The 72089-nt window shown below is 46.5% G+C and overlaps 4 protein-coding genes across 4 annotated transcripts; 1 reads left to right on the top strand and 3 right to left on the bottom strand.

Moving 5' to 3' along the window:
- Positions 1–56877: 56877 nt before the first annotated feature.
- Positions 56878–57608, bottom strand: CLAFUR5_05861 (uncharacterized protein; the record flags this gene model as incomplete). Its single annotated transcript, XM_047905009.1, has 4 exons — positions 56878–56921; positions 56981–57389; positions 57442–57501; positions 57555–57608. 4 exons carry the CDS (start codon positions 57606–57608, stop codon positions 56878–56880), a joined length of 567 nt encoding a protein of 188 aa, XP_047762053.1.
- Positions 57609–59650: 2042 nt separating this feature from the next.
- CLAFUR5_05860 (uncharacterized protein) lies at positions 59651–60652 on the top strand (the record flags this gene model as incomplete). The annotated part of the gene is made up of 1 exon (XM_047905008.1): positions 59651–60652. One exon carries the CDS (start codon positions 59651–59653, stop codon positions 60650–60652), a length of 1002 nt encoding a protein of 333 aa, XP_047762054.1.
- Positions 60653–60797: 145 nt separating this feature from the next.
- CLAFUR5_05859 (Retinal-specific phospholipid-transporting ATPase ABCA4) lies at positions 60798–63822 on the bottom strand (the record flags this gene model as incomplete). Its single annotated transcript, XM_047905007.1, has 3 exons — positions 60798–61894; positions 61977–62780; positions 62886–63822. The coding sequence occupies 3 exons, from the start codon at positions 63820–63822 to the stop codon at positions 60798–60800; spliced, it is 2838 nt and encodes a 945-aa protein (XP_047762626.1).
- A 676-nt stretch (positions 63823–64498) lies between these two features.
- CLAFUR5_05858 (uncharacterized protein) lies at positions 64499–67102 on the bottom strand (the record flags this gene model as incomplete). The annotated part of the gene is made up of 1 exon (XM_047905006.1): positions 64499–67102. One exon carries the CDS (start codon positions 67100–67102, stop codon positions 64499–64501), a length of 2604 nt encoding a protein of 867 aa, XP_047762625.1.
- Positions 67103–72089: the final 4987 nt, after the last annotated feature.

The raw sequence follows: 72089 nt of genomic DNA, 5'->3' as shown, positions 1-72089 counted from the left end.
GTAGTAGTGAACTATAATAGGACCCCCCCCTTTAGATCGCTATTCGTTCTTAGACGGCTCTATCTCTATAGTAGTATATCTACGAAAACTATATCATCCTCTAGTCTACCTTGTTTAGCTTAAGTATCCTCTAAACCCTTAATATCCTCCTTACTATCGATTACTATATCCGTCGGGCGGCTAAGCTAGTACGGCTATATAGAGGCTTAGGGTATATAGCGACATCCTTATTCTAACGCTTATTATAGAGACTTCTATCCGTTATTATCCTTATAGAAGTAGGTATACGCGGTTCTATAGCAGCTCTAGCGTATTAAGTATCCGAGCCTATATCTATAGCGTTCGTTTCTATAGAGCTTTATAGGTTAACTATAGGCGTATCGACGGCGGCAATAGGATAAAACTCTATCGTACTCGTATTAAGTCTTATCGAGCGGCGTAACGTCCTTACTTATAGCTTAGACGCCGTTACGGGCGTATTAGTTTACGGTATAACTACCGGTATAGACGTACTCGCGTTCTCCGTAGGTACCTACCTAGACTTAGTATAAGATCGTAGTATACTAGTAACTCGGTCCTTATTAGGTACCTAGTCGTACGGCGGCTTAAAGTCGGCGGGTATAGACTTCGTCGGAAAGTTATAGTAGAAGTTTATAATAGAGGCGGCTACTCCTACTAATACTTCTAGTAGCTCCTAGCTCGGCTCGCGGTATCCTTTCTACTTTACTAGAAACTTATACTCGTCTTGCTTCGGTAGTAAGTATTTTAGTAGTCTTCCCTTTAGCTTGAAATATTTCCTATCGAGTATGTCCTCTACGAAGTACTCTTCGGATGTTTCGCCGTCGTCGTCGCGGGTAATCTCGATTAGAGGCGGCGGTACTAGGATCTGTCTAGGTTTAGGGCTATTAGTAGCTAGTTATAGGAGCGAGGCGTAGAAAGTATTATAGAGATTACCTAACTAATCGGGTATTATATAGCGGTAAGTATTTTAATACGGGAGTACTACGGTAATCTCGTACGGCTCTATATTCGTAATATCGAGCTTCTTAGACGGGCGTATTATTGACTAGTTAGTAGTATTAACCTAAGCTTCGTCGCCGATATTATAATTTAGAGGTAGCTAGTAATATACGTTTATAAAATCTACTTATAACGCCTAGGCCAATACAATTTCTTGCCTTAGATATACGTATATCTAGTTTATACGCTTAGTAAACGCATTCGTAGATTCTATATCGAGTCGTTGCTTATAGGGCATAAGCTTTATAGGGGTGGTTAGACTAGTATCCGTAAATTCTAGGTTACGACCGGTATTAGCGTAGAAGGGTAATACTCTAGTAGTAGCTAATATATAATTATTAGTAGTAAACTCGGTAAGTAGTAACTAATCAACCTAATTATCTTGGGCGTAGTTAATATAGGCCCTAAGGTAACGCTCTATAACCTTATTCGTATTTTTAGACTATCTATCGGATTCTAGGTAAAAGGCCGTCGATAGTCGTTATTAAATACCGAGTAGGGAGTAAACTCGTCTCTAGAACGTAGACGTCTACTAGGAGCCCCGATCTAAGACGATGCTCTAAGGAATGCTATAACGTACAAAGATATAGCGAATAAAGATATATACGATATATAGGGCGTCTATCTATAGCACTAGAATCAGGTGTCTCTCCTTAGTAAGCCTATCCGTAACTATAAGGACGTTCTTATACGTTTGTCTATTAGTTAAGCTCTTACTTACGGGCAAATCTATAACGAAGTTAATAGCGATATCCTCCTATACTCCGAAGGGTACCGGTAATAGTATAAGGAGGCCCTAATACTACTGATTTAACGGAACCGTTGTTCTATATATAACATAATTACGGACGAATCTCTTAATCGTTTATACTATACGTAGCTAGCGGTAGTATCTACTAATCAACTCGAATGTCTTTTTACGGCCGGGATGCCTAGCCGCGGATATGTCGTAGAAACGTTTCGTAATTAGAGTACGAAGTTCTACTATACTAGTAACTTCTAGGACAAACAAGCTATATCCTCCGTAGGCGTTCTTTATATAGATTATACTATCTTCTACTTTAGACGTACGATCGTCGATCTTATATTTACGTAATAGATAGATAGATAGATTTGTTATTCTCCTATTCTAGAACCCTATCCGGCCTATATAGGTATATATCTATTGTTATGTATAAAGGGAAACCCGAATAGGTGAAAACCCTTCCCGCCCCCGACTACTCCTTATCTAGTTTAGCTTTCCCTCTGAACGTACGTAGTCTATATCACTACCCCGTTAGCCCCCGCTCCTAGCCGGTCTCGTCGCGCTACGTCGTGTCCTCTCTTCCTATACTGCTCCTACTAGGCGGTACTATTCTAGCTAGTCCTTCTCTAGTATCTAGTTCGTAATACGCCGTAGGTCCTTAGCGTTGTTAAGAAGTGCCCTAATCGTCCGGTTCCTCGCCTTTACTATCCACTCCCCCCTTCCTAGCGACCACCTCGGATAGACGAGGAGTACGTACCGTACGTTCTAGGAGCGATAGCCGTAGAGGCAGCTAGTATTTGTATATCCTAGAACCTTCCTCTATAATAGGTACCCCTAGAGGCCGATGTATTCGCTTCGTAGTTAGGTTGCTATACTACTCTATGCCCTCGTAAGGCGGTAGTAGATAAGCTTCGGGGGGTACTTGACCGCGGATTTTGTAGCTAACTATTCCTTAGGTTGTCCCGCTAGCTAAGGGCGTCTACTATGCCCTACAACCTAGTTGTTCTACCTCTCTTTCTATAGTTACTCTACAAACGATTTCTTACCTTCCTATTATGTTGCTAGCTATTCGTCCCTTACCCGGTAGTTCGGCTCGTTTCCGGGTCGAATACCCTTATATACTAGTACTAACTCGCGGGCCCTTACGACTATACTAGCGATGACCTTCTATACTAGGTACTATACCGACTTGCCTAAGTAGGAGGTCCGTAGTCCCTAGATATATAGGTCGATCGGCGGTATAGCGGTCTCGTACTTAAGTATCCTCGTTAGTATCGACTTATATACCCCGGTGACCTTCCTTAGGCATTAGTTTTAGATCTTCGCTAGCGGCGCGACGAGTCCCTTCGATAGGTAGGCCCTCTCGCCTAAGGACTACACTTAGCTACTATAGGTAAGGACTAGCCGTATAATAGCCGTATATAGAAGTCGTAACTACCGGAAGTCCGCCCCCTATATAGACGTAGTGAGCCTCTAGTATAATGCTATATTCTGTTTAGCTTTCCGTAATATTACCTATACGTGCTTCCTCTACCGTAGCGCCTAGTCTACCTATAGTCCGAGGATCCTAAGCTGATTTGCCGGGTTAGTCGTGTGCCCCTATATCTAGATAGAAGCTTATATATTGTGGAACCGTAGCCGGCGCGTAAAGTATATCAGATTATACTTTTCTACGGCAAACCGAGCCCCGTGCCTCCTAGCCTAGTCCTCGTAGATCTTGTGCTTCTCTTCTAGTAGCCTATAGTTCTCCTTAGTCGAGGAAGACTATACTAGGATGTTTATATCGTCTACGAAGCCGCTCGTAGCGGTGTTCTGGGATTCTAGGGCTAGGAGTAGCGTCGCTATAAAGAAGAGGAACAGAATAGGTACTAGCGTTAAGCCTTACGGGATTCTAGTATAGACTACTTGAAATAAGCTTTTATACTAACCGACTAGGATCGACGTACTACGGTTTTAGAGGTAGGACCGTACGAAGTTAATAAGCTACTTAGGGAGTCCTTTCGACCTTAGGATATAGAGTAGCCGCGGGTGTGACACGTAGTCGAAGGCTCCCGATATGTCTAGGCTAAGTAAGGAAGCTACCTTGTCCCTATTCTTATACTAGATAGCCTTTACCTAAGAGGTGATAAGTTCTATCGCGGATAGCGTCGATCGCTATAGGCGCGCACCTATCTAGGTATCCGGGAGTAGGGAGTGTTCCTCTACCGCCTCGGAGAGTCTCGTTATAACTAGCTTCTTAAGCGCCTTCCTAAGAGTGTTAAGGAGCGCAATTAGGCGGTACGACTTCACCTACGTATAGTCTTCCTTCTACGGCTTACGTAGGACTACTGTCGTCGATTTTTTAAATGCTATCGGGTAGTATCCGGTCTATAGGCAGGCGTTAAAGATCGCTACGACTACTAGGGCTAGTTAATCTCTACACTTCTTTAGTAGCTCGTTTAGGATCCTATCCGGCCCCGGGGCTTTCTTCGCCGGCAACTTCCTAAGTATAGCGGCAACTTCTCCCTCGGACACCTCCTATTAGACCGCGATACTAGGGGCTAGGGGAGTAGAGCTGTTTATATCGCTTAGATTAGCCTCGACTAGGGGCGGGAAGAACTTACTAGCTAGTAGACGCGCCTTGGCCTCGGGGTCGCTAACCGGGCTACTAGGCGATTATAGCGCTAGGATAGAGAAGGAGGGGCCCTATATAGGGTCCTGTCGGGCCCATTTCGCTAGCTTCTACATCCTCTCTAGCTTGCCGGCGATTTCTTCTACTATAGCCCTCTAGCCGACTGCTTTCTCCCTTCGTATTATAGCTTTCTTCTATTAGTATACCTCCCTATATACGTTCTAGGCCTCCTCGCTATAGCTACTCGTCTACACCCGGCGGGCTCTCCTTACTTCTCTTACTACCGTAGTGCACTCCGGCGTCTAGTATAGTTTAGACTATGTCTTTAGTTAGGCAAGCGGAACGTGAAGTAAGGTCGCTTTTCTTATTTCGTCTATTAACCCCTAGACTGCTTCGTCTATCTCGTCTTTACTATTATATTACTACTACGCGATCTAGACTAGCCTCTTAGAGTTATCGAGGTACGCCTAGATGTTAGCCTAGTAGGCCTTTCCCTAGTTTAGCTTAGGGGTTCTCGCTAATATACGTTATATCTATATTGTAATAGAGGTCCTGACTAGTATATAGTCTAACGACGCCTCGAGTTTATGTTCGATCCTATAGTAGGTTACCGTATAGTAGTAGCTATCTAAGATCTAGGAGAGGTCGATCGTGCCTTAGAGTCCCCCTCTCTTCTAGGTGCCTAGGTCCTTCGGGGTATTAAGGGCAATTACGTTGCTCGCTATCAAGTCGAGTACTTCGTCGGCTATAGGGTACGGCTATATAAGGCTCTCCTAGGAAGGGTAGTATATATTAAAGTCTCCTACTACGATATAGTACCCTTGTCTCTTAAGCGTACTGTCTAGGTGTCTATAGACCCTAAGGTCGCGGCTAGACCTCGAGGCTAGCGGTTGTATATATAGGTTGTGTATCTAGGTGCTACCTACGTAGAGGGAGGTAATATCGCCCCCGCCTTCTTCGTCTACGTAGTACACTACCTCCTAGTCGGATTCTAGTATGTCCTTACTAACATAGAAGTACGTACGGGGTCTACCGTCGTTTCGTAGGTATATTGTATAGCCTAGTAACTTGTAGGTCGTTAGTCTCTTATAGTACGGGTTAATCTATAGCTCCTAGATTATAAGGACGTAGTAGACGCGCGGGTCCGCCTCGTATAGGAAATGGTTCTAGACTATATCCTTACTATAGTTAACGTTATACTAGATAATGCTAAGCGTGTCGAGGCTAGTTATCGGTATCAACAATCATTTCCTCTATATCGTCCTATGTCCTACTACCCTATACGTCCTAGTCTACGCCTATCGGCTATATACTAAAGGGGAGCCGGGCCTAGTTAGATTCCCTCGCCGTAGCTAGTAGAGCACGTGGCCTCCCGTACGCCCTAGGTTACGCATCCTTTATATCGTTCTCGGCCCTAGGGCGCTTATACCCGACCGCCGGTAGTTAGTTCCGGTATAGGCTAGCCTCACGGTCGCCGTAGAATCTTAGGGCGACGGTTCTGTTTATGATTGCCTTGTTTTTCGCTAGTTTCCGCTATAGGCATTCCGTACTATACGATAGGTAGTGCCCCGGACAGTTCGCGTACCGTCTCGTAGTCGATATATAGTCCCTAGATATATAGTCTCCTATATAGTTCGAGTAGGCCTACTTGTTTATACACGTATAGGTTTGGTGTCTATACTGTTAGCATTTGAAGCATTAGAGGACACGAAAGGATAAGGAGTGCTTTTCTACTATCTTGAGGCTATATTACTAGACTAGGTCTTGTTCTATCGCTAGATCCGCCGCTTTTGCGTCTTATAGCTATATTATTAGCGCCGAGGCCTTCTTACCTTCTAGCCATTTCCTATAGAGCCAAGTCGCCTTCTAGATTAGAGAGTTAAGAGTGACCGGGTTGTCCTCTTAGAGAGCGCGTAGGTGACCCTAGTTAGTTAGGTCAAACTCCTTAGGCATATCGTAGACTAGGATCGTAAATTGTTTTGTTAAGACCTTCGCTAATACCGTAACCTTAGATGCCTACTATAGCTATACCTCTAGGTGCCTCCTAGTAGTAGTAGAGCTAGTATAGATCTATAGAGTGCCGTTAGACTATTAGTTCACTACGACCACCCCTAGTTAGTTAATTCGTTAGGCGAGCTCCTTGTTCGATAGCTTCGTAACTTCGGCCTAGTCTTCCTTTACTACAATACGGATCGTAACTATATCGTACGTTAGGCGGGGGCCTAGTATCGATACCGCGACCGATACCTAGCTATAGGGGTGTTAATTCCGGGTGGCCTTACTAATCGCCTAGGACGTCGTCCTTATTTCTTATTGCCCTCGGTAATACGACAGTATAAGCGCCGTACGTAGCTAAGTGATCATTACCTATAGAGACCGGTAAGGGAGCTAATCGTTAGTTTCTATACTTTTTACGTCCTCTATAAGTTGCTACTAGTTGTCCTAGGAAGGCTTCGCCTATAGGGCCGTAGGCGCCGTTAGTACCGTAGCCTAGGCTACTATTACCTAGGAGTTGCCTAATGTAGCCAGGCACCTCCGCGGCGTTTGGAGCTGAAGAAATAGGGTGAAGAGAGCTTTAAGCTGTCTAGATTAAATAAGGTAGAACTCACTTAGTCCTAGGGGCAGTGGCCTGCTTTATATATCGTTAGAATAGCCTTAATAAGAGCTTTCGAATGTGTCGTGTTTTAGCGTAGAGATCGATGATTCCCTTTCTCGTAGTATATCTATATTTACGTAATAGGGGTACTTACTAGTTCTAGGATAGCTATTATATAGTAGCCTAAACGGTCTCTTCGTTATATAGAGCCTTGACTTATATAAGTAAATTCTACTATACTACCTACTACGCTACCTTCCCCTCCCGTAGCTCGCTTAAATTGAGCTTAATATCGAGGCGAGCGGGCGGTAGGATAACCTAGCTCTAATACTATAGACGTGGATCGCTTAGATCCGACGGTAGATCTTACGATTGTCTAGTAAGACTATTAGGCTTTATGCCCTATATACCTAAATAATAGGTAATTTTAAATACAAACTGTACTAGGAACTATGCCTAGCGTACCTACCGTCTATTAAGTTGTTTCGTACTTATAAAGTATTCTAGGTTCTTATGATCGGAGTAGATAATAACGGGATTGTTGTCTATATCCTTCGTATTCTCGAAATTGGTATCTATATTATCGTCTAAGTTGACGGTAAGCTTAGGTCTCTATTCTTCGAAGGCGAGGACAATAGCTAATAGTTCCTTATTGTAAATCCCGTAGTTATACTCCTATAGTAACATCTTCTTCGATATATATACTACCGGTCTCTAGACGTCTCCGTGTTTCTATAAAATTACTACCGTAGTAACGAAATCTAAGGCATCCGTTTCGACTATAGTTTCTAACCCTAGTACAAAGTATACGAGTACCGTATCCGTCAAGAATACATCTTTTAATCCTTAGAAGGCTACTTTGTATTCTATTGTCTAAACGAATAGTATTGGCTTACTATTCTTACTAGTCTTTATTAAATTCGTAAGGGGTATATAGATTTTAGAGAAGTTCTATATAAACCTTCGATAGAAGTTTCCGAACCTAAGGAATGCTTATATATCCTTTAGGCATATTAGAGTAAGCTAGTTCTTAACTACGTCGACCTTTTCTAGGTCTATACGGATACCGTCGACTCCTATAATAACACTAAGGTACTTCGTCTCTATTTAGTAGAACTCGCATTTGTCGATGTCTAATTATAGGCCGGGTTTACGTATACGCTATAGCACTTTACGTACGTATTATATATGTTCCTCAAATGTGTCGCTAAAGATCAGGATATTATCTAGGTATACTAAATAGAAGTTATCGAGATACTCCCTAAGCGTATCGTTAATATATAATTGGAATGTTCCTAGAGCATTATATAGGCCGAAAGGCATTACTACATACTCGAATTAACTATAGCGAGTACTAAACGTAGTTTTCTATTCGTAGCCCTCCGTAATACGAATACGGTTAAAGGTAGAGATGATATCGAGTTTAGTAAAGTACTTCTTCCTATTTAGGCGGGTTAGCGTTTCTTAGAATAGCGGTATTAGGTATCTACTTCTGACCGTAAGGGCGTTAAGAGCTCTATAGTCGATATAGACCCGTAGACCGCCGCCCAGTTTACGTATAATTAGTACTAGTATAGAAGCCGGGCTCGTGCTTCGTTATATCGCTCTAGATTCTAGCTAATGATCGACCTACTTCTTAATTACCTTATTCTCGCGAGACGATATTACGTATAGCCGCTTAAAAGGAGGTGACTTGGTTTCGTCTTTAAGGTATATTTTATAGTCTTTACTAGGGCGGTAAGGTAGGATCTTTAATATATCCTAACGGTTAAAATAGTCCTCGAAATCGTATAGTTCCTAGGGTAAGTAGACCTTAGTATCTTAGTCCTTGTCTTTACCTTTTATAAATCTGTCGAAGTCGTTGTTCACTATTATTATATATACTGTTAAGGGGTTTACTAACTATACCTTCCGAAGGTTTATAGCGTAGAGCCTAGTAGGATCGAAGTCTTACCTAGTCGGTACTATTACGTAAGCTCGTAATAGATTAGCGTAGTACTTCTAACTAGGTAGTATATTCTATATTATATAGACTTCCGCTCCTTTCTTACGAGCTAGTTTTACTACGTAGGCCGCGGAGATGTTTACGATATCGATCTCTAGTTCTAGTTCGATAACTCGTTACTTTTATTTCGTATATTAGTACGGTCGCTTTAACGTCTTAACGCCGTCTACCGGTAACGGTTATCGAGTATATATACGGAAGTTATCCTCTTCGTCCTCGAACGTCGTATAGAACTATAGTTAGGGTATATACTTAGGTAACGATAGCGTAGGAGTAGTGACTTCGTCGGGGTTATCTTCTACTATCGGCGGTCGATAATTACCTAATAGTAGTAGCGTAGCTAGATAGTTAATAGACTATACTATTAGGTACTTATTAGACCTCTAGTTTGCCTTATAGGTACGGCATTTCAAATGATTTATTATTATAATGCCCTTCTCCTATTACATTATTAGTTCGTAGTCTATAAACTAACTAGAGCCGAGCACGATATTATACTCTAGTAATTCTACTAAATAGTAGCTAAGGATCTCGATGTAGTCGCCGATATTAAAAGGAAAGTACGTAGACTCGGTAATAAGCTCGTTAGCGGAGCCGCTATTAGCTAGTCCTAATTAAAGAGGTTCTTCCTAGAGTCGAGGAAGATTATATATACGAGCGTATATAGAATTTATATACTAAGAGGTAGCACTATAATTAAGGAAGGTAAGAGCTTAATTACTATCTATACTACTAGGTATTATAAGGTAAGGGGACACTCTCGGCCTCAGTACCCCTCGTATAATAGGCGGTATTAGAGAGCTTACTAATATACGTAAAGCGTACTCTAGTCCTTATATTACCGTATCTCGCTATATCTCCTTCTTAGTATTATGTTCGTAAGTAGGACTAACGGTTGTCGTACTTAAGCGTTAGTCTAGCTATTTCCCTATTACTAAGGGTTGGCCGGTACCTATATTATAGAGCTAGTATTTGCGCGCGGCGGAGGGCGCTTATACTACTTAATAGGGCAGTCTAGCGAGTAAAAGTTATAGTCTATACGGCGGTAGCGGACATAACTACCTACTACGATAATGCTAGCCTTCTCCTTAGGCTCGAGCTTCTTAAGTTCCTTGAATTCGCGCGGTATCTAAGCGTATAGCTTAAGGCCTAAACCTTAGGCTACGCCGGGCGCGATAGGTATAGTACCGTTACTACCGCTAGTACTACGAGGTAGTCGTAGTATAGCTAGGGTCTTTGACTTTAGGCGCTCGAACTTAGCTTCGAGCTTATAGTATAGGTCGACCAAGTCTTTACGGTCCTTAGTCTCTATAGGCAGTGCCTCTTTATATTTATAGTTAAGCTTACCCTCGAGTAGGTGGTGATTAGTCTTAGCTAATAGGTCGTATAAGTTGCGCTATTCGTCGTACTTAGCGATAAAAATGGAAAATAACTCGTTCTTACCCTACTATAAGACCTAGAGCTTCTAGAAGGCCTTACCTACGACGTCCTTCTTACTATACCGATCGATAAGGAATTGGATTATCCTATCTATAGACTTGAAGGGATTAACGTAATTACGCTTAGTACGCTTAGAGGGTACTCGCGGATTGTATAGCTAGTACGGGTACCCGTCGAGGTAGTTAAGGATGTAGCGTAGTCTGTCCTCGATAGTCTAGAACTATATTACGGACAGCTTAATCTCTAGCTAATCGAGCTAACGGTTAAAGTTCATATTCTTATTATCGAACTTACTTTCTAGGTCCTTAACTAACTTGTTAGTATATAAAATATTGACGGAGGGTTCGATAGTAGTGAGCTAGCTAACGGCGGTATTACTAGTCACTATAGAAGTACTACTAGGTATGCCCTAGCGTTCTCGTCGTAAGGAGTTACGGCGTAGGTAACGGCGTAGTCGACTATTATCTCTACCCTTATCGTTATTAGAGTTGTTTCCGTCGTTATCGCTACTACCTCTACTACCTCCTCGTTAGGTACCTCTACCTATACGGTCCTACTAAGTAGGAGGCGTAGATGATCGTAAAACACCGTTACGACGAGGGGAGTAGACGCGGACCTTATGACTACGGTCATTATTATTATTACCGTTAGTACCGCTAGTATCGCTAGTACCGTTCGTGTCCTTAGCTACTAGCTAAGCCTTCAGTTCTACTACCTTCTTATTTAGAGCCTAATTGCGCTTAGATAGGGCTTTAATGTCCTTAGGTAATATACCTACCTACGACTCCTCGACCTGTCCGAAGTACGTATTATTGTCCTATCGGAGGCGCTAATTAGCTTCGTAAAGGTCTTATATCTGACTCTTATACTTCTAGTATTTATTAAAGTAGAAATATAAAGAGGCCCTTAACATCCTTATCCTTTTCGAGTTAACTAAGACTCTCGGATACGATATTACGTTCCTTCTTTATATCGGCGTACTTATACTATATAACCTTATTAGCCTTCTTTAGGGACTCGACCTAGTTGAAAAGTGTGATAAAGTCTGACTATATCTAGCGAACGAGGTAAAACATAATCTCCGGGTGTACTATAGTACGAGTCGCGAACTTAGCTAGGCTCTTAATAGTAGTATACTCTAAGGCGATTGCCTACTCCTTAGGTTAGCGTATGTTATTAGTTTTACTATCTTATATAGATATATTATCTCTTGACTCTATAATCTTGTACACCTTAATTCCTCCTTCTTCTAAGATCTATTCTTCGTTAAGGAATTGTACGAAGTTAATAGGGTCGGAGGTCAAGGCAAACTACTATTCTTTAGGTAGTAGATCCTTCTCGATCTCTTATTATTCGGCGGCGAAGTTCGAGTCGTCGTCGGAAGGATAGGTACCTAGGGCGGTATCGGTGCCTAGGTTATCGAGTGTCTACGTTTTAGTAGATACGGTTAGGAAAAGCTTAGCGCGTATAAGCAACTAACGCTTATACTTACTAGAATCTAGATAAAGAGGTTGCTTAGGTAAGAGCACCCCGTTAGTAGTACTACCGGGTATAGCTATATTATGCTATTACGTAGTAGATAAGACTACCCTCTTAGTAGGTATATAAGGGCCCTATAAGAGTAGGGAGGCGCGCGTTTTACGTAAAGGAGAGAGGTGATCTATTAACTTAACTAATACGCTTATTTACGCGACTGTAGTTATTATTAGTACGATTTAATTATAACTACTAGCCTAACTAGATAGTGTTAACGAGCTAAGGGCCCCTTTAGACCCTAAAATTTACGCGTCGAATCTCGTTAACCTTTAACGGTTAATTACGTAGTAGGGGTATATAGGGGTACTGCTAAGATATATATAGCTAGGAGGCGACCTTAGTAGGAAGCTAGGATTTACGAAGAATCTCTCTATAAGGCAAAAATACGGGAATCTAAGAATTTCAGATTTATTATCTTTTAGGATCTTAGTATAGATTTCACGGCCCGCGGACCGCTAAATATATACACCTACGCGTAAGCTATCCTAAGGTGACTAGGCGCGCCCTTACTTACTAGGGTAGTTAGTCGTCTATATTTTAGTAGTTAATAAAGGGGGGGTTTCAAGTATATACCCGGTGGTATTATTAGTACATCTTAGCAAAATCAAGGTCAAGGTCGACTCGAAGTCGAAATCTTAAGGTATTAAGGCACCTAAGGTCAAGGCTCTTAGTAATAAGCAAAGCAAGTATAACGTCACGAGCAAGGTTACGGTTACAAACAAGGTCATAAGTTTTAGTTATATCTTTATCGAGGTTCGAGTCGTTTACTAGTATTAGAGCTAGCCAAGAGTTACTAGAAAGTCTAACGAAGGCCTATAGGCCTTATAGGGAGGCTATAATCCTAGAAGGGATAGAAGACTCGGATAGCGACAAAGACAATACCCCGGAGGCTTTAGGCTCTAATAAGGGTAAGGAAAGAGCACGACGAAATGACTAAGAAGAGGATGACTTAAATAAGGGCACTATGACGTTAGGAATGCCCTATAGTCCGGATGCGATAGCAGCATTGTTTAGCCGTCTTGCTATTACTATAGAAATTGTAGGACCTCGCTTCCCTACTCTAGGGAGTCCGGAAAACCCCCTCTTTAATAGTAGGAACGCTACTGAATTCTAGGAGAGGTTCAATAATCTTATAGACTAGTATCTACTAAGGCTATTAATCAAGAAAGATAACTTCTAGGGTCGTTTCGAGCGTAACTACGAGACTACTATCCGACGTTTAGTAATAAGGTTAGAGGCGTAGTAAGTGAGGCGGAGCACCTTTAGGAGGTCCTTCTTAGCTAAAATTTTGAGATTCGATACCCATTCGATATTAGGAAGTCGAGAATATCTAGAAGAGATAGTCCGGGCCGAGTAAGGGAAAAGCCCTAAGGAATAGGATATAAAGGAGTTTATCCGTCTCTTCGTAGCCTCTAGTAACCTAATTAATCCCGAAGACCTCGATAACAGCTCCCGGAGCCGTCTTCTACTTTATAGGCTCCTAGAGTCAGTTGCTAAGGCAGTTTATAAGAAATGTAGGCTCTATCCGAAGTAGCCTAAGAAGTTTCGGCGCTTTTAAAAGATACTAGACAAGGCGACAAGTATCGCTAATAGTAAAGAAGGATAGAAGGCCGTATATACGGACTTTCTACTTACTTTACCGTAGCTCTATCGGTCAGTTATAAAGCAGATGCCGCGTTTAATCCCTAAGATTAATATACTTAACAAACTAGCTGTTTCCGCTACTATTAACGATAACCTTATTTAGAAAATAGTAGAAATAAGTATTCGGGCTTACTAACGAGGTCGCGCGGCGGAGGTTAGATCCTTTAACCCTAGTGAAAATTAAAGGTCTATATAACTAGAAAACCCCGATTGCGTGCCTAAACTATAGGTTTACTTAATATAGCGCCCGTAGTTATAGAACCGCGAGTAGTCTAAAGCGCTTAATAGGTGCTATTATAACTATAGCAGTACGGAACATTAGGCTAATAGGTGCCCCGCGATGCTATTCCTTATCTTATAAGGGTATGTCTTTTTAACGACGAACAACTAGTAGTACCTAGGAAAGAAGACCGATCTAAATCCCCCTAAGTTCAACTTCCGACGGGACTATAGCAAACCTAAGCTCCTTTATATACTTCCGTAGCTTAAGGAACACTATAGCCCAATTCTATTTAATAAGGACATGAAAATCCCTACGCTTCGGAAACAATAGATAGGTCGAGATCATACTAGTGTCTTAAGCGTAAAGCTTCCTAACTACTCTAAACCTCTACCTAATAACCGACACCTTATAGAATACGGCCCTTAAGATGTTAGATCTAGGTAGTAACTGACGGCCGCTAGTAGTTACTAGATCTAGTTTAAGGAAGAAGAAGAACCGGCTCTATAAGGGTATAGGATTATAAACTACGACGAGTTTGAGGTTAAGGCCTACCTAATCTAGAGTAACAAATCTCGAGGCAAAGCTCTAGTAGGAATTATAAAGAACCCGAATCCTCGAACTAGGTCTAGTATATAGGCATTAAGGGTACGAGCCGAGGCTACTAAAGCTATACGACTAGAACTCGAAGATAAGATCCGGTAGGAAGAACTCGGTTAGTAGGAGGTAGAGATGATTAGGGACGCCGGTTCTAGGGCTAGTAGAAGCTAGTTAACGGTAGCGTTAGGGGAGACTCTTAGAAGGACACCTAAGCCTCGAGCTAAGTTAAGGCCCACGCCCTCGGAACAGCCGCTAGGGCCTATTAATGCCCTATTCGTATAGCGTAAACGGTTATAGAATATAAAGACGATAAGGATTAATAACTACGTCCGACAGTACGGTATAGGAGATAGGCCCGTTACTAAGGAGGAGGGAGTAACCTATTAGATTAATCAAATCCTTTAGACTACGTTTCTAAACGTTAATACCCGGGACTAGTTTCGGTATAGTCGCTAGTTTAAAACTGCCTTGTTTAGGAGAGTAGTAAATACCCCTGATCTATAGTCTAAGCTTACTACCGTCCGTAAGTTAGCTAGCTAAGAAGGGACTGAAGTCCGTACGAGTTATGTCGCTACCTATAAAGACGAGGAAGAAGGCGCTAATAAAGAAGTCTTTCGGGATAATTATTAAGCTCGCTTTATAGGTATATTCTTAACGATGTTATATAGTAAGGATACTGTCCCTACCGCCGAGTTATACGAAAACATTGAAAAAATCGGTCTCTCTAGTGTACTAGACGATTTTGTAATAGTACCTAGCCCTTAGGTAGTTACCGGGCTTAGGACTAGTAAAGGTCAGACTCGAGCCCTACTTAACAAGGGATCTAAAGTCAACATTATTAGCCCGAGGATAGTATACAAGTTTAGCTTACCTATCGTACCTAGCGCCTACTTGTCCTTTCGAGGAGTAGGTAGAAGAGCGAAGTTTAAGGGGGTAATTTCAAAGCTTAACACTTAGGTGTTTAGTATATACTACTAGATCGACATGTTTGTCTCTACTAATCTAGATTCGCCTACAATCCTTAGCCGCCCTTAGTATAGGAAGGTACGACTAATAGGCCGTAACTACGACGATAGATTATAGGAGGGAATAATCGCTAGTAGGAAAGGTGAAAGTATAATGTTCATAGCTATTATAGGTACTAATAAGTACAAAACTCTTTAAGAACTTCTATAGTCCTCGAAAAATGCGAACGCGGGTTGATTCACGATAGTTAACCCGCTATAAGTATTAGAAGTCCGGTTTTGAAACAAGTCCGCTTTTCGAGTCTAGTCTAGGAGACCTTAGAAAATATATTAGGGGCGGAGTGTTCTAATAATACGGCGCGTCGACATTGACAAGAAGGTATAACAAAGCTAAGACCTAAGACTATAGACACGACTGTCTTCGACTACTTTAAGAATCACCGCGGCCCCGTATTATAATAAAGAGAAAATGTCCTCGACCTTAGTCCGTATTCGAGGAAATTACTAGGACTACTAGAGAACCGCTAATACTTAAGCGCTAAGGTGACTACTAACGCTCTAGGAGAGTAGGTCATTATAAATATGTACTCCGTATAGGGCGACTAGTGTACGGAGATCCTAAAATAGGGCTAGATTAATAGGTAGGCTTAGAAACGAGATGTAGGGTTATATAGACCCGGTATTAGGATACGGTATATATTTACTATATATAAGCGTAAAGCTAACAAGAAAAGACCTATTAACGCGAGCGTTTACGAGAGGCCTTAGTCGAAAGTAGATAGTAATATAGATTAGAAGCGGAAGGCCCTTTACTAGGAATCTCTAATACTAGTAGGGCAAGGCCCGTTTGATAGGAGGTATCTTATTAAAAAGTTCTCTAGTATCGAGCGCGGCTCGAGGATCACACCTAAAAGGCTCGCTAGTATTAAGGTTAGTATCGCTCTCTCGGCTAAGGAGAGACAAATGTTTGAAGAAATGCTCTTTAACTAAGAAGGTGTCCTAGCGTAGGATTTTAGCTATATACGGTAGATTAGACATAATGTTATGCCTCCTTAGAAGATCATAACGATTGCGTATAAACCGTAGTAGGCGCGGAACATTCGGTTATACCTAAGCTTACGAGCGATTATAGAACAGATAATCCGCGCTCGAATTAAGAATAGAATTCTTAAGTATAGTTAAGGTACTTATACAAATTCTTAGTTCTTAGTAGCGAAGAAGGTCGAGCTAAATAGTAAAGCTATACTATATAGGTTGATCAACTCCGCTATACTCTTAAACAAGGTGACGATAAGGGATACGAACATTCCCCTAGACACGGACGGGTTCTCGGAAGACTTTGCTAGGTATAGAGTAGCCTCTTTAGTAGACTTGTTTTCGGGGTACGACTAGATTACGCTTAACGAAAGCAGCCGAGACTTGACGGCCTTCATAACGCCTCTTAGGCTTATACGGTATATAACGTTACTATAGGGTACGACGAACTCAGTTACTTAGTTCGTACGGGCAGTAACTAAGGTGTTAATAGACTATATTTCTTACCGAGCAAAACTATTTCTTGACGATATTAGCGTAAAAGGTCCTACTAAGGACTATAGTAATGCTAAGGTAGAGCCTAGCCTTCGACGATAGGTCGTAGAATATATTATATCCTTTGATCTTGTTCTTACGGACCTAGAGAGGGCCGGAGCGGTGGTCGTAGGGGAGAAGTCGTAGTAGCTTTATAAGACCCTAGAGATCGTAGGCTATATCACTAGCCCGAGCGGCCGCTACCTAGATCCTAAGGTAGTAGCTAAGATCTTGAACTAGCTAACCCTAAAGTACGTAAAGGACGTTCGAGTTTATATTAGGATCTGTATTTACTTCCGGATTTAGGTCCCCTAGTTCGTAATCGTCGCTTGGCTAATATATAAGCTTTTAAGGGAGGACGTCGAGTTTATCTAGACTAAGAATAAGGAGTTCTCGAAAGAGAACCTAGTAAGATTCTTAGTAATAGTACTAGCGTTAGTGACTATCTCCTACGCCCTAGGAGCTAGTAGGATCTTCGTTTCTATTAATACGAGTAGTATTAGGTAGGGTTGTATAATATCGTAGGAATCACTAGATAATACTTAACGAAGACACCCGGTAAGGTATAAGAGCGGTACCTAGAACGTAAACGAGGCTAAGTACGATATAGGAAAGCGGGAGTGCCTTAGAGTTAAAGGGCCTTAAGAAGGTGTAGCGCTACCTCGTAGGAGTAGACTTCATCCTCGACGTTTATACTAAAACGCTAGTATAGTAGTTAAATCGGCTAGTATCTAACATTCTAAACTCTATAATAGTAAGGTAGGTTATTTAGATCCGGCTGTTTACCTTTAAAGTAAGGCATGTCGATAGGAAGAAGCACTCCGGACCGGATATACTGTCTCGTAAACTACCTATAGCTAAGGAGCTTACGGAACCTAACGATAATATTAATAAGATAATTGACGACAAATTCTTCCGTTACGCCGAGCTAGTTAACACTTTCCCCGTTATTCTAGAGCGTAAACGACTCCTTAAACCCTAGTATAGTAACAATTCCGAGCTTATAGCTCATATTCTAGTATATCGAACACGACCGGAAGGGGTTACCCGGGCTAAGTATCGAAACCTCGTTAAGATAAGTCCTCGGTACTACTTAAGAGACAAGCTCTTATTTTATTAGCGGCAAAGGGGTGTACCGATATAGCTAGTAGTAGACGATAATGATACTTAGAAAGAGATCGTAATGTACTGTCACGAAAAGTATAGTCACCGGAGTATAGAGCTAGTATATAATCTTGTTACTAGCCGGTATTACTAGGAGGGCTACTTCTCTAATATATTGAATTAGGTAAGGACTTATACTCCTTATAACTTTCGCGAAGGCAACTAGAGAGTAGGAGCAATGTACTTATCGACTTAGCAGGTTATAGGAGAGAGGTAGTACTACGATCCCGTCTACGGGTATAGAAACGGGTACTTACTTATCGCCCGAGAAGCTCTAAGTAGGTAGATTAAGGCGAAGGTCGTACGGAAGCCTCTAAATTCGCGGGCGATTACTAAGTTCCTATACGAGATAGTGTTTAGCCGGCATAGATACTACTATGAGATTGTACTTAATAACGCTAGTATTAACGAAGGGGAGGTAGAGAGGATACTTATTAGTATAGGCATTAAGTATATCCGGATCTTACCCTACTATCCGTATTTAAATATAACTATAGAAGTAGGATATCGACCTGTTCTAGCTATATTAGCTAAGCTCACTAAGAACACCTATAAGTCCTAGGAACGATAGATTACTACGGTACTTTAGGCTAATAGAACTACGGTATCTAGAATTACGGGTATAACGCCGGCGGAAGTTCTATATAGCTATCGTACTGTTCTCCCGATCGAGGTAGAATACCCGATATAGGCGAACTATAAATAGGGATCTATTAGATCAACGGAGGAGCTGTTAGCTATTCGGGCGCGTTAGTTATAGGTACGGGACATAAGTCTTTAGGAGTTATAGTTACGAAGAGTAAGGCTTCGTGCCGTAAGTAAGGAATACTTCGATACTAAACGTAGTATTAACTTCTAGGGGTTCTAGGTCGGAGATCTTATGGTCAAGTTCGACAAGCCGTATAAGGATGACCTGTCTAGAAAGATTAGGTACCGCTAGCTTAGGCCGTATCGTGTAGCTAAGGTGTACTCGGGGTTTAGTATATACGTCCTCGAAGAGCTTAATAGTACGAGGTTAAAGGGTATATAAGCCCGAGAGAACCTAAAGCTGATCCTATAGTTAAGACCGGACCCGGAGCTTGATCTTCCTAACGCTAAAGATATTATAGCGCTAGAGAATAGGGTTAATGTCGAGAATGTCGAAAAGGGCGATCTTCCGAACAAGAACAGACCTACTACGTCCGGATCTAACGACGAAGAGGATGACAATATACTTCTAATAGGTATTAATAGGGCTACTACACTTCCGGAACTAGAATCTAAGCCGACGAGACTATAGGTACGGCCTTATGACCTTACTACGGAGGAGATGGCCAAATTCACTAGGATTTAGGTCAAAGGAGGGATAGGACTCCATTATTTCTTTTTCTTAGGCGTAAGGAGTTCACTTAGTAGTTTTAGTTTCTGACCTTAGTTTAACTAGCTTCTGGTTCTAGTACCTAGTTTCTAGCGTACTTGACCGATTTCTAGGCTATATCCTTAATTTAAGAGTAGGCGTACTACGAAGACTAGACTTTGACTTAGCCTCCTTAGCCCTTATAGAATGAACTTACGATCTCCTTAATATCTCTAGGCTAACTACTTAACTAGACGCCGGATCCGCCTTCTTTACGTATAACTTATAGGTATAGTTTCTTAGTCTATATTAGCGTGGCGGAGGTGAAACTAGGGACAGTTTCGTAATAGGGGAGGATATATTGACAAGCTAAGGGCCCCTTTAGACCCTGAAATTTTCGCGTCGAATCTCGTTAACCTTTAACGGTTGATTACGTAGTAGGGGTATATAAGGGGTACTACTAAGATATATATAGCTAGGAGGCGACCTTAGTAGGAAGCTAGGATTTACGAAGAATCTCTCTATAAGGCGAAAATACGGGAATCTAAGAATTTTAGATTTATTATCTTCTAGGATCTTAGTATATATTTTACGGCCCGCGGACCGGCAAATATATACACCTACGCGTAAGCTATCCTAAGGTCACTAGGCGCGCCCTTACTTACTAGAGTGGTTGGTCGTCTATAATAGGCCGCTTATAAGACCGAATAAACTATTACGGGTAGTAATCTATAAGACGATAGTATAGGGTTACCGTAAAATAAGCGTTATTCGGTAAGGCTACGAAAGCGAAGCGCGAGGCGCGCGAGATATATAAGGAAGCGCTAAGGCGCGCGACGTTACGGTAGTAGTAAACCGTGATAGTAATATAGTATTATCGGCCGTACGCCCGCGCGCTAGCGGCCGCTAGTGCCCGCTAGCTCGATTCGCGCGACTTTATCTTCTCGCGCTTCTCGCGCTCTCTTAGATAGCTCGCGTAACTATATATGTCTTTGCCCGACCCTATTATAGTACTCTCGCCCGTAATAGTTAGTTACGCCTACCTACGAGTAGAGAGCTAACCTCTACGTACGATACCGAGACCGCCCGAGATAGTACGATAGTACTAGACCGTACGATTAATTCGCGATAATAGAGAACGCCGACGAGACCTCTCGACGCCCTCCCCTACGACCTTTAAGTATACGACCTAGCGCTACTATTTAGCGATAGTAACACCTATATCGTACGCCCTCTGTCTTAGCCGAGTTACTAACTAGAGACCCTTAGAACCTAGAACTTTAGAACTAGCTCAACTCGATCCTTAGCGATAGTATATATCCGGACCGCGTAAGTAGGATATAGTATAGGTAAGGAAACAGAATAGATAGGTCTACTCTCTCTTATCTTTATATACCCGATTTATAAATTTCTATAACTAATAATACGCCTTAGTCTTTAATACGACACGAGGGTAGTAGGGTAGAAGGCAAGAAGCTAGTACGACTAGATGTCGAAGACACTCGTCTCTCGTCTTACGAGGACGATAGTAAAGGCATCGACTTTATATAGTTCATTAATAGTACATCGCCTCCTCGTATAGACTAGATCGACTTCGACGATATAGACTTCGAGTACGATCTAATAAACTATAAGATCGCTGATACTGAAGCATTTAAGAGGGTAGTTACCTTACGGCCTAATACTATATATCTTAAGGTTAAGAGTACTATAGATAGGTACGCCTACTAGAAGGTCACACTCGACTACTCCCTAGCCTAGGTACGACGCTATTACGAGGAACGTAATCAAGTCGATACTAAACTCGCGAAGCTCTAAGAAGAATATAGTATTGTCTTTAAAGACCGATAGTATATAGCGACCGAGCGAGATAAGATACAAGCCGATACTATAATATATTAAACATCCTAGGAAGATGCTAAGGCCCGTATCTAGACACTATAAATAGCCTTAGACGACGCCGTAACTAAGGAACACTATAAGAAGATTACCGATGAGCTAGTAGGCCGTATTAATACTACTAATAGCTATCTCGAGTAAGTAGAGGACGAAGTCGACTAACTTAAGGCCAAGACTATATAGTAGGACACTAAGATCTCGTAACTTAAGACATAAGCCCGGCTTACCGCCTTACTAAGTAAGCGAGACCGCCCGCTCACTTTCCCTAAGTAGTTACGACCCTAGTAATAGTCCTAGTAGTAAGAATAGTAGACTACTAGTCTAGAAGGATTCCTATAAGCCGGTACCCGTCGTTCTTAGACTCTAGTAGGTAGCGGCTATTAGGCCCGTACCTATAACCGTACTACCCGCGCCGGTTCTCTCGTACCCTTAGTAGCCCGTACTAATAACACTATAATATTTGCCGCCTAAACCGACTAACGTTTCCCCTATCCTAAAGAGTTCGACAACTTAGGCGAGCTCTCCTATATTGACTAGAAAGAGAGCTATAAGGACTCTATCGCGGTACGATATACTCTATAAACACCTTACCTTAATATCTTTAACTACGTTAAGCGTTATACTCTCGGTACCCCTAGAGATATTATCCGTACGGCTATCGAGAACGACGAATAGGTAAGCCTCGAGGATATATAGGACGAGTTAGACGATACCTTCGGTAAGAATCCTCGAGACATTAAGCTTAAGGCTAGACGCGACCTATACTAGCTAAAGTAGAAGCACGGCTAGGAGCTTAGTGAATATATCGTCGAATACCGCCGCCTTAGCGCTAAGGCCGGTAAGCCTATAGTATCGTACGAGCTATAGATTAGCCTAAACGAGTTCTAGATAAAGAAGATAGAGGACCACTAGCTTATAGACCCCGTTAGCTAGTTTATTCGTATCGCTAAAGACAAAGAAGAGGTATATAATACCGTAAAGAGTATATATAGTAAGAGGGATAAGGATAAGGATACCTAGTAAGGCGGTAACGGGCGTCGTAGTAGTTAAGGACAAGGCTAATAGGGCTTTAGATAATAGAGCGCTAGTATAGTACTACGAGCCGCGCCGCCTACTATAAACAATACGCTTACGGTCTCTACGCGTACCTAGAACGCTAGCCCGGCCGTACGCCTTATCCCCTAGCGTTATACTATACTACCTAAGCTTACCGATAAACTCCGGGACCGGCTACGCTAGTAAGGCCGCTACTTCCGCTATCGTAAACCTAGACACACCGGCCTCGACCCCGTATATATTCTTTATAACTCCCGCGGTAAGTAGCGTACCGGCGACGTCGACCGCGAGACACCTATCGCTCTTAACGCTATAACTGACGCGCTAGCCCTCTAGATCGAAGTACTACCCGTTTAGGGAAATGCCTAGCTCCTTAGTACTATCGCGCTAAAGGAGTAATATACGAATCTACGAATTATAAATACGAAGAACAAGACTACGAGATATATACCTAAGAGAAAGAATACCTATATATAGATAGATAGATGATTCATTTACCCGTTATAGTGCCCTCCGGCCTATGCGGGTTTATGTCTATATATGTTACTGCATAAGGTAGGAAACCTATTCCTAGGTAAAAACCTCCTCTCCTTCTCTAATAGCTTCCTTGCCATGAGTTCTCAGTTTTCCTTCCATTAGGGTGCACTAGTGTCATGGTGGTTAGCCTCTGACTACCTTGTCTGCAACCCTAGAGTTGTCCCCCTCTTCCTGCTCTCCTCCTCCTTCTTTCTCTCCTCAATCCATCTCTCTGTTTCCCTAGTAAGAGAGAACTGCTCCAAAAATCCTTGGTGGATGATCCACCTTGTAATTCTCTGGAGGTCTCCCTTATTGCTGATCATGGCTTGGAAGTTTCTGTTCCTTGCCCTTGCCCTCCATTCACCTCTCCCTGTACTCCATTCTTTGCAAACCAGAAGTCTATGTTCGACATTCTGGGACAGGTAGCCGCATGGGCAACTCTTGTCTTCGATACCTGGGACTTTTCTCTGATGCAGGTATGCCCTGACTCCGATGTGTTCAGAGCGGATTTGTATTGCTATGCTTGCTTCTGACCTAGTCAGGTCTGAGTACAGTAGGTAGTTGTGGCTACCAAACTGTTGGAGTGCCTTTGGGGTTCCTGGCCTCTGTGGGGTTCTTGTCCATTCAGTCTTCCAGAGGAGTCCTGCCATCCTTTCAGCTAGAGACTGTTGCTTCTTCCCTTGGCTGGCTGCTGATTCTCTCCCCTGAGCCCCTCTATCCTGTTCCTGCTGGGCTAGGTGCAGCTGTTCTGTTAGTTCTTTGAACTTCTGCAGGTCCTGCTGCTTCTGTGGGGCTGGATTGGGTCTTGCTTGTCTGTGCCTTCTTGTGCACTGGCTCCTGATTTTGTTGACTGCCTTCTGGATTACTAGCTGGGCTGGGTATGTAGACGTCTTTCCTGCATACTGGTATCTCAACCCTTGAAGGTAGAGCTTGGCTGGTGGGGAGCTAGACTCCATTTCGACCACCCTTGTTGGAGTTGACTTGTATGCTCCAAGCACCTTTTTCAGACAGGAGGCTTGGGCTCTGCTGATAGGATCTGCAATTCTCTTTGGGATCTTGTCTTGGGCTGACCAGATCTGGGCTCCATATAGCATAGCTGGCTTCACAATGGCCTTGTACATAACCTTTGCTTTCGCAAATGTGGCTCCCCATGTGGAGGCTGTAAGCCTGTCAATTGATTGCCTGTTGTTGTCTGCTCTTGCCTGTGCTTTCTTGACCTGTGGTCCCCAGCTAAGCTTTGGATCCAGCCATATTCCTAGCACCCTTAATTCACTTGAGGGTTCTGTTGTGTGTCCCTGAATAGTGATTGGGGCTTGCATATTGTGTCTGTTTCTGGCTCTACTGAAGTGGATGAGTTGATACTTCTCTGGGGCAAATCTGGCTCCATGTTTCCTGGCCCATTCCTCACATTCCTTGTGTTTCTTCTGCAAGATTCTACAGTTCTCTTCTGTGCTGTCTGACCAGGCTAGGATGTTTGTGTCATCCACAAACCCTGAGGTTGATGTGTTTCTAGAGTTTAGCTTTGCTGGCAGGTCTGCTATAAAGAGGAGAAACAGGATTGGAGACATTGTTGATCCCTGTGGGATTCCTGTCTCTATAGGCATGCTGTCAGATTTGTATCTGCCCAGTCTTAGTCTTGTGGTTCTGCCTCTGAGGAAGGACTGGATGAACTGGACTGTCCAGTTAGGGATAGCCTTCTGTTTCAGGATGTGGATCAGCCTCTGGTGTGAGACATTGTCAAAGGCTCCTGATATGTCCAGTGAGAGGAGTGTGGCTGCTTTGTTGTTCCCAAAGTGCCACAGGGTCTTGATCTGCTCTGTGATAAGTTCCACAGCTGTTAGTGTTGATCTTTGTTTCCTGCCTCCCATCTGTTCTTCAGGAAGGATTCCATGTTCTTCAGCTAGGTTTGTCAGCCTTTCTGCTATAATCTTTTCCAGGAGTTTGCCTAGTGTGTTGAGCAAGGCAATAGGTCTGTATGCCTTTAGCTTTGTGTAGTCCTCTTTCTGTGGTTTTCTCAAGACCACAGTCAGTGACCCCTTGAAGTGTTTAGGGCAGTGTCCTTGGGCCATGCACTGTGAAAAGATGTTTGACAGTGCAGGGGAGATCTGGTCCTTGCATGTCTTAATGAACAAGTTTGGAATCCCATCTGGTCCTGGGGCCTTGTTTCCTGAGAGTCTCTTAATGATGCTCTTGATCTCTCCCTCTCCCACTGTGCAGGATTGCTCTAGTGGTGTTGGATACACACTGCCCTCCAGATCCTGCAGGTCAGCTTCTACCTGTGTGCCAAAGAAATGTTTCCCCAATGCCTGTGCCTTTCCTGGGAGAGTGTGTTGGATTACTCCTTCCTGGTCTTCAATGTTTGGAAACTGGGGCAGCATGTTTCTGTCCTGTGTGGGTTGTCTTGCCCACTTTGCTAGTTTCCACATCTTCTCAGGATTCTGGGTAATGGATCCAACTGTTGACCTCCACTCCAGCATCTTGTCCCTCTTGATCTGGGCCTTCTTGTCTCTGGTTGCCTGGTTGTATCTGTCCCATGCTTCCTGGGAGTGGCTCTGGGTAAGGGCTCTCCTGGCCTGCCTGGCTGCCTTGACCTTCTCTGAGCATTCCTTTGTCCAGAATGGCTTCTGGTACAGTGACTGTTTCTTTTCTCTGGTGTGGGCTGCCGCAGTTTCCTGCATTGTTCTAACCAGTTCTGCCACTGCTTGGTCTATGTCTAAGGCTGTTTCCAGTCTCCTGGTCTCTAGTCCAGCTAGCTTCTGTTCCAGGTCTTGTCTGATCTGTTCCCAGTTGGCTGCCTTCCAGGCCAGCTGAGGTTCTAGGTCTCCTTCCTGCTGTGTCTGTGTTTCAAACTCCACCTGAATTGGGAGGTGATCTGATGAGGACTCCAAGTCCTGGTTAACCCAGCATCTGGTGACCTTCTGCTGCAGGTCATGTGATGCAAAGCACAGGTCAATGGTGCTTGAGCTTGCTCTCTGTGACCAGGTAGTTAGGCCCTTTGGGGTAACTAGGTGCATGTTGTTGCTTTGGGTAGTGGAGAGGAGTCTGTTAGCTAGGAAGTGATGGGCAGGTGCAAAGTCTGATCCCCATGTAGGATGGTGCAAGTTGAAGTCTCCCAGCACGATGTGTTGGGAGTCACTCTGCAGGATGTCTGGCAGCTGTTGTAGTGTGCCCAGCTGGGTGCTGCTTCTGGAGCTGGGGGGTGGGTTGTATACACTGTGGATGTGGATGCTGCCTTGGTTGGTGTTGAGTCTGACTGAGGTGATGTCTCCCCCTTCCTGTTGGATTTGTTCCCAGCTGTCTGTTGCCATCTCTTTGCTGATGTACATGCATGTTCTAGGGGTGCCTTGTTTGGCTAGGAGTGTGTGATACCTTGGGTCGTTAGCAGTAGATGGTCTGTTAGATTTGCTGTTGATCTAAGGTTCCTGGACTGCAATAACTAGGTGTTTCTTTGGGTCCAGTGCTTGGAGAAAGCTTCTCTGGACCTTGTGCTGGCTTTTGTTGACGTTGTACTGGATAGTGGTAAGATTAGGTGTCTCAATCATGACTCATCCATGCTGGTCTCCTGCTGGTCTTCTCGTGCTTCCTGCTGCTGGCTGCTATTTGGGATTGTGGTAAGGTTGAGCCTGCTTTGTGACGGGTCTCTTCCTGCAACCACAATTGATTTTGGTCTACCCATAGCAGGGTGGCCTTGGGCCTGTGTGGTCTCTTCTGTTCTGCCTCTTTTCAGAGGGTTGTAGACGGTCCTTAGGGGTTCTTGGGTGATTGTCCCTGTCTGGAATCTGATAGGGGTGTTGATCCTGGCTTCTCTTGCCCTCCTCTTTGCCTCAATCCTAGCTGTGCAGTCTTGGGACCAGGAAGGGTGTTTCTTTCCACAGCATGCACATCTGGCTTCACTCTTTGGGGCTGTGCAATTCTGTACTTTGTGGCTACCAGCACAGTGGGAACAAGTGTCCTTTTGGCTTGGGCATCTAGTAGAGATATGACCATACTGTTGGCACTTGAAGCATTGCAGTAGTCTGTGGGTGCTTCTATGGATTTCTGTGTCCATTCTTTCGCATTCCCAGAAGATGCCCTTGTCAAGCACGGTGTTTGCCTGTTCTACAGTGCCTATCCAGAGCACTAGAGAAGACTCTCTCTTTGTGTCCTTTGTCTTTCTGTTGACCTATGCTGCTTTTGTGATCTGTAGCCCTGGGCATACAGCCTGGTTCTGGTCCTGCAGCCTCTTAAGGTCTCCTTCAATGTCAAACTTTGTGGTCATCCCATGGGCAATAACCATATTTTGTTGGTGTGAGACCTTAGCCGTCTTGCCTAGTTTGACTGTCCACTCCTTCTGTGTCTCTAGCCTCTTCCTGTCTTGCTCCTGTGCTGTGAACAGCTTAAGGACACCTCCCTTCTCTTTCCTGGCTCCAATGATGCCTTGTATCCCAATCTTCTGTATGATCTCCTTCCCTGACAGGCCCTCAATCTCTTTCTGCTCTTGCTGGTCGGAAATGTAGATCTTGATAGCTGTTTTCTGGGGGGGAGGGTTTTGGGATGCAATTGCTGCCCAGGTTGGTTGGCTTGGTTTCTGGCCTTCCTGTGTCCTCTTCTTTGCTGCTGCTGCTACTGTCCTGTTAATGATTTGTCCTGTTTGGCTCCTTAGTGCCTTTAGCCCTCCAAGGAGCTCCAAAATCATCCCCTTAAGTGCTCTTTCTGGGTGCTCGCCATCTCCTGCCATTGCCATTGTTTCTGCCTTCCTGCAGACCTCCTTCCACTCGTTACTCTCCTGCTCCTGGTCGTTTCCTGCGATCGCTATCATCGTGTCCCTTTGCTTCCTGGGCCGCGTATAGTACTTTATTGATATCAATACCTATATATAGTAATAGCTAAGGGTAATACCTATACGCCTATATATATATAACTAACGTATAGAAAGTATATAGTATATACTAGTACTATAACTAGTATATTAGGTAGAAGAGCAAACGTACTCACCCTCTCTAATACTAGCGCCTCCTCTAAGTTTATTAACCTAAGATTTGTTCGTATAAATAAAGTCCCTACCTTTAAGCTAGAAAGGCCAAGACGCCTACGTATAGCTAACGGAGCGGCTATACGACTACTCAAAGCAGTACTAATAGACGTTACTATCGGTAGCTATACTAGTTAAGAGCTATACTACGTTACTAACCTCGATAAGTACGACCTAGTACTAGGTATCTCCTAGCTTAAAGAACACGACCCTTCGTATAGCTTTAAATATAAGACACTTAGCTTCGATAAGTCTACCTACTACTAATATTACTACTAGAACGGCATACCTTATACTATAGTAATAGAAGCCGATAATAGTAAGCCTAAGGCGCTAAAGCTAGTATTACCCGAGCTAGAACCCGGTATCTGTTTTATTAGCGCGGACGCCTATCATCGTATAGTAAAGCGAGCCTAGAAGCGATAAGACTAGCTAGACGCCGATAAGCTCTTCGTACTATAGCCGGAGGATTTCGACGACGAGGAGCACACCTCTACCTTCGCTATATCGCTAGATAATTTAGAAATCTTTATAAATAAGAACAAGGTATAGGACCGGAAGGTCAAGCTACCGCCCGAATATTACGACCTAGCCGACGCCTTTAGGTATAAGAGCGAGTTTAAGCTACCTAAGTACAGCCCGTCCGACTATATAATCAACTTAAAACTAGGCTTAGAAGCGTAGCGACCCTATAAGAAGGCCTTTAGTATAAACCCGGATCAGCTAGTAGTCGTGAGGGATTCATTAACAATAGTATAGCTAACGGTACGGTCGAACTATCTAAATCAGACATGTTGTCCCCCGTATTAATTATAAAAAAGCTAGGAGGCGGACTCTACGTCTACGTCGACTACCGCGCCCTAAATACTATTATAATTAAGGACCGATACCTAATACCTCTATTAAGGGAGACACTTGAGCGAGTTTCTAAGATCAAGTAGTTTACTAAGCTTAACATCGTCGCCGTATTTAATAATATACGCATCCGTAAGGGGGACAAATAGATAACCGCCTTTATTACTAGGTATAGATTATACTAGTTTAAGGTCCTTCCGTTCGGCCTCTATAATGGCCCTAGTAGTTAGTAGCGTAAGATCAACGACATCCTCCGAGAATTCCTAGACGACTTCGCTATAGTATACCTCGATAACGTCCTGATTTATACGGACGGCTCCTTAGATAATTATAGAGCTTACGTATAAAAGGTCCTATATAGACTACGGAATATAGGGCTACTAGTAGATATCGACAAGTGTGAATTCCACGTTAAACGAATCAAATACCTAGGCCTTATTATTACGACGGAGGGCGTTAAGATAGACCCTATAAAGATTGAAGCTATTGTAGACTAGGAGGTGCCTCGTGACGTTAAGGACGTTCTTACGTTCCTTAGCTTTACTAGATTCTATAGGAAGTTTATCTACGCCTTCTCTAAAGTAATCGCGTGCCTTATAGACCTTACGAAGACAGGTGAAAAGAGCAAAGTCGACGGTAAGGTAGTTAAGAAGCTACCCTTTATATAGACCTAATAGTATAATATAGCCTTTAAGGAACTTAAGTAGCGCTTTAGCTAAGCAGGTATACTAGCCTATTATTAACTAGGCGAGTAGATTTGAGTAGAAACAGACTCTAGCGACTAGGTCAATATAGGGGTACTGTTATAGATAATTAACGGCGTCCTTAGACCCGTAGCGTTCTACTCGAAGAAGCTTAGTCCGTAAGAATATAACTACGACATTTACGACAAAGAGCTACTAGCTATTATTAAGGCGTTAAGGCTAGTATACTAGTATACTATATACCGGATAGGGGACATTCGAAAGCTCTTATTAAGGCCATTCTAACGATATACAAAGCAGGCCACTGCCCCTAGGACTAAGGGAGTTCTACCTTATTCAATCTGGACAGCTTAAAGCTCTCTTCACCCTATTTCTTCAGCTCTAAACGCCGCGGAGGTGCCTAGCTACATTAGGCAACTCCTAGGCAAGGGTAGCCTAGGCTACGGTACTAACGGCGCCTACGGCCCTATAGGCGAAGCCCCCCTAAGACAACTAGTAGCAACTTATAGAGGACGTAAAAAGTATAGAAACTAACGATTAGCTCCCTTACCGGTCTCTATAGGTAATGATCACTTAGCTACGTACGGCGCTTATACTGTCGTATTACCGAGGGCAATAAGAAATGAGGACGACGTCCTAGGCGATTAGTAAGGCCACCCGGAATCAACACCCCTATAGCTAGGTATTAGTCGCGGCATCGATACTAGGCCCCCGCCTAACGCACGATATAGTTACGATCCGCATTTTAGCAAAGGAAGACTAGGCCGAAGTTGCGAAGCTATCGAATAAGGAGCTCGCCTAACGAATTAACTAACTAGGGGTGGTCGTAGTGAACTAATAGTCTAACGGTACTCTATAGATCTATACTAGCTCTACTACTACTAGGAGGCACCTAGAGGCATAGCTATAGTAGGCATCTAAGGTTACGGCATTAGCGAAGGTCTTAACGAAACAATTTACGATCCTAGTCCACGACATGCCTAAGGAGTTTGACCTAACTAACTAGGGTCACCTACGCGCTCTCTAAGAGGACAACCTAGTCACTCTTAACTCTCTAATCCAGAAGGCGACCTAGCTCTATAGGAAATGGCTAGAAGGTAAGAAGGCCTCGGCGCTAATAGTATAGTTATAAGACGCGAAAGCGGCGGATCTAGCGATAGAACAAGGCCTAGTCTAGTAATATAGCCTCAAGATAGTAGAAAAGCACTCCTTATCCTTTCGTGTCCTCTAATGCTTCAAATGCTAACAGTATAGACACCAAACCTATACGTGTACAAACAAGTAGGCCTACTCGAACTATATAGGAGACTATATGTCTAGGGACTATATATCGACTACGAGACGGTACGCGAACTGTCCGGGGCACTACCTATCGTATAGTACGGAATGCCTATAGTAGAAACTAGCGAAAAACAAGGCAATCACAAACAGAACCGTCGCCCTAAGATTCTACGGCGACCGTAAGGCTAGCCTATACCGGAACTAACTACCGGCGGTCGGGTATAAGCGCCCTAGGGCCGAGAACGATATAAAGGATGCGCAACCTAGGGCGTACGGGAGGCCACGTGCTCTACTAGCTACGGCGAGGGAATCTAACTAGGCCCGGCTCCCCTTTAGTATATAGCCGATAGGCGTAGACTAGGACGTATAGGGTAGTAGGACATAGGACGATATAGAGGAAATGATTGTTAATACCGATAACTAGCCTCGACACGCTTAGCATTATCTAGTATAACGTTAACTATAGCAAGGATATAGTCTAGAACCATTTCCTACACGAGGCGGACCCGCGCGTCTACTACGTCCTTATAATCTAGGAGCTATAGATTAACCCGTACTATAAGAGACTAACGACCTACAAGTTACTAGGCTATACGATATACCTACGAAACGACGGTAGACCCCGTACGTACTTCTATATTAGTAAGGACATACTAGAATCCGACTAGGAGGTAGTGTACTACGTAGACGAAGAAGGCGGGGGCGATATTACCTCCCTCTACGTAGGTAGCACCTAGATACACAACCTATATATACAACCGCTAGCCTCGAGGTCTAGCCGCGACCTTAGGGTCTATAGACACCTAGACAGTACGCTGAAGAGACAAGGGTACTATATCGTAGTAGGAGACTTTAATATATACTACCCTTCCTAGGAGAGCCTTATATAGCCGTACCCTATAGCCGACGAAGTACTCGACTTGATAGCGAGCAACGTAATTGCCCTTAATACCCCGAAGGACCTAGGTACCTAGAAGAGAGGGGGACTCTAAGGCACGATCGACCTCTCCTAGATCTTAGATAGCTACTACTATACGGTAACCTACTATAGGATCGAACATAAACTCGAGGCGTCGTTAGACTATATACTAGTTAGGACCTCTATTACGACATAGATATAACGTATACTAGCGAGAACCCCTAAGCTAAACTAGGGAAAGGCCTACTAGGCCAATATCTAGGCGTACCTTAATAACTCCGAGAGGCTAGTCTAGATCGCGTAGTAGTAATACAATAGTAAAGACGAGATAGACGAGGTAGTCTAAGGGTTAATAGACGAAATAAGAAAAGCGACCTTACTTTACGTTCCGCTTACCTAACTAACGACATAGTCTAAACTATACTAGACGCCGAAGTATACTACGGTAGTAAGAGAAGTAAGGAGAGCCCGCCGGGTGTAGACGAGCAGCTATAGCGAGGAGGCCTAGAACGTATATAGGGAGGTATACTAACAGAAGAAAGCTATAATACGAAGGGAGAAAGTAGTCGGCTAGAGGGCTATAGTAGAAGAAATCGCCGGTAAGCGAGAGAGGATATAGAAGCTAGCGAAATAGGCCCGATAGGACCCTATATAGGGCCCCTCCTTCTCTATCCTAGCGCTATAATCGCCTAGTAGCCCGGTTAGCGACCCCGAGGCTAAGGCGCGTCTACTAGCTAGTAAGTTCTTCCCGCCCCTAGTCAAGGCTAATCTAAGCGACATAAACAGCTCTACTCTCCTAGCCCCTAGCATCGCGGTCTAATAGGAGGTGTCCGAGGGAGAAGTTACCGCTATACTAAGGAAGTTGCCGGCGAAGAAAGCCCCGGGGCCGGATAGGATCCTAAACGAGCTACTAAAGAAGTGTAGAGATTAACTAGCCCTAGTAGTTATAGCGATCTTTAACGCCTGCCTATAGACCGGATACTACCCGATAGCATTTAAACAATCGACGATAGTAGTCCTACGTAAGCCGTAAAAGGAAGACTATACGTAGGTGAAGTCGTACCGCCCAATTACGCTCCTTAACACTCTTAGGAAGGCGCTTAAGAAGCTAGTTATAACGAGACTCTCCGAGGCGGTAGAGGAACACTCCCTACTCCCGGATACCTAGATAGGTGCGCGCCTATAGCGATCGACGCTATCCGCGATAGAACTTATCACCTCTTAGGTAAAGGCTATCTAGTATAAGAATAGGGACAAGGTAGCTTCCTTACTTAGCCTAGACATATCGGGAGCCTTCGACTACGTGTCATACCCGCGGCTACTCTATATCCTAAGGTCGAAAGGACTCCCTAAGTAGCTTATTAACTTCGTACGGTCCTACCTCTAAAACCGTAGTACGTCGATCCTAGTCGGTTAGTATAAAAGCTTATTTCAAGTAGTCTATACTAGAATCCCGTAAGGCTTAACGCTAGTACCTATCCTATTCCTCCTCTTTATAGCGACGCTACTCCTAGCCCTAGAATCCTAGAACACCGCTACGAGCGGCTTCGTAGACGACATAAACATCCTAGCGTAGTCTTCCTCGACTAAGGAGAACTATAGGCTACTAGAAGAGAAGCACAAGATCTACGAGGACTAGGCTAGGAGGCACGGGGCTCGGTTTACCCTAGAAAAGTACAATCTAATACACTTTACGCGCCGGCCACGGTTCTATAATATACAAGCTTCTATCTAGATATAGGGGCACACGACTAACCCGGCAAATTAGCTCAGGATCCTCGGACTATAGGTAGACCCGGCGCTACGGTAGAGGAAGTACGTATAGGCAATATTACGGAAAGCTAAACAGAATATAGCATTATACTAGAGGCTCACTACGTCTATATAGGGGGCGGACTTCCGGTAGTTACGACTTCTATATACGGCTATTATACGGCCAGTCCTTACCTATAGTAGCCAAGTGTAGTCCTTAGGCGAGAGGGCCTGCCTATCGAAGGGACTCGTCGCGCCGCTAGCGAAGATCTAAAACTAATGCCTAAGGAAGGTCACCGGGGTATATAAGTCGACACTAACGAGGATACTTAAGTACGAGACCGCTATACCGCCGATCGACCTATACATCTAGGGACTACGGACCTCCTACTTAGGCAAGTCGGTATAGTACCTAGTATAGAAGGTCATCGCTAGTATAGTCGTAAGGGCCCGCGAATCAGTACTAGCGTATAGGGGCATTCGACCCGGAAACGAGCCGAACTACCGGGTAAGGGACGAATAGCTAGTAATATAATAGGAAGGTAAGAAATCGTTTATAGAGCAACTATAGAAAGAGAGGTAGAACAACTAGGTTATAGGGCATAGTAGACGCCCTTAGCTAGCGGGACAACCTAAGGAATAGTTAGCTACAAAATCCGCGGTTAAGCACCCCCCGAAGCTTATCTACTACCGCCTTACGAGGGCATAGAGTAGTATAGCAACCCAACTACGAAGCGAATACATCGGCCTCTAGGGGTACCTATTATAGAGGAAGGTTCTAGGATACACGAATACTAGCTACCCCTACGGCTATCGCTCCTAGAACGTACGGTACGTACTCCTCGTCTGTCCGAGGTAGTCGCTAGGAAGAGGGGAGTAGATAGTAAAGGCGAGGAACCGGACGATTAGGGCACTTCTTAATAACGCTAAGGACCTACGGCGTATTACGAACTAGATACTAGAGAAGGGCTAGCTAGAACAGTACCGCCTAGTAGGAGCAGTATAGGAGGAGAGGACACGACGTAGCGCGACGAGACCGGCTAGGAGCGGGGGCTAACGGGGTAGTGACATAGACTACGTACGTTTAGAGGGAAAGCTAAACTAGATAAGGAGTAGTCGGGGGCGGGAAGGGTTTTCACCTATTCGGGTTTCCCTTTATATATAACAATAGATATATACCTATATAGGCCGGATAGGGTCCTAGAACAGGGGAATGACAAATCTATCTATCTATCTATTAAGGCGTTCGAGGAATAGTCACCGGAACTTATCGGCGCTATAGATAATAAGCTAGTTCGGGTACTTACCGATTACCGTAATCTTAAGTACTTTATAACTACTAAGTAGCTTAACCGGCGCTAGGTACGCTAGGCTAAGTTCCTGTCCTAGTTTAACTTCAAGATTACCTATCGCCCGGGCGCCTAAGGAACAAAACTAGATAGTCTTACCCGTCGCTCTTAGGACATACCGGCGGGGGTAGACGATACTAGAACGTAGTATTAATAATAGACTATTCTGAAACCCTATAACCTAGACATTGTTACTTAGTTCGCTATATAAGTATAGGACGACCTACTAATAAACTATTAAGCGCTATTAATTTACGACGCGGACAATAAAGAAGAAGACTACTATACTAGCAATATCGCTACCCCCTAGCGATTTACCCGCCTCGCCTAGCGAGACGTAATATAGCCGTTACTCGGACTAAACGACGCCGAGGTAGGTAGTAACGTCGACTTGGAACTAGATAGTAGAGTCCTAGTCGAAGAGACGCCTAGTAACGAGCAACCTATCGAAGGAAGTATAGAGCCGTTAGACGAACTTACGCTACTAGAGGAACGGGAGCAAACGGAGTTATATAAAGAAGAACTATATATAGAAGTATATAATAGCCGGTGTATAACGATACGTATACTTAAACTAAAGTCCGATCTCTAGTAAGGGATCGCTAACGTATAGCTATAATAATAGAAGATCGCCGTATTAGATTACGAAATTATCGCGGATCGACTATACGTCGATAAAGCCTTATATATCCTAGCCTTTTAGAACCTCCGTACCCGGATAGTACGTAAATACTATAATAGTAGAGCAGCTAGCTACTAAGGTATAGTAAGGACTTTTGATCTACTATATAGGCAAAACCTCTTCTAGCCTAGTATAGTAAGTAACGTCGTAAGATACGTATAATACTACCTAATATATAGGCGCTCGACTCTATTAAGACTAATAAAGTAAGGCACCCTATCTCTATACTATACGCCCGGTTACGAATAGAAGTATATCGCCGTAGACTTTATCGTCGACCTATCCGCTAGTAAAGATCCCGATACTAGACTAATCTATAAACATATTATAATAGTTACCGATATACTAACTAAACGCGTACGGCTACTCCCTACTAATGACTTAAACGCTAAGTACGCCGCCACCTTGTTCTATAAGTATATAATTCCCGTAGGGAGGGGTAAGTAATATAACTACGACAGCTTATCGATCTCTACGCTAAAACAAGACACATTCGAAAGCTCTTATTAAGGCCATTCTAACGATATATAAAGTAGGCCACTGCCCCTAGGACTAAGGGAGTTCTACCTTATTCAATCTAGATAGCTTAAAGCTCTCTTCACCCTGTTTCTTCAGCTCTAAACGCCGCGGAGGTGCCTAGCTACATTAGGCAACTCCTAGGTAAGGGCAGCCTAGGCTACGGTACTAACGGCGCCTATGGCCCTATAGGCGAAGCCTTCCTAGGACAACTAGTAGCAACTTATAGAGGACGCAAAAAGTATAGAAACTAATAATTAGCTCCCTTACCGGTCTCTATAGGTAATGATCACTTAGCTACGTACGGCGCTTATACTATCGTATTACCGAGGGTAACAAGAAATGAGGACGACGTCCTAGGCGATTAGTAAGGCCACCCGGAATCAATACCCCTATAGCTAGGCATTAGTCGCGGCATCGATACTAGGCCCCTGCCTAACGCACGATATAGTTACGATCCGTATTGTAGTAAAGGAAGACTAGGCCGAAGTTACGAAGCTATCGAATAAGGAGCTCGCCTAACGAATTAACTAACTAGGGGTGGTCGTAGTAAACTAATAGTCTAACGGCACTCTATAGATCTATACTAGCTCTACTACTACTAGGAGGCACCTAGAGGCATAGCCACAGTAGGCATCTAAGGTTACGGCATTAGCGAAGGTCTTAACGAAACAATTTACGATCCTAGTCCACGACATACCTAAGGAGTTTGACCTAACTAACTAGGGTCACCTACGCGCTCTCTAAGAGGACAACCTAGTCACTCTTAACTCTCTAATCCAGAAGGCGACCTAGCTCTATAGGAAATGGCTAGAAGGTAAGAAGGCCTCGGCGCTAATAGTATAGTTATAAGACGCGAAAGCGGCGGATCTAGCGATAGAACAAGGCCTAGTCTAGTAATATAGCCTTAAGATAGTAGAAAAGTACTCCTTATCCTTTCGTGTCCTCTAATACTTCAAATGCTAACAGTATAGACACCAAACCTATACGTGTATAAACAAGTAGGCCTACTCGAACTATATAGGAGACTATATGTCTAGGGACTATATATCGACTACGAGACGGTACGCGAACTGTCCGGGGTACTACCTATCGTATAGTACGGAATGCCTATAGCGGAAACTAGCGAAAAACAAGGCAATCACAAACAGAACCGTCGCCCTAAGATTCTACGGCGACCGTAAGGCTAGCCTATACCGGAACTAATTACCGGCGGTCGGGTATAAGCGCCCTAGGGCCGAGAACGATATAAAGGATACGTGACCTAGGGCGTACGGGAGGCCACGTGCTCTACTAGCTACGGCGAGGGAATCTAACTAGGTCCGGCTTCCCTTTAGTATATAGCCGATAGGCGTAGACTAGGACGTATAGGGCAGTAGGATATAGGACGATATAGAGGAAATGATTGTCGATACCGATAACTAGCCTCGACACGCTTAGCATCATCTAGTATAACGTTAACTATAGCAAGGATATAGTCTAGAACCATTTCCTATACGAGGCGGACCCGCGCGTCTACTACGTCCTTACAATCTAGGAGCTATAGATTAACCCGCACTATAAGAGACTAACGACCTATAAGTTACTAGGCTACACGACATGCCTACGAGGCGACGGTAGACCCCGTACGTGCTTCTATGTTAGTAAGGACATACTAGAATCCGACTAGGAGGTAGTGTACTACGTAGACGAAGAAGGCGGGGGCGATATTACCTCCCTCTACGTAGGTAGCACCTAGATACACAACCTATATATACAACCGCTAGCCTCGAGGTCTAGCCGCGACCTTAGGGTCTATAGACACCTAGACAGTACGCTTAAGAGACAAGGGTACTATATCGTAGTAGGAGACTTTAATATATACTACCCTTCCTAGGAGAGCCTTATATAGCCGTGTTAGGTTTGGTATAACCTAATGATATCACAAGATCAGAAGACCAAGCTCAATCGGGTTTGTTCTCGGGCCGATGGGAAGTTGAGGGAGGGTGATGAAGCAGTAGCTGTCTTGTCTCGCAGAGATCAAGTAGCAGTGAGGCAGAGGTTGTGTTGTGGTGTATTCCAAACAGTGATATTAAACAGTGAGTTGAACGCCTCGAAGCCATAAGGGATTCTCAGCGTTCCTAAATACAAAGGAGATCCCCTTATGCCCAGGGGTATTGCTTTCTTTGCTTTCCATCATTTCTGTGCTTTCTCTAGAAGGCGTACCGAGCGTAGAAATCGCTGCGAGCGAGCTGCAGCGGGAGTGCCCGCTAGTTGGCTCGGCACCACGTGATCCGAAATCGGTTGGCTCGTAGGGTCCAGACGACTCGATCCGTAACACCATCCCCCTTCCAGTCTAGCTCGTCCCGAGCTAATCATAAGCTTGCGGGGTCCCTTCTATTCGTAGGTCGTTATGACCGTTTCTTCTCCTTCGCCATGCCAAAGGCGTCCTCTTCAAAACGCTCTTCCTCCGACGATCGCAAGCGTCTTGGAATTTTTATTCGCGCGAACGGCGAAATCATGCCTCGGGCATGCTCGAATTGTCGTCGTCTAGGTCGGGTGTGCAAGGTGCACGTAAGATCAGGTCGCTGCAGCGAGTGCAACATCCACGGGTTGAAGGGTTGTGACATTAAGATCACTGCGTCGGAATGGGAGAGGTTGAGCAAGGAGCGCGCAAAGCTGCTGTCCCAAATTCAAGATGCGCGTCTGGCTTCTGCCGCTGCGATGGATCGGGAGCGCGAGATCGTCGCGCGGGCTCGCGAGGCCACATCAACGGCTTTAGCGAAGGAGGAGCGGCTGGCGAAACAGCTGGAGCTGTTGGATCGTCGTGCGGATAATGCAGTGTCGGTTGCGGAGGCCAACGCTCTGGAGGCGGAGGCTGAGGAGCGCTCGTTATCATCTCTTCCGGAGGGGGTAGCTTCCCTGGGTCCCGAGCTTGCTTTGTCTCCATTTACTTGGGCAAACGACCCGTCCCTGGATTCCTCAGATTTCTTTGCTGGCGTCTCTGGGACCCTCCGGTTCGATCCTTCTTTATTTGTTGATCCTGGCGGAAGTGTCGCAGGAGCTGGCAGCAGTTCGTGAGGTTTTCTTCTGGCTCCCAGGTATTTTCTGATTCGTCGTATCCTTTCCATTTGACAAGGTATTTCTGACCCTTCTTGTCTAGGATTCTTTCGACTTCGAATTCGTCTTCTGCTTCCGGCTCGAAATGGAAGCTTTCTTGGCAAGGTGTTTTGGCGTCTGCGGGTTCCAGCTTGGAGATGTGGAAGACTGGATGGATTTTGGCGTCAGGTGGTAGTCGTAACCGGTAGTTGACTGGTCCTACGACTTTATCGATGAAAAATGGTCCGACCTTAACATGATCCAGTTTCTTGGTCTGTCTTCTCGTTCTCAGGTTTTTTGTGAGGAGATAGACCTTATCCCCCTTTTTTAGTAGAGGTGCCATTTTTCTTTGGTTTTGCCGTTGCTGAGACAATTTTTGTTGTGCATCTTCGATCGCTTTGCGTGCTTCCTTGTGCACCTCCTTGAGAGTCTCCGTCGTCACGATTGCTCTCTCGGCTTGTGGGTGAGATCCAGGTGTTCCGAACAGGTTAGGATCTTTGCCAAAGTTCGCATAGAATGGCGTCGTTGAAGTTGTCTCTGATTTGTGGTTGTTTAGTGCAATCTGCGCCACTGGCAGTAGTGAAACCCAGTTGTCTTGTGCGTAGTTAATGTAGTGTCTTAGGTATTGTTCCAGCGTTTGGTTCGTTCTTTCTGTTTGTCCATCGGTCTCTGGATGGTATGCTGTTGACAACTTGTGCTTGATCCCGATCGTTCCCATAAGTGTTTTCCAGTAGTTGGACGTGAAGAGCTTATCTCTGTCCGTGATGAATGTTTCCGGGAATCCGTGGTATCGGATCAATCTGTCTAGTACGAGGTATCCGAGCTGCTCTGCTGTATATGTCTCCGATGCAGGAATGAAGTGTGCATATTTTGTGAGTCTGTCGACCATGACCAGTATCATGTCGTACGTTTGTTTCGTGACTTGGTCTTTCGACAATGGGAGCTTTGTAATAAAGTCCATTGTAACTTCGTCCCATGGTTTCGTCGGTGGTGTCCTGAACTGTAGGTGACCGTACTTGGCGTGTCTCGCAGCTTTGTTTTGTTGGCAGTGTACGCATTGCTTAATGTAGCGTAATACTTTTTGTCTCATTTGTGGGAATGAGAAGCTACGTTGTATAAGGTCAACCGTCTTCGTAGTTCCAGGGTGTCCATAAGTTGGCTCGTCGTGATGTTGTTGTATACACTCTTCTTCTCGGTCCTTCGGTACTTGGTATTTTCCTTGCGATATAGGGAACTGTTCTTCCTTGTCGCCTAGGATCTGTACGATGTTGTTGAACTCTTTCGTGTTGGCACTAAGACTTCCATCGGGGTTCGTCTTAAGTATCTTGTGTTGCACTGGTTCTTTTCCTTCCATGTAGTCGCTTCGTCGGCTCAACGCGTCTGCGCGGCCATTCTCTGTTCCTGGAGTGTATTTGATTTCAAACTTGTACTGTCCTAGCAGCTCCGACCAGCGGGCTTGTCTTCGGGTAAGTTCTTTCGTCGTCGTGAAGTACGTAAGATTCTTGTGGTCTGAAAGAATCGTTAACTTCGGTGGGCCCTCGACGTACACTCTCCAATGTTGCATGGCAGCAACAATGGCTAGAAGCTCTTTGTCATGGATGTCGTAGTTCTGTTCCGCTGTGGTCATTTTTCGGGAATAATAGGCCACTGGGTGTCGTTTCCCCTCGTGTGTCTGTGTAAGACATGCGCCTATTGCCATATCGGACGCGTCGGTCTCGATGTGGACTTCCTTACTACCATCGAATAGTCGAAGCGTTGGGGCTGAAGCGCATTGTTCCTTGAGTTTCGTGAACGCTTCATGTTGTTCCTTTCCCCATTTCCAGCTGACGTCTTTTCTTGTAAGCATCGTCATTGGTGTTGCTGTCTTTGAGTAGTCCTTGATGAATTTCCGGTTGTAGTTGGCGAGTCCAAGGAACGATTGTACTTCCTTGACTGTCTTTGGTTCTGGCCATTCTCTGATTGACTGTGTTTTCGCAGGATCGATGGTGATTCCTGTTGTGCTGATGATGAAGCCTAAAAACTTGACTTGCTTCTTGTGGAACTCGCATTTCTCGGGTGCCGTCTTGAACCCGGCTCTGGTGAGTCGTTCGAAGACGTCCTGAACTTGCTTGGTGTGCTCCTGGAGGGATCCTTTTGTGTAGACCAGTATATCGTCCATGTACGCAATGACGCACACGTCGAGCAGGTCTCTAAGCGTTTCGTTGACAAGGTCCTGGCAGGATGCGGGTGCGTTGGTCAGTCCCATAGGCATGACCAAGAACTCGTAGAGTCCATATCTTGTTCTGAAGGCGGTTTTCCATTCTTCTCCAGCTGCCATTCGTATCGCGTAGAAGGCATCTCGTAGGTCAATCTTCGTGTACCAGTCCGATCCGGTTAATCTGTCTTGTGCTTCTTCGATGTTGGGTAGCGGATATCGGTTCTTGATTGTGATCTCGTTCAACTTTCGGTAGTCTTGTACGAGTCGTAGTTTCCCGTTCGGTTTTGGAACGAACATGCATGGAGTTCCTGCGCTCGAGGTGGATCGTCGTATCCATCCTTTGGCCAGCTTCTCCTTCAGCCATTCTCGTAAGGTTTGGAGCTCTTTCTCGGACATTTGGTATAGGGGTCCCCATGGAGGCTCTTTTCCTGGCTGAATGTTTATCTTGTGATCCCATGGTGCGTGTTTAGGTAAGGCGTTCTTGCCTTCCTCTTCTCGGAATAGTCGTGACCATCTGCGATATTCCTGAGGGATGTCTGGCTCCGATTTTCCAGTCATCTTCGATGGTGCGTTACTTCCATCCGTTCTGGTGATCTCGTGACCCAACTGCCCCAAGTCGGTGTCTATCCCAGTCGAAGGTGGTTCTTCTGTCCTTCTGGTCGGTGCAAGCTGTATCCTGTTTAGCTGTCTTACCTCATCCACCAGCGAACGCTGCCGCTGCGTAGGTTCAATAGCGATAACGCAATCGCATTGTTCAAATCTGAGTACTCCTGTTCTCCAGTCGATTACTGGGTTGTGCTTTCTCAACCAAGGTGTACCGAGTACAATGTCATGACTGGCCATGTCAGTGACATCCAGGGTAATTTCCTCGTGGTGCTGTTGGATTGCAAGTGGTAGCGGTATCGTCTCGCGCTCCACACTGGGTAAGGATGATCCGTCTACCGCGATCAATTCATAACCCTCTTTCTTTCTGCGGGTAGCTAGCCCGTGTCGTTTGACAAATGATTCGGAGGCGAAGTTCCCGCTCGCTCCGGAATCTATCATGGCATATGTCCGATGCCCATTGACGATAATCTTCGTTCGAAACACTGTAGTCGATGCTTGAGCCTTTTCTGTGTTGCATAACTCCTTTCGGTCGCTCATTCCTGAGGAGTCGATCCTTTTCCCTGTTCGTATGTGGAACGTCGTGCTTCGTGTCTCGAGGCCTCCGCTTGAACCTGGCGCGAGCCTTTCTGTGTCCACACCTGTAGTCGGTGACGTTCCTGGATCTTCTGCGTTTCTGAGTAGAGAGATCGTACGTGTTGTACGGCGTGTCGTAATTCGTTCGATACGAATGTTCCTGACGGTGTAAGGTATCCTGGTCCTATCATATGGCTTCCTATCGGTGGTCTCTCGATGACAGCTGTTGCTAGGTTCTCGGTGACGCTCACAGCTGGGTATGTCCATACCACTGCCCGTAGCGTGTCGAGGGTCTTGTCGAACTCAATTGGGTGTAGCATTCGCCGTCCCGATATTTTCGGTAGGAATTCTTCATGCCTTCTCTGTAGATGTACGATCATGTCGAATAGCTTCTTAGGTGCATCAATCGTGAAGGTCAACTGTTCGTTGTCGTCGTCAGTGTCGCTCTCTTCTCCTTCGGAGGAATCTTCTTGGCTTGATTCTTCCGGATCCTGGTCTTCTTCGATCGTATCCAGCCCGGTGGTTTCTTGACGTTCTTGTGGTTCCGGTGACCACGATCCATTCCATCCTGGGTCCTGGTTTTCCTTGTCGTCGTCGTCGAAGCAGGATTCGTCGATGTCCACTTCTCGGAGCGTAGCGTCTTGCCTATGCGTCGCTCCCAGGGTTCCTCGCGGTTGCTGAGGCCAATACCCTGCTCCAGCCTTTGCGGAGTAGTGAACTTGACACGAGTCTTGGTAACAGAATCGCCAATGAAGGCTTCCATGACCATTTCGAGATTCGGATTCGATCTCGTAATCGACTCTTCGTGCCATCATGTTGAACTGTTGTGGTCGGTTCTGCAGTCCGAATGGAATGACCTCCATTCGCTGCCCATGGTATCCTCCTCGTCCTTGTGAGGGGTCCAGGAGAGGCTTCGTGCTTCTGTTGCTAGCTCTCTCCTCCACTCTCTGAGTATAGTCGGTATCTCCCGGAGATCCAACACTGCTCTCAGATTTACTAGTTCGGGGTTGCATCATGTTGAACTGTTCGCGGCGCACCATATTCTTACCGCGGCAGTCCCTTGCTAGGTGGCCAGGTTTGCCACATCCATAGCAGGTTCGTGTTTCTCTTCCTGAACTCGGGGGTCTTCCTTTCCCCTTGCTGTTCCTGATCTTGCGACCTTTTTCGGTAACGTCGAGCTCCATTGGTTGAGGTCCGTAATATGGTTTGTTGTTAGGCTTGTGGTTGTAGTTGTCGTTGAAGCCTTTGTTACGGTTGTCGTAGCCTGGTGTGTATCCGGCCTTTCCGGATACCTTGGAGTCGTATCGTCGTTCCATAGCTCTTTCGTAGAGCTTGTCGTCAAGATCAATCGTGACTTGGACTAGGTCGCCTAAGCCATCGATCCTCCGACCGTCCCTCATTAACTCATCCTTGACATGCTCCTTCAGTCCTCGTCGGTACATGACCTGAAGTGCTTCGTCGTCCCAATCGGTAAGTTGTGCGTACTCCTGGAATTTGGCAGCGTATTCGGCGGTGGATGTCTTCTGAGTCAAGTGCTGAATTACACGAACGGCAGTGGCAATCTCGTTGGAGACCCCAAAGACGCTCTTCATAGCATGCTTGAGATGATTGTAAGACTTGAAGACTCCGTCGGCATTATCTTCTCCATTGCTGTCCAGGTACTTCCTAAGGAATGGTTTGACCCAATGCTGTGCTCGTCCTCGAAGAAAGGTAGTGGCAAAGACAGGCTTGAGGTTCTCAGCCATGGAGTTGAACAAGAAGTACATGTCCATCTGAGCAACCCAAGTGTCGAACTTGTCTCGGTCGCCATAGTAGAAATCTGGCTTGCCAATCTTGAGGGTGTCGTTGCCTGTATGAGTAGCCAAGGCATTGATAGCATCGTTCGCGGTCTGAGGTCGTCGGGCTCTGCTTGCTTCACTGGGGGCGGGTGTTCCCCGGTCACTCTGTCGGTCTCCCATCGTAGAGGGCGTTCAAAGCTGTTAGGTTTGGTATAACCTAATGATATCACAAGATCAGAAGACCAAGCTCAATCGGGTTTGTTCTCGGGCCGATGGGAAGTTGAGGGAGGGTGATGAAGCAGTAGCTGTCTTGTCTCGCAGAGATCAAGTAGCAGTGAGGCAGAGGTTGTGTTGTGGTGTATTCCAAACAGTGATATTAAACAGTGAGTTGAACGCCTCGAAGCCATAAGGGATTCTCAGCGTTCCTAAATACAAAGGAGATCCCCTTATGCCCAGGGGTATTGCTTTCTTTGCTTTCCATCATTTCTGTGCTTTCTCTAGAAGGCGTACCGAGCGTAGAAATCGCTGCGAGCGAGCTGCAGCGGGAGTGCCCGCTAGTTGGCTCGGCACCACGTGATCCGAAATCGGTTGGCTCGTAGGGTCCAGACGACTCGATCCGTAACAAGCCGTACCCTATAGCCGACGAAGTACTCGACTTGATAGCGAGTAACGTAATTACCCTTAATACCCCGAAGGACCTAGGTACCTAGAAGAGAGGGGGACTCTAAGGCACGATCAACCTCTCCTAGATCTTAGATAGCCACTACTATATAGTAACCTACTATAGGATCGAACATAAACTCGAGGCGTCGTTAGACTATATACTAGTTAGGACCTCTATTACGACATAGATATAACGTATACTAGCGAGAACCCCTAAGCTAAACTAGGGAAAGGCCTACTAGGCCAATATCTAGGCGTACCTTAATAACTCCGAGAGGCTAGTCTAGATCGCGTAGTAGTAATACAATAGTAAAGACGAGATAGACGAGGTAGTCTAAGGGTTAATAGACGAAATAAGAAAAGCGACCTTACTTTACGTTCCGCTTACCTAACTAACGACATAGTCTAAACTATACTAGACGCCGAAGTATACTACGGTAGTAAGAGAAGTAAGGAGAGCCCGCCGGGTGTAGACGAGCAGCTATAGCGAGGAGGCCTAGAACGTATATAGGGAGGTATACTAATAGAAGAAAGCTATAATACGGAGGGAGAAAGTAGTCGACTAGAGGGCTATAGTAGAAGAAATCGCCGGCAAGCTAGCGAGGATATAGAAGCTAGCAAAATAGGCCCGATAGGACCCTATATAGGGCCCCTCCTTCTCTATCCTAGCGCTATAATCGCCTAGTAGCCCGGTTAGCGACCCCGAGGCTAAGGCGCGTCTACTAGCTAGTAAGTTCTTCCCGCCCCTAGTCGAGGCTAATCTAAGCGATATAAACAGCTCTACTCCCCTAGCCCCTAGTATCGCGGTCTAATAGGAGATGTCCGAGGGAGAAGTTGCCGCTATACTTAGGAAGTTGCCGGCGAAGAAAGCCCCGGGGCCGGATAGGATCCTAAACGAGCTACTAAAGAAGTATAGAGATTAACTAGCCCTAGTAGTCGTAGCGATCTTTAACGCCTGCCTATAGACCGGATACTACCCGATAGTATTTAAACAATCGACGATAGTAGTCCTACGTAAGCCGTAAAAGGAAGACTATACGTAGGTGAAGTCGTACCGCCTAATTGCGCTCCTTAACACTCTTAGGAAGGCGCTTAAGAAGCTAGTTATAACGAGACTCTCCGAGGCGGTAGAGGAACACTCCCTACTCCCGGATACCTAGATAGGTGCGCGCCTATAGCGATCGACGCTATCCGCGATAGAACTTATCACCTCTTAGGTAAAGGCTATCTAGTATAAGAATAGGGACAAGGTGGCTTCCTTACTTAGCCTAGACATATCGGGAGCCTTCGACTACGTGTCACACCCGCGGCTACTCTATATCCTAAGGTCGAAAGGACTCCCTAAGTAGCTTATTAACTTCGTACGGTCCTACCTCTAAAACCGTAGTACGTCGATCCTAGTCGGTTAGTATAAAAGCTTATTTTAAGTAGTCTATACTAGAATCCCGTAAGGCTTAACGCTAGTACCTATCCTATTCCTCCTCTTTATAGCGACGCTACTCCTAGCCCTAGAATCCTAGAACACCGCTACGAGCGGCTTCGTAGACGACATAAACATCCTAGCGTAGTCTTCCTCGACTAAGGAGAACTATAGGCTACTAGAAGAGAAGCACAAGATCTACGAGGACTAGGCTAGGAGGCACGGGGCTCGGTTTACCCTAGAAAAGTACAATCTAATACACTTTACGCGCCGGCCACGGTTCTATAATATACAAGCTTCTATCTAGATATAGGGGCATACGACTAACCCGGCAAATCAGCTCAGGATCCTCGGACTATAGGTAGACCCGGCGCTACGGTAGAGGAAGTACGTATAGGCAATATTACGGAAAGCTAAACAGAATATAGCATTATACTAGAGGCTCACTACGTCTATATAGGGGGCGGACTTCCGGTAGTTACGACTTCTATATACGGCTATTATACGGCCAGTCCTTACCTATAGTAGCTAAGTGTAGTCCTTAGGCGAGAGGGCCTGCCTATCGAAGGGACTCGTCGCGCCGCTAGCGAAGATCTAAAACTAATGCCTAAGGAAGGTCACCGGGGTATATAAGTCGATACTAACGAGGATACTTAAGTACGAGACCGCTATACCGCCGATCGACCTATATATCTAGGGACTACGGACCTCCTACTTAGGCAAGTCGGTATAGTACCTAGTATAGAAGGTCATCGCTAGTATAGTCGTAAGGGCCCGCGAATCAGTACTAGCGTATAGGGGCATTCGACCCGGAAACGAGCCGAACTACCGGGTAAGGGACGAATAGCTAGTAATATAATAGGAAGGTAAGAAATCGTTTATAGAGCAACTATAGAAAGAGAGGTAGAACAACTAGGTTATAGGGCATAGTAGACGCCCTTAGCTAGCGGGACAACCTAAGGAATAGTTAGCTATAAAATCCGCGGTTAAGCACCCCCCGAAGCTTATCTACTACCGCCTTACGAGGGTATAGAGTAGTATAGTAACCCAACTACGAAGCGAACACATCGGCCTCTAGGGGTACCTATTATAGAGGAAGGTTCTAGGATACACGAATACTAGCTACCCCTACGGCTATCGCTCCTAGAACGTACGGTACGTACTCCTCGTCTGTCCGAGGTAGTCGCTAGGAAGGGGGGAGTAGATAGTAAAGGCGAGGAACCGGACGATTAGGGCACTTCTTAATAACGCTAAGGACCTACGGCGTATTACGAACTAGATACTAGAGAAGGGCTAGCTAGAACAGTACCGCCTAGTAGGAGCAGTATAGGAGGAGAGGACACGACGTAGCGCGACGAGACCGGCTAGGAGCGGGGGCTAACGGGGTAGTGACATAGACTACGTACGTTCAGAGGGAAAGCTAAACTAGATAAGGAGTAGTCGGGGGCGGGAAGGGTTTTTACCTATTCGGGTTTCCCTTTGTATATAACAATAGATATATACCTATATAGGCCGGATAGGGTCCTAGAACAGGGGAATGACAAATCTATCTATCTATATATTCCCCGTATACGGCCTACCGGAGGTAGTCGTAAGCGATAGAGGTACGTACTTCGTTAGCGCGCTCTTCCGTAGACTCTACGTAAGGCTTAGTATCTACTAAAATCTTTCTATAGCCTTCTATCTAGAAACGGATAGGCAATTAGAACGTATAAACTAAGTACTCGAACAGTATATCCGCGCCTATACTAATTATTAATAAGATAACTAGGTCGAGTTACTACCCGACGCCGAGTTTGCCCTTAATAATTACGAGTCTATAAGTACCGGAATGACTCTATTCTTCGCCGACTCTAGCCGCTACCCGCGGATAGAGTTTAGTAGCCTAGCTAAACTATAAGTTATAGCTCGGGAAGTACCTAACGTCGAGGCCGCTAACGCGTTAGTTAATAATATATAAGATACTTAAGTATAAATACGGCGGGTACTCGAGTCTATACGCCGCGACCGTCTAGACGAGCTACGCGACGTATATACTTTTACGTAAGTACGAACGGCCGAAGCCGTAAATACTTAGCGAGCGCTAGCGCCTACCTACTAGCCTAACGATATAGTTCTACTAGATGCCCGTGACATTAAGACTATACGCCTAAGTAAGAAACTCGATTATAAGTTCCTTAGACCGTTTCGAGTCATTAGGGCCGTAGGTAGACGCTCGTATAAACTCGAACTTAGCGATAGGATATAAATCTATAACGTATTCTATATAAGTAAGTTACGTCGCGTAGTAACCGAAGGGATACCTAGATAACGTAGACTACTACTGGCGCCCGTAATCGTCGAACGTAAAGGCTAGGTATCGACGGAACACGAAGTAGAGGATCTAGTAGATTCTGTTGAGAACATACAGGCCGCAGGACAAGCATGTGGGTGTGGGTGTGTCATGTGACTAGATCACGTGATTAGGGTTTGCCAGCCCATGGGCTAGCAAACATCCGGACACCTAGTATCTACCTACACCAACACCGGCGATACTATATGTAGATACACGCTATCCCATTGGGTCCTTCTTCGTCTTTCGTGTGATCCGCTGTCTTCCACTGCTGCGCAACTCGTACCTGTTTAACAGGTTATGAGCCCGGGTTAGCAACTCGGTGTTTCACCCTCGACAAAGTCGTATTGGAGTTATTCCTCTTCAGAACAAAAGGAAGGCAGACTGGAGGCCGCACCCGCCTTGCACAGGAAGCTACAGCCGTGCTGTAGGTGCATATAAGACGTGAAAGAGCCTAGTGAGGCACTGTCAGACTCCGAGTCAGGGAGCCTGTGCCAATACCTCAGACAAGTGGGCGAGCTTACTGAGAAGAGTCGCTCTCCGGACATCGCGTTCGCATCGACTAACTGTTCATTCTGAGAAAGCCGCAGTGTCTCAGAAACCCCCTCTGCTAAGAGAGTTACGCTACAGTGTCTTAGTACCAACACTATCCTTACGACCGACTTTCCTCGCTTTCTAGTGGATAGCCATTCTCTCCACCATCAACCTCGCGTTCGGTTCACCTCCTATCGATCTAATCGCGTACGACCGAATACATCCTGTTACCTAAGGGCAGCCAACCTGTCCCTCAACTTACAAAAATGGAGAACGAGACTGGGTTCACAAGAAAGAGAGCAGCACCTCTTCTGACAAGAGAGAACCACGAAACATGGTTCAAGCTGATGAGAATACACCTGGTATCAAAGCAGGTTGACTGGGTCCTCGAGGACATCATTACGGACATTCCCGCTGCAACCCTAGCGACACCCTCTACATCATCGGAGTCATCCCTTCCTTTGGATCAAGCGATAAGGAAGGCATCGTACAGACGGCACAATGCAACGGCCCTGTATGAGATGTACATCTGTCTGTCGACAGATGACCAAGAGATGACATACGAGATCCGGCATGCGAAGGAGTTGTGGGAATGGGCTGAAGCCAAATACAAGAGAAGACTTCTCGCTACTGGAAGAAGTTTGCTTCAGCAATACACCAATTTCGTGATGACAGAGGACCAGTCAATAGATGACGCCTGGCAGGAGCTTAGCTCAATTGTAAGGAGGGCTGTTTCAATCTCGCCTCAGTTCCAAGACATCAAGACTGAGGACAGAAAGATCCAGCAACTCTTAGCAGCTCTGCCAGACTCATTTGGCTCAATTCGCGATGCAATTGATGCCCAGGTGAATCTCTCACCACAAGACATTCTTGCAATCCTTAGGGAGAAGCAAGAATCAATGATTCATCAAGGGACAGCCATGTTCGCTAAGAAGGGTTTCCAGGGCAAGCTCACGTGCCATCTCTGCAATGGTGACCATTTTATGAGCAAGTGCCCACACCTTTCTGCAGCTCAGCAGGCTGTTAGGAACAAGGACAAACCAGCTAGGGTTACCTACCCTGCTAAGAGACAACCGTCACCACCTCGTAGGAGGTCATCATCACCAAACCTTCGTGATGTCCTCAAGGTGATGACGCACCTTGCAAAGCAGATGAAGGAGAGCCGCAAGCCAAAGGCCTCCTCTAGTAAGCCTGCAAGGGCCCATGCGACCAGGAAGACGCATCAGACTCTGAGATACCATCAGAAGATGATGATGTTGATGAGGTTGCCCATTCCACTGTAGAAGCCAAAGGCAAGTACCCCTCGTCCGAGTGGTTGCTTGACTCTTGTGCATCATCACATATGACTGACCAAGATTCACTATTCAGGACACTGAAGCCTCTTCAAAAGAGGAAGTGGATCAAGGTTGGGGGTGGCTATCTACAAGCTACACATATGGGAAGTGCAGTAATAGGTGGTCCTTCTGGAAAGCAAATTGTCTTAGAAAATGTCCTGTTTGTTCCTGGCCTTGGAGTTAGTCTTGTTTCGTGGAATCAGTTCAGCCAACAGTTTGCTGTCCAACCACCCAGTTTCACCCTAAAATCCTTGTCTGGTAAACCCGTTGTCCAGACCAAACTTCGAGGAGGAGTACCGTTTATCCACTCGATCTCGGAAATTCTTGAGCCACAGCATGCTGGCATACTCTCTCAAGAACGTGACGGTACCGCTATGGCTAACACTGAGTCCGAAGATCAGTGGGAGCTATGGCATAGAAGATGTGCACACCTTGGCAAGGGACTGCTAAGAAACCTGCATAGAGTCACTGACAAGAAAGATCCCATTCCTGTTCCTTCTGAGCACCAGAATTGCAAGGTCTGCTCCCTTGCAAACATGAGGAAGTTCAAAGGACCTGCCACAGAGAGGAAAGGGGAGAGGCTGGCCCTCATCTCCATTGACATCTGTGGGCCTTTTCAGGGCGCAGTCTCTAGGCTAGGATACAAATATTGGCTTGAGATTGTAGACAACTTCTCTAGGAAGAAGTGGGTAATCCCTTTGAAGGCCAGGAGCGACGCTCCTGCAGCCCTACGGGATTGGAAGGTCTAGGCAGAACGGCAGTCAAGGTGCTTTCTGTCTGCGATCCGCAGTGATGGTGCAAAGGAAATTCTCGCCTTGCTAAAAGAGTGGGAGAAGGAGTTTGGCACTCAGATGGACACAACTGATGCCTACAACTCTCTTCAGAATGGACCTGTGGAAAGGTCAATTCAAGCCTCTGAGAACACAGTCCGGGCTATGCTTGAAGACTCTGGCATGCCAGTTGAGTTCTGGCCAGAAGCTTTGCAAGCACAGACTGTGATCAGAAACAGACTGCCTAATGGTCCGATCATTGATGGTATTGCTCTTTCACCAGAAGAAGCCTTTACTGGCCAAGTACCGTCAGTCGACCATTTCCGCGTCTGGGGATGCAAAGCTGTGGTCTATGTAGACCCAAGAGCCCAACCTCAAGGCTTGAGGAGAGACAAGTTGATGAACCGAGGAAAAGAAGCCGTGTTTGTGGGCTACTCAGAAAACACCACAAAACAATGGCTGTTCTGGGATCCCGACATGAAAGCTGTAAAAGCGCATAGTCACGTCGACTGGTTTGAGAATGAGAAGGGGGGAGATATGGATCTTGGTATCACCTTCACTAACCAGCCGAGTCGAGCGCCACAGCGCAATCCTGTTGGGAGGAAGCCCTTTGGGGCGAAATTTTCCGATAGGGGATTATCAGAAACACCGTTACGAAGGCTAGGAGAAAATATTGAGGCGGTTTCAACACTGTCGAAGGCCGATAACGGTGGATCTATACAGAACCTACTCGAGTCATCAACACCACAGCAACCGCTGTCTGTGCAACTTCCCCCTCCCCCAAAGGACATTGGGGAATACCAGAAGTTTGGAGATCAGGGTACTCTAATGAAAGAAAAAGAAGATGTCGTTCAGTTCGACCCATCTAAACACCCAGCGCCACCTCAGGTTGCAGGCAACAAGAGGTCAAGGGGGGACGGAGATGATAACTCTGAAGAGCATGAGGCTAAACACCATAAGGCTCTTATCGCCCAGATGTTCCATCTAGACCCTACAATGAGCTGGGTAGAGGAGATTCTGAACGACGTGGAAGAACATGCATTTGCTGCTGTTGGGCAGGCCATAGCCTATCAGCAGGAAGTGCCAATCCCAAAGTCCTATAAGGCAGCCGTAGGAGACCCCGAATGGGGACATATGTGGAGAGAGGCAATCGAGAACGAACTTATTGCCTTAGCAAGCAACAACACCTGGGAAGCAGTTGTACCGCCAAAGGGTGCGAATCTAATTACTTCTAGGTGGGTCTTTGATGTGAAAAGAATGATTAGTGGAGCCATTGAGAAGTTCAAGGCAAGACTAGTTGCAAGAGGGTTTTTACAGAAATATGGGGTTGACTTCGAAGAGACCTTTGCACCTACTGTTAGACATGATACTCTCCGAGTATTCATGGCAGTAGTGTGTGAGAGAGATCTCGGGATGCACCTAGTGGATGTGAATAATGCTTTTACCCAAAGCAGCCTCCTTGAAGACATCTACATGATCCCACCCCCAGGAGTTGAAGCACCTCCAAACATGGTGTTTAAGGTCCTACGAAGCCTTTATGGGCTTAAGCAAGCAGCTAGAGACTGGAACAAGCTCTGTGTTGCGAAGCTAGAGAAGATTGGATTTACCCAGTCCCAGGTAGATCCATGCCTACTTGTCCATACGGATAGAGACCTTATGGTCCTTACCCATGTGGATGACATACCCATTGCAGCTCCGAAGCTGTCAGATGTTCAGTGGTTTAAGGCTGAGCTTGGAAAAGTGTTTAAGATTAAAGATCTTGGTGAACCTACGAAGATCCTTGGAATGAGGATTACAAGAGACAGGTCCCAAGGCACTTTAAAGCTTGATCAAGGACACTATGTCCACGCTAACTTAGCCAAGATGAACATGGCTAGAGAGAAGGCTACGCCAACCCACTCACCTATAGAGAGCTACGAGCACTTAGTGCCTACGGCACCTATGGATGAGAGGTGCAACAAACAGGATTACTAGAGCCACAATGGTACCTGGATGTGGCCAATGACAATGACAAGGCCAGACTTAGCATTCCCCCTTGGAAGAATTAGCTCATATGTTGCTGATCCCTCGCAGCAGCATATGAAGGCTTTGAAGAAGCTCTCCCGATACCTGCGGTCGTACCCAGACCTAGGTCTTATGTATAGAAAGGGAGGGGGCAATCTCCAGGGATACTCGGACTCTGACTACGCCATGGACAAAGTGGATAGAGTCTCAATTCTGGGATACGTGTGGTTCCTTTGTGGATCACCTGTGTCCTGGATGAGTAGGAAGCAGAAGTCTGTTGCAACATCAACAATGGAAGCTGAGTTCATGGCTATGAACGCAGCCGCAAAGCAGTCACAATTTCTTGCTGCTGTCCTCAGGGAAATAGGGTGCCCAGAACTGGTGGGAAAGAGCTCTTTCCAGCCGAGTGTAAGGGCAAGCAGGGGCACTGTTGACGAGCTAAGGCCAGTCAAGCTCATGGGTGACAACCAAGCCGCTTTGACACTTGTCAAAGATGCCCATGTGCATGAAAGGTCAAAGCATATTGATGTTGCATATAACTATGTCAGACATCTCTAGTGGCAGAAGAAGATTGCAGTGGACTACTGCCATACAAAGGACATGGCTGCTGATGGGTTAACAAAGCCCCTCAATGGCCAGCAGTTCCAAAACTTTGTGAGGCAGCTCCAGCTTGCGTAAAGGGATTGTAGGAGACCATGTGGCCTGAGTGGGAGTGTTGAGAACATACAGGCCGCAGGACAAGCATGTGGGTGTGGGTGTGTCATGTGACGAGATCACGTGATTAGGGTTTGCCAGCCCATGGGCTAGCAAACATCCGGACACCTAGCATCTACCTACACCAACACCGGCGATACTGTATGTAGATACACGCTATCCCATTGGGTCCTTCTTCGTCTTTCGTGTGATCCGCCGTCTTCTACTACTGCGCAACTCGTACCTATTTAACAGATTCTAAGATTAGGTATAACAATATATAGTATATAGTTATTTAGAAGGATCGTACGCGGAGCTAGGCTAAGTAGTTAGCCGTACTACCTAGATATAAAGAACTCGTAATTGCGTTCTACTAGCGATACCTAGACAAACCTAAGCCTACCTTTGACGGACTCGATTAGCCGGTAACTTAATACGGGCTAGCGCTAATCCTCGGACCGTATATATAAACGTAGTATAACTATAGCTTCCTCGATAAAGCTCTCGAAACTAGTACCGGCATTTGTACTAGTAAGAGCCCTCTATACGCTCCGAGTATTAAACGTAGAAACGTCGTAGGGGCTCCTTAATCGAGGAGGGGGGGTACTATTACAAGACAGCCCTTTTTACGAACTACCTCGTAATATAGTATCGTCGGCCGTACGCCCGCGCGCTAGCGGCCGCTAGTGCCCGCTAGCTCGATTCGCGCGACTTTATCTTCTCGCGCTTCTCGCGCTCTCTTAGATAGCTCGCGTAACTATATATATCTTTGCCTAACTCTATTATAGTACTCTCGCCTATAATAGGAACGAAACCTTAGTTTTAGGGTTCTTTATACTACGATTACGCCGCCGCTAGCGTAGGCGGGTTACTACTACTTAAGTAGATTGCTCGTCTTAATAAGGGCTATTGAATAGATAGTCCTCGTCGATAAATTAGGAATCCGATCGGTAGAAGGTCCTCGAGGCTAAGTACGTTATTTATCTATCTATTCTCGGAGACCGTAAGCTTCTAATTCCGCGGTATATCTACCTCTTTATACTATACTAAAATGTAGACGCGCTCTTTATAGATAATAAAGAGCGGGGTCGAGTAGCTAGCGGTATAGATACTCTAAATAACTATAACCTACTCTCTATTACTAGGCTAAGTAGCCGTAGGGCGAGAGCATCGTTCTAAGCTAGTAACGACTTTTATAGAGCTAATTACGCCTATTTAAAAGCCCGTCTTATCAAAGTTATAGATATCCTCGTTATATACACTATACCTAGTAATCGTCTCTTATATAAGCTTGAACTAGGCGCTTATAACTTCTAGATCTTCCTAGAATATTCTCGAACGGTCCTTCGCTCGGTTAAAGGCCGTTTTAAGCTCGGTAGAGCGCGAAACGAATCTCTCTACCTAGTTCTTACCTACCGGATCTACGTCGCGTTTACCGAGTAGCTTATCCGCTATATCTACTACCTCGCTAAGGGTAGGCGCAAATCCTTGCGAATCGAGGTCGAGGATATATCGAATAATCGTCTATTCTTCGGTTAACGTAAGTTTAGACTAGATAGGGCGAGTATCGACGCGAGGAGTACTTCCGTAGTACCGGCTAGTTAGCGTCAAATAAGGTACGTAATATACTATAGCTACCCGTAGGAGACTCGGAAATTGGCCCTAACGATAGGTAGAGAGGGTAAGAGCAATTCTGCCTTCTTTATTAGACGATTCTATATTGTATTATTAAGACATAGTACGATAATCAAGAAGTTGGTCGTGCTAAGACAAAATTCCCAGCTCAATAGTATTCCTAGCTCACTAGTACTTTACGTTATTATAGATATAATTAAAATAACCTACGCCGTAATTTATAGTTATATTATCCTAGGACTATTATTCAAATTACTACTCGTTTAAAGGTAAATAACGCTATATATAAACACTATAATATATAGGGCCCTTTAGAGTTATACCCTCTCTAACCTCTAAGTATCTGTTTATTTATTAGTAAATACGTCGTTATATTATAGAAAGTTAGTGTTCTATATACGACAATCCGGCTTTTTAGTTCGGAAAGCTTTTAGACCCGTAATGAGCCACTCAAATCTTTAACACCTAAGGCATCCAATCTAAAAAGGTTAGCGTCAGAATTTGGTGGTAATGCCCGCGGTCTGATGTAGGACATAGTTTCTCTCCACGACATGCAAGCAATGGCGTCCTGTAGCGATGTTCTCGACCTTTTGCATCATCAATGTACGATACCCGCTTCGGCATGCTCTTCAACCCTGGTATGATCCCGGAAGCGGCCTCAATGTCCATGGCTCGAGCGTGTAGGTAGAGAATGAAGGGCACCTTCACACGCTGGCGAAAGACCGGGCCTGCTTGCGTCGACCTCAAAGTCTTCGCGTTTGGCGTCAGCTCAGAGCTTAAGATGCATTCACTCACCACACTACGATAGACATCTTCCAGCTTCAGCCACAAGCTGATGCTCATCGACCCAGGATACTACTGGAATGAAGCAGATGGTCGATGGTTTGGCGCCGATTGACTGTGCCGTGCGCATGATGAAAGCATTGTTATGGTCCTTGGCCAAAGGTACTGCAAGGAAGCCTTTTATTAGTTGGTATCGTCCCAGTGTTGATGAGATCTGCATATAAACTTTGTTATACAGTGCTCGGTCCGAGTACTCGCGATCGACAACGATTCATGACTGAGCTGTGGGCTGTGACTTAAAGGCGTATATATGTCTCGTGTGGTTCTCTTCGAAAGCACGAATGCCGCTTTTCCTTGCCATGGACTTCGAATATCCTAGTATATGCTAGTCGCACCACTGCGATGCAACCAGCTTCCTGAAGGGGACCCGACTGTCTTTCATTGTCTTTTGGTCCAGCTCCATAGGGCAGAACGATCCTGCAGTTGTCATCGATTCCACCGGTCTCGGACAGGATCATAACGCCACTCATCTGCAGCACAATGTCTATTAGGGCGTTACACATTCAGGATGCCATGTGAGGATACGAACCATATAGACTGCGCTGAATAGCAGCAAGCCTAGGGTCGACCTGATCAGCGACGCCTTCGTCCTCTGAGCTTGGTAGTTCTCTCGTGCCGTTTAGAAGCGCGGTATCTAGCCGCGACTGACGGCCATCCCGATAACGAAAAACATGCCACAACATCCATCGTATGATCCAGTTCGGGTCGTTTGGATGGTCCGGGTCAAGGGCAAGCTGATATAATATCTTGGTTGCAGGACCGGCCCTAAGGTATATCTGGTTTATCTCATTGTTCATGACTTGCTCTGGCACGCCTGAGGTTGTGATGGCTGGGATTTCGGCGCCTGAAAGTCTTCGATGCCCTGAATCATGGTGCTGGCTGCGCTCCTCTATCCCGAGCAGCAACATGATTCTCGATCTTCCATCGCTGGCTTCATCCTGTGGCAATCAATAAAACAACAGCGATAAGTGCCACCAAGGTCTGACCTACCTTCATCAGATTGTAGATCTGTCTATGTCGCGGATCTCGAATGTCCAGGCCGATACGAACCTAGCTGAGGGGTCAGAGTGCTGCTTTCGCTGGTGAGGTGGCGAAATACAAACCATGAAGCGAGCTTTGCTTTCGCTCCGCGGCAGCGACGCAAGGGCTTGTGACATCCTCGCCAGATGAAAAACAAGTAATCAAGGTGGCTTCAATCAACCTGCTCCAGAGCGGTATGGATGGAGTTGCCACCGGGTGCTTAATGTTTGAAGGCTAAAAGCTATCATTCAGAAGAACACCTCCGGGGGTACAAGCCAGACAAACACGCGCTAAAGGACCAATTCGGTAACGGCGAGGTCGATCGTATGGTCAGCGATGTTCAAGATCCTTGCAGACGAGGGCCGACCAGAGGGCTAGACATCGCATTCAGCTCGGGTTCCGTGGCGTTGGTTCATGCAAGCTCAGGCGTTACGTGCAGCGAAGCCTTTTCGCGGACGACCTTTATCAGAGCAGGCGACTGGAGTCACGCGCCGGTCGGGCTGCAGCAAATGTTGCCCCGTACAAGTTTTGGCATGACACTGCATGGAGATGCTCGCGAGCTTGTCCAGAAGTTGGCGGCAAATACTTTTTGACGCATACGACTTTGCTATTTAGCATGTAGAGTAGGGGTAGATTGGCTATAGCCGGCAATTCTAGAGGTCCTTAGGCAAGAAGATCTAATATAGCCGTAAAAGCTTCAAGATTCTTGAGCTTCAATCTTTGTGCTCGAGGACAACGACTTTTATTGCCCCCTAAGGGTGGCTCAAAAAGCATAGGGTACGAGGTCTTGCAATTCAATCTAGAGTGCTCTTTAGAAGCGACTTAATTCGAGGCCTCTATCGCTAGATAATTAAAGCTAAAGTTGACAAGTTTTCCAGATTTAAGTAAGATCCGTACATGCCAAATAGCAAAGCCATACGCGTCAAATAGCATTTGCCGAAGTTGGCTTGGTGTCGACTTGGAACACTCACCCAGAGGATCTAAGTCTCGGCCCGCTCGGATCATTACACTGCAGCGGTGCTTGCTGATGATTGCATCAGGATGACGGGCAAGTCTCGCCATGTTTGATACATGTATCTGCCAAAGCACAGGCGCAAGACCCACCTGTGTCAGCCGCCGTGTTTGCCAGTCTGCGATCCATTGGGTGTTCATACGCAAACCGGGGCCTGGTAATCACGTAGCATCGGATGGACTTCATACGACAATCGAGGCAAGATTAGTCGCTCGTGCCTGGAGGATCTGCAAAAGCAAGGGCTGTGGCAAAGCGGATATCGTCGATCGCGTGCGTGAAGCCTCCGGCGGACCGTCTTCACCAAAAGATCTTGTTGATCACTGATAGTCAGATGTCAGAGTAACGATGATGACGAACGAGGCCACTAATTTCCTGTTCTCGCAAGCACGAGCGCAGCTGGGGTTGTCCAATGCTCAACGTGCGGGTCCCGGATCTCCTACTGGGGTAGAGCTGTGAAGAAAGTAGCAGCACGAGCCGAGTTTAGCTCTCACCATACGCGGCGTGATGGGGCCTATGTGAGCCTATATGAGCCTTAGTCTCTGCGAGACCCTCTGCTGCCACCTTGACACGCAAGAGCAGCCTCATGCCACTGGCTGCGTGTTCAGTAGAAGGAGCGACCCTCGGCTGATGGTTGTAGGTGCCATCACATCGTTGAGGTAGTCGCCGGTGGCACAACGCGTTCAGCTTGCTCCCTCCTCCCCCGGATGGCCATTTGAACGCCGATCGAAGGTGACTGTGTGCGGCCAAGGGGGGTGTATCTCGCTAACATTGTTGTGCATCAGAAGGGGAGCAGAAGTGATGCTGTAGAGGTGCGAAAAGGGAAGTGCTGTTGGAGCATTTCGGTGCAAAGCCCGTCTCCGCGGACAAAGTGGCACGGTCTGTTGAACTCAATTGCAGCCAGCCACACTTGCCCCTGATTGTTCCTTGTTCCTGCCTGCATCCTCCCTCCCTCCCTCGTTGCGTGGTTGCCTCGGCCCCAAACTGACGTATTGATCGCACAGCACGGGCAGTCATCCCCATTGCTGGAACATCGGAAGGCAGTCGAGGGTGCCAAGTGCTAGCACAGGTGGCGCCCACTGAGGCTCTGTCTGTCCTTCGAGGCACCACGAAGCTACTATCTAAAGAACTGCACTGCAAGCACCTCTCCTGGCTGTCGTCACGTCCGTCATGCACCAACCAGATGTCCTCGTCACCGGCTCAGCAGGTCACCTAGGCCACGCTCTAATGCTGGAATTGCCAAGACGTGGCTACACACCCATCGGGCTCGACATCAAAGAGTCACACCATACTACTCACATAGGCTCCGTCTCCGATAGACCACTCATCGCCGCTATCTTCGCGGAGCACCCAAGTCTCCGCCATGTCCTACACACAGCGACCCTTCACAAGCCACACGTTGGCTCACATCCCAAGGATGCTTTCGTGGCGACCAATATTCAGGGTACTCTGGTTCTCCTGGAGGAAGCCAGCAAATCGGGAAAGATCGAAGCCTTCATCTTCACCAGCACGACGTCCACTTTCGGGGCTGCATTGGCACCTAAACCTGGTGAGCCGGCTGCTTGGATTGATGAGTCTGTGGTTCCCATTCCGAAGAACATTTGCGGCACTACGAAAGTGGCTGCGGAGGATCTCTGCCAGCTGGTCCATAACGAGACCAAGATGCCGGTCCTCGTCCTCAAGACTTCGAGGTTCTTTCCTGAGCAGGACGACAACGAAGTTGCGAGACAGACTTATAGCGATGATAATCTGAAAGTGAACGAGCTGACGTATCGAAGGGCGGATATAGCGGATGTTGTGGATGCTCATATTTGTGCAATCCGTAAAGCAAAAGTGCTAGGATGGGGAAAGTACAACATCAGTGCCCCGCCTCCATTTCAACGAACAACAGAGATACTGCGAGATTTGGATGTCGATGCTGCCGAGGTCATCAAAACGACATGTCCTAAGGAAGCTGAAAATCTCGTATCGATTGGTTGGAGGCTGCCGGCTCGCATTGACCGGGTCTACGACTCCAGCAAAGCGATTGAAGATCTTGACTGGAAGCCAGTATACACTTTTGCCAGAGCTGTCGCACGAGTCATCGACAAGCAAGAATGGCGGAGTCCTCTCACGCTGGCTGTCGGCAAGCGCGGCTATCATGCTATTCCCACCGACGTCTACACTTCTTGATAGCCACGTTCCTGGTGCCACATTGCATCCGATATGAAAGAATGATAGCACATCACTGGTGGACAATGCAGATTGAGTTGCAGCGATATCGCTTGGATCGTGACGTGCTGCCATTATGCATTATCTAATTTTTCGTCGCGATGCACTACTTGCTGCGGCCAAGCACACAACTGAAGAGGCCGCCGCCGCGATGTACAGCTGCCGAGTTTTCTTCATCAACTCCCTGACACACGTTCACGAATACCTGATCCAACGTCGCATGGCCGATACTGTAATCCCGAATGCTCGCACGCTCTTTGTGAGCTTCCATCGCCTGGAACAACTTGCCCAGATGGCTGCCATCCAACAACTGATCGGATTGCGTGCCTTGACGCGCTCTGGGCACAGCAAAGCGTGCCTGTCCGCCGACCGACTTTTCTGTTTCAGCCACCAGGAAGGTCGAATTCACCCATTGCCACAGGGAAGCCATCTTTTCCGGTGTAGATCGTGGCGCGTTCTGGTGCACGAGATGGACGTAGACCTTGTCGCTGTATCGCTCATGGAGGGACTTGATCGTACCGAGCGCCAACATTCGCCCAGCCATAATGCCCGCCCGATCGCACAGTGCATCACCCTCTTCCATGCTGTGTGTGGTGATGAGAAGGGAGCGACCTTCCGAGATGGCTGTCAAAGTTGACCAGAGGGCACGCTTAGACGCAGCGTCCATTCCGGACGATGGCTCATCGAGCAGAAGGACAAATGGATTGCCCACGAGCGCTATGCCCAGCGACATCTTCCTCTTAGTGCCTCCTGAGAGCTTCTTTACGAGCTTATTGGTGTGATCACCCAGACCGAGTCTGCTGATAATCTTGTTTATGTTCTCATCTTTCTCCTTACTGGACAGACCACGAGCTTGAGCATAGAACTCCAAGTGCTCCTTGAGCGTCATCGAGTCAACGGCATCGAACTGCGGGCAGACTCCAAGATGTTGCTTGGCCGCTACGGGAGAAGAGATCAGACTATCTCCAGCGATGTGAATCTCTGCATTGCTGGATGACCCATCCATTTGCAGGTCGCCACGTATCAGCGAGATCAATGTTGATTTTCCAGCACCATTCGGCCCTAGCAGAGCGAATTTCTCGGAAGGCATGATTCCGAAGCTAACATCGTCGACAGCTTTGTTGTCCTTGAATGACTGAAACATGTAACCGATGCGATACCAAGCATATCCATTCGTGAGCCAGATTACGGTGACCAGGATGGCTTTAAAGTATGTCCCAGATCTTACGACGAGCGAGTGGATCTACTCCAGAGCTTGCTTCGTCAATGCAACAGACTTTGCTACCACCTGCAAGCATCATGCAGAGTTGCAGCTTCCTCTGCTGACCACCGGATAGTGTCTTCGATGAAGCGTGGGTCTTCTTCTTCAGGTCGCACCCATCTATCAAGCGGTCAACCTCTGCTTGGCTGGGCCTGCAGGAGGGCTTCTTGAGATGCTCGAAGAAACGAACATGCTCCTCAACTGTCATGTCAGGCCAAATAACGTTCTTCTGAGGACAGAGACCAACACCGCCGGTGCCATCGAGCTCGATAGTTCCTTCTGTAATGCTTTCGAGCCCAGCAATACAGCTGAGTGTCGTTGACTTGCCGCAGCCATTTTGTCCAAGGAGGACCATGATTGTGCCAGCATAGACATCTAGGGACAAGTCTTCCACAGCCAGTGTTCTGTCCCGCTTCTTTGCTGCGCCATTGTAACGCTTGGTGAAGTTCTTGATGCGTAGAGCATTGCCCGCCATCTCAGGGGCAGAGCGAAGGTGTCGACCTCGGAATGAGCATCCCCAAAGGAAGCGCTCTATGAATATCGCAAGGATTGGATACAAGGCAATCTGGAATGCAAAGAACCCCAGAAAATGGGCAGGTGTCAAGCTCCATACTCTGATCTCAAGAAGACCACCGAGTAGTGAGGGAATCGACTGGTGGGGTGTCAATGGCAGACTGAAGATCTCAGAGACTGCTCCAGAAACCAAAAAGTAGACAAAGCTACTTGGCGGGAACAGAAGCCCAGTCGCGATAACTGCGGCTTCTTGTGTTGACTTTTGTCCGCTTTGTGTGAATTGAGCTACGATAGCAAAAGCAATGGCCGCCACGACTGCAAAAATGGCGGACAGCTATTGGCGACGAAACAGTGAGCTCGCGAGTATCGAGAAGCTTGTCATGGCAAGGCCGGCCATAATGTACAGCAGCACAAACCAACCAGCATTGCTGTGAGGATAGATTATAGTCCCCACGACGGCGCCGCAGATGATCCATGCTGGCATGTAGATGAGGTCGAAAGCAAGATGTGTAGCAAACATTCGAGCGACTAGGCACTCCCATCGCGAGGTATTGGGCATCTGCGCATCGATGAGCTGGAGAAGCCCTGCCTCTCGTTGCCAAACAACGTGGCCAGTAAGATGGTATGTAATGCCGCACATTGCGAGGAAAAGTGCGAAGCCGAGCGCTTGAGTGATCAACAGACCGAAGAACTTGTCGTCCCGAAAGTCCACGGCAGCTTGTGTCTGGCTGGTGAAGGGGTATTGAAGGACTGTGTCGGGTAGCGCAGTGCCGTTATTTCGCCGTGATATCATCGAATCGACCGCACGTTGTAGAGGGATGGTGTAAAGCTGAGCTGGGTTGGCATCGCTGCGGACATCTGCGCCGGCAATGACCGAATCTTGCCAGATGGTGTAATTCCAGATCGCATTGGGTCCTTGGTCAGGAGACGACCAGAAATCGATCGCTCCGAAGCAGCTCGTGACGCCCTTGCTGGAACTCGGACAGACTTGGATAAGCTGGCGGGAGTCGGTGACGAACTGTACGTTGCGGCCTCCATCACGAGCTGCCTGATCCAGCTCGTCGATAACAGCTCGCACATCTGCACCCTGCAGTCCTCTGTCCACGATGACGAATTGCTTTCTCGTATCTCCAACAACTGCGAATGCTTCGGATAGGGTCCGGATAGGTGAAGGGGTAGCAGTTCCGTAGCCGCCATCGTTATGAATCCATGTCTTGACTGAGGCGAGGATGGCTGTCAGGACTATCGGGAAGGCCACGGCTCGAATGAATGTGCTAAGCCATCGTCGGCGAGCGATGAGCAACAGCTCTTTCTTCGTTAAAGTCCATGTCTGACCACAGAGCTCAGAAATGATCATGTTGACAAAGTGCACCTCGCAGATCGAAGCGTGCCAATGCCTTGTCCAATTCCGGGCCACAGACAAATTTTGAAGCAGCCGCGCAGGTACAAATATGGGTGCCTGACAGAAGTCGGGTCGTGCGCGAAGGATAAGGATGCGCGTAGGCGCAGCAGTACCGTGGCACGCGTGCTAAGGTGGAGGTAGTGCCGATGTGCGTTTCGAAAAGTGCTTAGCAAGACTGCAGCAGGAAGCTGGCATTGGCGAGAAGGTGATGGATACCGTCATGCTATATACCAGATGCGGCGGATCTGCACCGTGTTGTTAGTCGGTACTGAGATCTCTGCCAATCCTGGCTAGGAGGCATGCGAGGCGCAGCGTGTTTGTTGTGGAGCTTGTGAATCCTTCGACCATACCACTTCGCCGCTAAAGCTGGGGAAGAAGGCACGCACTACGCAGCGGGAGAAGGTTGCGAGACTTAACGGCGCTAGTCAGGCAGCTGTTAGTCGAAAGGCGACGGCGCGCCTGGTGGAAGAGGGATGAATCCTCCAAGTTCGTCAGGGAGGCAGTGAACTCGTGCGCGTGTGTGTGTTGGCGCATCATAGGTGATATGCTGGGTGTCGTAAGGTATGCCTTCTGAATCGCGTTGAGATTGACTTCCGGCTGCTACCCGCTCTGGCTTGGCAGATTTGGCCCGTCACACCACGCTGACCTCTCCATCTCCGAGTACCGCTGCGCGCACCTGTATCACGGCAACAAGTTCTAAAACAAACTCCTGTAGTACCGCCACATTGGTGAGAACGTGGTTCAAGCTGGCCGACCTCTCCGGTATTGTTTCACCCTCGTTCGTGACCCTACTCGAGGGTCCGGTGCCTGGAAACTCGATCTTCTGCATCAAGACATCCGTGGTGGAAGGCGTTTCCGGTGGTGGAGGCCGGAATATGTCGCTGCTAGGTGGCGACGTGCTCGCTTCCACGAGCCCGGCGTGTGAAGGCGTCTGAGAGGCCGCCCTGGAATTTGCCGAGCTTAGAGATTGCGGAGAGATGGTATTTGCCTTGTTGCGACCCCGAAGCTGTGAAGACTTGCTGGAGCTGCGCGTATGGCCTCTGGAACCTTGCGAGACTTCCAGATTCGACGATAGCTGCGTATGAACCTCCGCCATGCTTGTGGCGTCTCCAGAGACATCCGAGCTTGCAGCTTGGAGCATGACTTTGCGACCAGCCAGGAGCTGATCCAGGTTGGCAACATTGCTTCGCACGGTTTCGAGCTGTGTTGCAAGAACTTGCAGCTCTACGTGCAGCATTGGCGCAGTGTCATTCGTCCAGGCCGGTGGAGTGGTTGCCTTCGTCAAGCCGGCAAGCCTGTGGCCTTCGTCGGGATCCATACAGTCCTGCCAGGATCTTTGTACTTGAGCAGCATCGTCTGCGATACGACAATCACTCGCAGATAGTCCACACCAGCCATCAAGCCTGATCTCTATGCACTGCGCAATGGCGATGATTGCTTGCGTAAGTGCCAGGTTGACGTCGATGCTGTTCGTGAAGAAGGTTTTCAGCAGGCTTCTGATGGTTCGCATCAGTGGATCCTCGTTGGTAAGGTAAAACGTGCCTATCCCAACAGAGCTATGCTGCTCCACAGAGTCAGATACTGTAGTCTGATAAGGTGCTTGGGCCTCAATGCTGTAGCGCAGGTCTTCGCACAGACGAGCATACGTCACTTCGGTGCCGTGCGAAGGGTGCATGGATAGCGCAATGGTTGAGTATTGCTCTAGCTCCTCGTCTAATGCTCCGACTGTCCTGACTGGCTGGCTGGGCCTGCATCTTTGCACCTTTAGCATGGTTCCAAAAGCATATCGTTTCTGGCGAGCGATGATGGCCGAGGTCAACCTGAGCGCAGCGAACACGCTTTGGTCGTTACGGGATGCGATGTTGTTGAGTATAAGATCGACGAGACTAAAAAGATTGGGGTCGACAGCGTCATCGGCATCTTTGGGTGTGCTCAGGAGCATCAGACTCTGTCTCCGGCGGACAGAAGTGGGTGATCGTGGCAAGTTGGGTCTAACCGGTGTATGTGGCGCAGAGGGCACGGCCAGTTGATCCCTCCCTTGAACAGCTAATAGGTAGTTCATGATCATGTGGATCAAGTCAGGATATTCCAATGCCTCAAGGATGGTCGTCATATATGTCAGCACGGCGATGGAACTGCCGGCGTCTGTGTCGCTCGATTGTAGAAGTGACGGGTACAGAAGTTGCTGAAGGAACAGGATCTGAAAGTGGTCCAGCAAGGTCTGCTTGACAGCATCGCTCCTACAGTGGTCCAGAACGTCCTGCCAGAAAGCGAGATAGGAGAGGAATGTTGCCATGTGAGTCTGATGTCTTTCTGAGAAAGCTGACTCTGCCGCCGCTCGCGTATGTGTTGTCGTGTAATCGCTCATAGCAAGTACAGGAGGCAACGATGCGTCAGGATGCAGTATACTGAGCTCACGGCTGAGTTGACTGTAAAGTGCACCCAACCCAGACGCCATCAGGGTTGCAAGGTCGCTCGACACCACCCACTCTTCGAGATCCAGGGAGCGACCTGTAGCTTCGAAGACGTACAGCAAGCCGGTCCTGGCGAAGTCACCAATGCGACCTTCGTGGTGAACACGGTCGATCATGAGATAGCAGAGAGGAAAGTCGTCTTTTTGAGTGATGCCGACGAACGTCTTCTTCTCCTTGATGAAGACATCTTCGAGCTCAGGCTTCGCAGTCGACTGGAACCAGACCGGCAGGATCTCTGGCTGAAGGCGTATCTTCGCCGCTATGGTGAACAGCAGCTCAAGGATGGCCGTCTCGGTGTCGGTATCAACAAGCACATTGCCAGACTCCAGCACTTTCCGCACAAGTTTCATAAGACTCTTAGCGAAATGCTCGCTTGCCAGAAAGTCTTCCTCCTCGCTGTCGACCAACGCAGCGAAGACGGCGACGGCGGATCGTATGATGGGCTCATACTGGCTGACTATGGCTGCTCTTGCAACTGCTCCATATATCTTGTTGGCTGACGCGAAGTGCAGGCAAGCGTGCGGCACCGGTGCTCGTGTTTCGTCTCGGAGGAATGTTGCCAGTCGCTCGATGTGGAGGTGCAGGTTGTGCAGCAATGGGCGCTCACTGCCCAAGTCCCGTGGTCGTTCACATAGCTCGAGGATTGTCTTGTAGACACGTCTGAAACGTCCAAGTCGCGCGGATGGGTCGTTCGAGGCCGCTTTGGTTGCAGAGGGCTTGGGCGTGTACGCTGAGCCGATCAAGCGGGCCCAGAAGTCCATCACATGTCAAGCATCGTTCAATGTGAGTGTTGTCTCTTGCTCTTGCGCGAGGTGGTAGCGAAATCATAAATGCAGTCCTGCAAGTGATCCAGGCGGAGGACTTCCGACGGATGTACGGGCCGGTAACAAAGGCCGATCCTCTCACCGGTCAAGTACGGACGACCGTTAACGACTTTTGTGAAATAACCAAAATACGCCGCAGTTCGAAGCTACTCGTCGTCGTTATACTACACCCCGTAGTATTAGAATACTAGTATCTCAAGTATAAGATAAAATATAGATAGATAGATAGATTTGTCATTCCCCTGTTCTAGGACCCTATCCGGCCTATATAGGTATATATCTATTGTTATATACAAAGGGAAACCCGAATAGGTGAAAACCCTTCCCGCCCCCGACTACTCCTTATCTAGATTAGCTTTCCCTCTAAACGTACGTAGTCTATGTCTCTACCCCGTTAGCCCCCGCTCCTAGCCGGTCTCGTCGCGCTACGTCGTATCCTCTCTTCCTATACTACTCCTACTAGGCGGTACTATTCTAGCTAGCCCTTCTCTAGTATCTAGTTCGTAATACGCCGTAGGTCCTTAGCGTTGTTAAGAAGTGCCCTAATCGTCCGGTTCCTCGCCTTTACTATCTACTCCTCCCTTCCTAGCGACTACCTCGGATAGACGAGGAGTACGTACCGTACGTTCTAGGAGCAATAGCCGTAGGGGCAGCTAGTATTCATATATCCTAGAACCTTCCTCTATAATAGGTACCCCTAGAGGCCGATATGTTCGCTTCGTAGTTAGGTTGCTATACTACTCTATACCCTCGTAAGGCGGTAGTAGATAAGCTTCGGGGGGTACTTGACCGCGGATTTTGTAGCTAACTATTCCTTAGGTTGTCCCGCTAGCTAAGGGCGTCTACTATACCCTACAACCTAGTTGTTCTACCTCTCTTTCTATAGTTGCTCTATAAACGATTTCTTACCTTCCTATTATATTACTAGCTATTCGTCCCTTACCCGGTAGTTCGGCTCGTTTCCGGGTCGAATGCCCTTATACGCTAGTACTGATTCGCGGGCCCTTACGACTATACTAGCGATAACCTTCTATACTAGGTACTGTGCCGACTTGCCTAAGTTAGTCCCTAGATGTATAGGTCGATCGGCGGTATAGCGGTCTCGTACTTAAGTATCCTCGTTAGTATCGACTTATATGCCCCGGTGACCTTCCTTAGGCATTAGTTTTGGATCTTCGCTAGCGGCGCGACGAGTCCCTTCGATAGGTAGGCCCTCTCGCCTAAGGACTATACTTGACTACTATAGGTAAGGACTAGCCGTATAATAGCCGTATATAGAAGTCGTGACTACCGGAAGTCCGCCCCCTATATAGACGTAGTGAGCCTCTAGTATAATGCTATATTCTGTTTAGCTTTCCGTAATATTGCCTATACGTACTTCCTCTACCGTAGCGCCGGGTCTACCTATAGTCCGAGGATCCTAAGCTGATTTGCCGGGTTAGTCGTATACCCCTATATCTAGATAGAAGCTTATATATTATAGAACCGTGGCCGGCGCGTAAAGTGTATTAGATTGTACTTTTCTAGGGCAAACCGAGCCCCGTGCCTCCTAGCCTAGTCCTCGTAGATCTTGTACTTCTCTTCTAGTAGCCTATAGTTCTCCTTAGTCGAGGAAGACTACGCTAGGATGTTTATGTCGTCTACGAAGCCGCTCGTAGCGGTGTTCTAGGATTCTAGGGCTAGGAGCAGCGTCGCTATAAAGAAGAGGAACAGAATAGGTACTAGCGTTAAGCCTTACGGGATTCTAGTATAGACTGCTTGAAATAGGCTTCTGTACTAGCCGACTAGGATCGACGTACTACGGTTTTGGAGGTAGGACCGTACGAAGTTGATAAGCCACTTAGGGAGTCCTTTCGACCTTAGGATATAGAGTAGCCGCGGGTATAATACGTAGTCGAAGGCTCCCGATATGTCTAGGCTAAGTAAGGAAGCTACCTTGTCCCTATTCTTATACTAGATAGCCTTTACCTAAGAGGTAATAAGTTCTATCGCGGATAGCGTCGATCGCTATAGGCGCGTACCTATCTAGGTGTCCGGGAGTAGGGAGTGTTCCTCTACCGCCTCGGAGAGTCTCGTTATAACCAGCTTCTTAAGCGCCTTCCTAAGAGTGTTAAGGAGCGCAATTAGGCGGTACGACTTTACCTACGTATAGTCTTCCTTCTACGGCTTACGTAGGACCACTGTCGTCGATTGTTTAAAAGCTATCGGGTAGTATCCGGTCTATAGGTAGGCGTTAAAGATCGCTATAACTGCTAGGGCTAGTTCATCTCTACACTTCTTTAGTAGCTCGTTTAGGATCCTATCCGGCCCCGGGGCTTTCTTTGCCGGTAACTTCCTTAGTATAGCGGCAACTTCTCCCTCGGACACCTCCTATTAGACCGCGATACTAGGGGCTAGGGGAGTAGAGCTGTTTATGTCGCTTAGATTAGCCTCGACTAGGGGCGGGAAGAACTTGCTAGCTAGTAGACGCGCCTTAGCCTCAGGGTCGCTGACCGGGCTACTAGGCGATTGTAGCGCTAGGATAGAGAAGGAGGGGCCCTGTATAGGGTCCTGTCGGGCCCATTTTGCTAGCTTCTACATCCTCTCTAGCTTGCCGGCGATTTCTTCTACTATAGCCCTCTAGCCGACTACTTTCTCCCTCCGTATTATAGCTTTCTTCTATTAGTATGCCTCCCTATATACGTTCTAGGCCTCCTCGCTATAGCTGCTCGTCTACACCCGGCGGGCTCTCCTTACTTCTCTTACTACCGTAGTACACTCCGGCGTCTAGTATAGTTTAGACTATGTCGTTAGTTAGGTAAGCGGAACGTAAAGTGAGGTCGCTTTTCTTATTTCGTCTGTCAACCCCTAGACTACTTCGTCTATCTCGTCTTTACTATTATATTGCTACTACGCGATCTGGACTAGCCTCTTAGAGTCATCGAGGTACGCCTAGATATTAGCCTAGTAGGCCTTTCCCTAGTTTGGCTTAGGGGTTCTCGCTAGTATACGTTATATCTATATCGTAATAGAGGTCCTAACTAGCATATAGTCTGACGACGCCTCGAGTTTATATTCGATCCTATAGTAGGTTACCGTATAGTAGTGGCTATCTAAGATCTAGGAGAGGTCGATCGTGCCTTAGAGTCCCCCTCTCTTCTAGGTGCCTAGGTCCTTCGGGGTATTAAGGGCAATTACGTTACTCGCTATTAAGTCGAGTACTTCGTCGGCTATAGGGTGCGGCTATATAAGGCTTTCCTAGGAAGGGTGGTATATATTGAAGTCTCCTACTACGATGTGGTACCCTTGTCTCTTAAGCGTACTGTCTAGGTGTCTATAGACCCCTAGGTCGCGGCTAGACCTCGAGGCTAGCGGTTGTATATATAGGTTATATGTCTAGGTACTATCTATATAGAGGGAGGTAATATCGCCCCCGCCTTCTTCGTCTACGTAGTACACTACCTTCTAGTCGGATTCTAGTATGTCCTTGCTAACATAGAAGCACGTATAGGGTCTACCGTCGCCTCGTAGGTATGTCGTATAGCCTAGTAACTTATAGGTCGTTAGTCTCTTATAGTACGGGTTAATCTATAGCTCCTAGATTGTAAGGACGTAGTAGACGCGCGGGTCCGCCTCGTGTAGGAAATGGTTCTAGACTATATCCTTACTATAGTTAACGTTATACTAGATAATGCTAAGCGTGTCGAGGCTAGTTATCGGTATCGATAATTATTTCCTCTATATCGTCCTATGTCCTACTACCCTATACGTCCTAGTCTACGCCTATCGGCTATATACTAAAGGGAAGCCGGACCTAGTTAGATTCCCTCGCCGTAGCTAGTAGAGCACGTGGCCTCCCGTACGCCCTAGGTCACGTATCCTTTATATCGTTCTCGGCCCTAGGGCGCTTATACCCGACCGCCGCTAGTTAGTTCCGGTATAGGCTAGCCTTACGGTCGCCGTAGAATCTTAGGGCGACGGTTCTGTTTGTGATTGCCTTGTTTTTCGCTAGTTTCCGCTATAGGCATTCCGTACTATACGATAGGTAGTGCCCCGGACAGTTCGCGTACCGTCTCGTAGTCAATATATAGTCTCCTATATAGTTCGAGCAGGCCTACTTATTTATACACGTGTAGGTTTGGTGTCTATACTGTTAGCATTTGAAGTATTAGAGGACACGAAAGGATAAGGAGTGCTTTTCTACTATCTTGAGGCTATATTGCTAGACTAGGCCTTGTTCTATCGCTAGATCCGCCGCTTTCGCGTCTTATAGCTATACTATTAGCGCCGAGGCCTTCTTACCTTCTAGCCATTTCCTATAGAGCCAAGTCGCCTTCTGGATTAGAGAGTTAAGAGTGACCGGGTTGTCCTCTTAGAGAGCGCGTAGGTGACCCTAGTTAGTTAGGTCAAACTCCTTAGGCATATCGTAGACTAGGATCGTAAATTGTTTTATTAAGACCTTCGCTAATACCGTAACCCTAGATGCCTACTGTAGCTATACCTCTAGGTACCTCCTAGCAGTAGTAGAGCTAGTATAGATCTATAGAGTGCCGTTGGACTATTAGTTCACTACGACCACCCCTAGTTAGTTAATTCGTTAGGCGAGCTCCTTGTTCGATAGCTTCGTAACTTCGGCCTAGTCTTCCTTTACTACAATGCGGATCGTAACTATATCGTACGTTAGGCGGGGGCCTAGTATCGATGCCTCGACCGATGCCTAGCTATAGGGGTGTTGATTCCGGGTAGCCTTACTAATCGCCTAGGACGTCGTCCTTATTTCTTGTTGCCCTCGGTAATACGACAGTATAAGCGCCGTACGTAGCTAAGTGATCATTACCTATAGAGACCGGTAAGGGAGCTAATCGTTAGTTTCTATACTTTTTGCGTCCTCTATAAGTTGCTACTAGTTGTCTTAGGGGGGCTTCGCCTATAGGGCCGTAGGCGC

This window comes from Fulvia fulva, chromosome 5, assembly GCF_020509005.1.
Source record: "Fulvia fulva chromosome 5, complete sequence".
NCBI lineage: Eukaryota > Fungi > Ascomycota > Dothideomycetes > Mycosphaerellales > Mycosphaerellaceae > Fulvia > Fulvia fulva.
This window is presented reverse-complemented; position numbering and strand designations above follow the sequence as displayed.